Below are 70,542 nucleotides of genomic sequence, written 5' to 3' on the forward strand. Positions count from 1 at the left end.
ACGCCGTCCAGGCGCCCGGCCCGCTCAAACCAAACCTGCCCCCAGTCCCACACGCGGCAGACATCGCCGCCTCCCCCCTCCCCCTCAGCCCAGCCCGCCCTTCCTCGCAACCCACCAATAAGGCGGGAGCGAGGCCCCCGCGCGCCCCAACGGCCGCCCGGCGGGGCGGGGCCCCGCGCGCCCCAACGGCCGCCCGGCTGAGGGGAGCGGCGCGGGGCTTTATAAGCGGCGGGGCGGCGGTCGCCCGGTGGCTTAACGTGGCGGCGGTCGGCTGCGGGAGGTCTCGGTGGTAAGTGGGGAGATGGCAGCTGGTGGTTCCTCAGGTCGCGGAGGGTGGGAGGTCATCTCCCGCCCGGCGAGGCGGCGGAGGGGGCCGGCGAGGCCCGCCAGGGCCTCGCCGGCCCCCTCCGCCGCCTCGCCGGGCCCGGATATTTCTCTGTAAGCTTCGCCGAGTGCTACCTCTGAAAGGAGACCAGGAGTTTGCTGAGCTTGGCTCGGCACCCTCCAGAACCTTCCGCTCCCCAGCAGGGACGTGCCGCTTCCTCTTTCTTCGTTGTTTTCCTCCTCCTGATGCCCTTCATCACAAGGCGAAGCTGGACGGAGGTGTGCTTCGTTTTGTCGCTGAAAGGGAGTTAGTCGGTGCAGTCGCTGTTGCTTCCCTTTGCCCCCTTACCAGGTGTTGCTGTGTCTTTCTCGCTCCAGCTGTTTAAATAGACTGGCAGTGCTGCTCAGGGAGGGACTGCTGCGGGCAATCCCTTTAGTTTTGGGGCTAGGGGGTGCTTTCACTGGCTGCCGACCTTGTAAAACAGCTGGTATTTTTGCAAGAACTTGCCATGATGGTTGTTAGCTTTAGCCCTGATTTTTTTTTTTATTTCTTTCTGATGATGCTTCACTGCTTGAATACAAAGTCCGAGCTGCGTGTCTGCAGTGTGATCCATGCAGTTAGAAAGCATTGCTTGGATAACTATCTTATACGTGCATGCTTATATTACAGGTAATAACTTTTTAGGACTAATAGCTTATTTAGTATAAGCCTTCTCTAATATGCAAAGGTCAAATCCATTTTAAATATCTACAACTACTCTAAGCTGGAGTATACTCTGTGCCTAGTATACTAGCAATATTGTTAACCAATAAAGAATTTGATATGTAAAGTTTAAAGTCTGTTCTCTAACAGGGGAGTATCTGAATACTTGTTTTAAGTGATGCTTTCTTTTATGGAACCTGGGCTTTTGATTTTTTTTCAGTCATGCTGCCAATTAAAAGCCATCAAACTTGCTTCTGACTCTTGCAAAGCGAGTGTGGATGAATTGCTGTTAGTAATCAAACCTAGTGTCCTTTAGGGGTAGTATCACTGCTGTCATCTTACTGATGTTCAGGGAAGAACAATTTATACTTGATCAGGATGATTGCTTTCTAGTAAAGTTGGAGACCTCAGTTTATTCTATAATGAGGCCTGGACTCTTTTTAAGTAGTTTGTCAGTGGAATTCTTCTAAGGAGATGCTTACTATTTTTATCAGTGTAGGGAAGAGTTTCTGAGTAGAAAGCAAAACAATTCAGAAAACGAGATAGCTGAGGTGAAAGGGCAAAGTTGTTTGCTGGTGTGGTTTTTTTATTTTTTTCTTTTGAGATAAGTTCTGCCACTCTGCTTTTTTTCCCCTTCTGGCTTTCCATACTTACAGGAGGAAAGGTAGAAATAAGTGGAAAGATTCAGATGGTTGGTTTGGCCTAATTAGCAGGGAAGGAGACTAGTAAGCCTTTTAGATGTACAAACCTTGATAGTGCTGTGTAAGGCCTTCACCTTGGGATATGTCAAAGGAACAGTGTGCTACAGAATTTCTGCATTAGGGTATCCTATACAGATATCACAACCTCAGCTAATATTAGTAAATCCGTGTACAAATTGAAAATTTTATTTGACTGTGCTTGTGTGCTTCTACATTGTGTCAGTGACCCAAAATTACGTAGAAAACTGGGTGGCCTTCATTGCCTTGGCAGAGTGAAATACAAACCAAACAAAAGTAAAAGTATATTTTAGTTTTGTCAGCGTTAAGCTATTTGTGATGGATGAAAATTTGTTTTAATGCATTGAGTGGGAAAAAAAGTTAAGTGTGCCTTCAATTTTGACAAGTTTCTCAAAAGCGAAGATCATGTGGGTGGCTGATAATGGAGAAACTGAGCTTGAATTTTTCTCCATTAATTAAATGATCTGCCATTAATCATGACAGGAAAGGAATATGAGGAACTTGGAGCTGGAAGTGGCCTCCCTCTGGTACAGTGTCATACTCATGTGGCTCTGCTACTTTCATATTGAAAAGCTGGCATAGTCTATACTGTCTATACACATGGTCTGTGCCTCTTGATCTCTGCATGGCACTGTTTTTGACGATATAGTGGGTGCCATTACTTGCCTCTTCTTTTTTTTTTTTTTTTTACATCAGTAGTGTTCTTTGCAGCAGCCTAAGGAGTAAGATAGATTTCTGTGCACTTGATGGTTGAGTGTTTGGAATTGTGTGCTTTAAGCTCCTATGTTTTTTATTGTATTGAGTGTCAGAAGTCTGAAGACTCAGATAACTCTTCATATAGTAGAAATGATAAAAGGAAAATTAGAGCTGCAGTAACTATTCAGGCATGCTCAGTGTCTGCAGCTTCTGTTAACTTCATTTGACACTGGGTTATTAAATGACCAAAGAAGGTTCATCTTTACAAAAGGTCATGCTAAGTATTCTGTGTATCTGTGATATTTTCCAGCTGGCCAGTATGGGTGAATAAATAAAGTAACAGGGAATGAAAGTGCCAAGGGAAATAGTTTCAAATACAATTATTTTGCAGAATTAGTTGGCAAAACATAACTGTAGAATCCAGTATTTAAAAGGGCATTATAGAAAACGGGAAATGGAAAGTATTCATATTATGAGGAAGGGGAAAAGTAAGTTGTAGAGAGACCTACTTGTTTTTGAGAAGGGCAATCTCGTATCGGCTGGACTAGCCTGGTTTTGCAGGTCTTATATCTTTTCTAAGGTAATTGGATTACTTCAGTAAGTATATGTCAATTATGATTTGTAGTCACTTTGTCAAATTCACTCAACTGAATTCAAAGTTTTACTGTAAAAGGCCTTGTGCACCCGATTACACTATTTTCATATAACGTTCACAGGAATGAATCTTGTGAGCACTGGGAGCAGAAATAGGCCTTAATGGAAGCAAAATATTGTATGCAACCCTATTTTCTGTTGAGGTGTATCAGCTCATGTTAATGTTAATACCAGGAAAAACAGGACAGAAGTTTAGTAATGGCTATCTTAAAGTTCCATTTAGTTGCAGGATGTAGTCAAACTAATTCAGCTTGGTAAGAATCATTAGAAGTTATTCACTGTATCAGTCCTTAAGATCATATCTGGGAGACAAACTACTGTAACCTCTCATGGTGAGGATAGTGGTGGCCCAAATGCATGTCAGAGACATTGATTTGAATGCAGATGCCTTTGTGCAGTATTACTGACTTTTCGTCTCATTGTCAAAGGTATTAAATGTTTTTACCCTTAGCCTGTTTGGAAAGTCCATCTTAAGTGGACAAGGCATAGTTTTATTGAATGTTAGCATATATATTTATATAACAGATGTACTTACAGAAGCATTAAATCATTGTCTTATTTCACAGAAAGAAGAATCAACAATGTCAGCACTAAACTGGAAGCCCTTTATCTATGGAGGTTTAGCATCAATCACTGCAGAATGTGGTAAGCTTTTCCTTTAACACTTTACATGATTTCCTTTACTGAGACAGTCTCTTTTAAAACAAGCTTAGTTCCTTGCTATCAGTGACACAGTAGTATATTGTGGTCTACAGCATAGGAATATGTTTCTTTAGTGCTGATTGAAGAATTACTCAGAAATTTGTTATAATGTCAGAACGCTTCTGTCTGTAAACTCACGTCTCCTGTGAGTCTTGTTTTTACACAAACGTTGCCTTTTCATTCTATTATTTGGTGTCTGTTGATCTGTTCCTAGACAGTGGTCATAAGTATACACAGCTTTTGTTTTGCTAGAGTAGACAAGTTAAGATCTTGTAAAATTTTTTTCTTAGCTTTTCTGAGTAGCTCTGTTGCAGTTTAAATTCTCTTTTCTCAAATGTGGGTGGCTGAGAAGATTTGAACACTTAACTTCAACTAGTATGCAACATAGAATAATTGCTGTAGTAAGACAGTGCATCTGATGTTTTAGTGCCTACTCTAAAGACAAACCTAAAATACTAACATCCTTTTATCTGAAATGCATGTACATAAAAATAAAGAAATCTGGGTTTTCATAGTAGCAGAACATAGTCTGACATGTGGTGGGCTTGCAGATGAAATCTGTCTGATAAAGTAGATTAGTATAAAATTGCTATTAGTATAAAACTACTATTTTGTTTTCCTTTTCTACCTTCTCATATGAATCTTGTTCAAACTTGAGTTTGGAACCTCTCTTATTTGACTTGCCTGAAGGTGGCAAACAATGCCAAAAGCTTCATGAGGAAGACAAGCAATTCATAAAAGCCTTGCTTGTCTGGTAAACCTCATTAGAACAGATGCAGTTAATCCTGACTCCTGTTAGTGTTTAGGTGAGTAGTGAATGTAGAGGTGATACCTTTCCTGAAGATAAGGTCTGGAGGAATATGCTTTCTAAACCCTTTCAGAAAGGGAGTGTGGAGAGTGTGAAGTTGGCATAGCAGTAGGCTATAGGAAAGTAATAACAGAACTGGGTACTGCTGCAATTGCTTTCTTAGATTCTAGACTAGAATCTGTATAGCTTGTACTATGGAATTTATTTCTCTGCCTTCAAGGAAATGCTCTTCAAAGGTGGTGGTAGAATACACATGCAAACTCTGTACTTCATTGTGATTGCAGAGTCCTATTCAGTGTGTCTCTTTACAACCAGGCTATATACTATGTTGCCTGAACACATAGTGACTGCAAAATGTAAATGTAGGAGGTAGGTAGTGTCTCTGACAAGCTTTTTAGAAGAAACAAGGTGACATAAAATGAACCACTTCTTTAAAAAAAAATCTTGGTAAGAGAGACTCTTTTCCTGTGGAATTATTTCTGTATATTTTAGTATATAATAAAGGCTACTTTTTCGTATGTCATGTTCTTTGTTGTCTTTGGTTAGGTGAATACTTGATTAATCTTCTCCCTGATTTTTCTTTAAGGTACTTTCCCCATTGATCTGACCAAAACACGTCTGCAGGTTCAAGGTCAAGTTAATGATGCTAAATATAAGGAGATCCGCTACCGTGGAATGGTGCATGCGCTCGTCAGAATATGTAGAGAAGAAGGACTGAAAGCCTTATACTCTGGGTAAAATTAACTGATTTGCAGTGATGGTTTATGAACAGTATATTGCTAAGCATAAACCCATTGTGTGTATAAATGGGTGTGCTTTTCTTCAGAACATGCAAGATGGTGGGGGAAAGATGTAATCTGCAGATCATGTTTCAGACAAGCTTGCCAGTTATTTTGTAGATCACAAGTTGAGGCATGTTTTAATAGTAATCTTTCCACAGTTCATTCATGTTTTTGCAGGCTTTTTTTAAAAAAAAAACAACCCAAAACAACAAAACCTTGTTTTGTCTATAGTGAGTCTAAATTGTTGATTTAAATGAAAAAACCTTTCTTTCTTTCAGTCTCTCCTGCTCTAAAAAGTATTTGCTAATCAGTCTTTTACAATTTTGAGCATAAATATTATCACTGCATATTTTTACAGGATTGCACCTGCAATGCTACGCCAAGCTTCGTATGGAACTATAAAAATAGGCACTTACCAGAGCTTAAAAAGAATGTTTGTTGAGCGTCCAGAAGGTGAGTGGGTTTTTTCCAATTTAATTGAAGACTGTTTTGCTTGAAGCTTGTTGTTTCCATTTGGTATCTTACTGTAGTGGTTTGAACAAGTCTACTGAGAAGAAATTCCTTGTACCAATTACAACAGTGAGTCAGCAAGGAAAACTTGTCAGAGCTGTTTTTAAGGCCTCTGTAATTGGCACTCTTTCTGGTTAGAGGAGGGGTGGCATCATTTTGCCCTGATGCATCTTAAGCTTTGTAAATCTGCAGCTAAACTCTTTTTCTTTGTGTATGGAATAGATGAAACCCTGATGATCAATGTTCTATGTGGCATTCTTTCGGGAGTAATTTCATCATCTATTGCCAACCCCACAGATGTCTTAAAGGTAATTATGTGTTATGTGGAGTTTGTCCTTATTTTTTGTCCTCTCCTTGAGGAAATGCAGAATTTCCTGATGAATATAGGATTTGTTGTTTTGCAACCCTATTCCTTCTCATCTCTTAACTTAAAAAAATAAAATCAGTAACATCCTGAATTCTTGGAACCTCCTTGTGGTCCATGCTAATTATTTGGAAGCATGCACTGGGAAACTGATGACTGGGGAGGTGATTGGATGCATATAACCTTTTTTCTGGGAGTGGGAAGAGAGCAATTTAAGATTGACTCCTCTTGTAACTTTCTTGCTGTAGTGTTTGTGTGGAAGCCATACTGTGTATTTCGTCTATACTTCTTGGTAACACCGTAGTACTAAGATGTTTCTAGAGCCCAAAATAGGTGAAGATAGTTGAGAGGCAAGAGTTCAGTGAGCGCTACTTGTACTGTATGATTCTTTAATCCTGTAGAGAGGCTTTGCAATTCAGTGTCCCATGGAAATAGTGTTCCAGCATCAGTCACTTAAAGTGCATTGGTGAAACCGTCACCTCTGTAACAATCTGTTGGCTTAATGATAGTCAATGACCTTTTTTCAGTTACTTAAAAGGGTTGATGGTATTTAACCTACAAAACTGTAGCATGAGGTTTACATGACTGCCTCTAATGAAAAATTTAAGAAAACTTTCTGTTCTTCTAAAACTACAAAAATTAATCCTTCGTAGGGCTAGTGTGGTTATGTAGAGCATTTCAAACAAGCTTCTATTTCGAGCATGGCTTTGATTATTTATTTCCCAAAATTATGTCCACGTACCAACTTGGTTGTCACCAAACTTGTATTTGGTAGTTACCATGACAGGTTCCCAAGGACATGCTTAGAAATCCACAGGGTTGAAGACTGCGGTTCTCACTAGCTGAAACACTAATCATCTTAACCTTTCATTTTAACATGTTCCTGTGAGAACACTGTAAAGGACATCCTGCAGAACCCATCTGTCAGTCTAATCTAAATGAAGTAGTGTAAGAGTACAGAAATAGAAGTGACTTAATGTAGTTAAGAACTACACCACATACTTGTTCAAAATTAGCAGCTGCATTTGGGTAGTTAAGGCACTTCAAAAGATTGCATCATGGTTATGATAATGTCAGCTATTAATTTGTATTCAGAGAGAAATTGACTTTACTACTTAAAAGATTGTAACTTAAAATGTTAATAAAACTGTATTAAACTATTATTGGTTGTATGTTTGAGAAGTTTTTATTTTCTAATTTTCTCTTCAAATGAATCTTAGATCAGAATGCAAGCCCAAGGTAATGTGATTCAAGGAGGCATGATGGGCAACTTCATACAGATCTACCAAAAGGAGGGCACTAAAGGATTATGGAAGGTAATTTTTTTTTAACTATATCTGACACTCAAAGTATGCCTTCTTGCTCAACTGAATATCATGTACTTCTTACAGTATTCTCAGTCAAAATATGGAGAAATCAGTACCTAATATTTATGTAGCTTGTCACGACTGCTTCACTGCTGATGTTTTGGTGCATTTTGACAAAGAGTTACTGCCAGTTGTGTGTTCAAGGGTTATCCACTTCTTAAAAAAGGGGATTAATTCTCCACTTCTTAAATGAGGGTCTCTGGCTCTAGAACTAGTTTAACAACCCTTTGCAAGACAACTCTTGGTCTGTATGCTCTATTCCCTTTAAAACATATGCTAAAGAACGCTTGAAACTAAAGCTACTAATGAACATCCTGTCTAGCTCAGGAATTCTGGTATTCACTCTTGTATGTTGTCTTTTATGCCAGTTACAGTTAGTGACTGTGTAACAACTGAAGACCAAGAGCGGACAGTTGCTCTGAAACAGCTGGAAAATAGAAATGTTTTTCTATTAGTGTGCTTTTCTTTGCAAAGCTTCTTGATCTCAATTTTTCTGTTCATCTTCCATACTTTGTCAGTTTTTCAGTTAGCAGCAAGGGGAGCCAGTATCACCTGGTTGTTGAGGTCTTAGCTGACTGTTGATCTGAATTCATATGCTGAGCGGAGATGGAGTAGCGTAAAGGAACTGAAATTGCTGTTCAGTGTGGAAAAGTGATTTATCTGTGAACTTGAATCTGCATTTTTGGAGCACATATATCTAAGACTTGTACTAATTAGCCTTATTTGAATTCACGATGTTCTTAACACATTCATGGTGTATTGCTTTGTATTACAAAAGCTGGGCTTTTCTGATGGTGCACAAAGGTTAATTTTAAACTTCAGCTATATCCTTTCTTTTGCCAGGGGGTATCATTGACAGCACAGAGAGCTGCTATTGTTGTTGGAGTGGAACTGCCAGTGTATGACCTTACCAAGAAGCACATAATTATGTCTGGATTTATGGGAGATACAGTATATACTCACTTCCTGTAAGTTTATATAACTAACTGCTTGCATAACTTATCTTTGGGTAGTTCTTGTTATGGGGATAAATCTTCTGATTTTTCTGATATCAGTCTAGATGTAAATATATCTCTGAGTTTATACTTCTTATTGCAATAGTATCTCAAATGGTAGCAGGTAGCATTTTATTTAGGATTTGGATTAAACTTTCTTTTGAATATGGAAGTTTGATTTGTTGATTTGTTTGGATGGTCTGACTCATTCAGCTTTGCAAACTGACATTAGAGGAAAGTTCCAATCGAATATTTGCCAAACACCAACCAGTTCAGGTATACAGAAACTGTATACAAGGGCTGTATATCAAATCTTGAAAGTGATTCTTTATCGTAAATGAAAAATAATTTTTCACAGCTATTAACTGATGTAATTTTTAACTAAAAGCATTAAGCACTCATTATATTTTCTGGAGAGGGGGAATTCTTGTGCATCTTGAAATGTGGTAAGTCGAATTTAATTAAACCTTTCTTTTATTAGCTCAAGTTTTACTTGTGGGTTAGTTGGAGCCCTTGCATCTAACCCAATTGATGTTGTGAGAACACGCATGATGAATCAGAGAAGCCAGCAACTTGGGGGAAACTCAAACTACAAGGGTACTTTGGATTGCTTGTTACAAGTAAGTAGTTCACATACCAACACAAGTGCCATCAAGCACTGACTTTGGTGTAGAACTCAAAATTGTTCTAAGTTTTGCTAGAAATTAATCCAAATAACTTAGAAAAGCTTTTTGCCCTAATGCTCAAAAGGGCTATACTGCCAATAATGCATTTGGTGTAAAAAGTATCTACTGCCTTGACAGAAAGGCAGTAAGAAAGTGAGTATGTACTGCAGGCACTTCCTTTTTGTGCTTGGGTGAGGAGACCAAGTCTCTCAGCAGCACTGTCTCTTACTTAACTTTATATGATGTTAGGGTATTGATAGGAAATTACAACTTTGTAGGTCAGTTCTTGAAGAACAGCATCTTCTGGGGCAGATGGTTTTCTCTGTTGTTTACTGCATAATGGAAAGCCTAGTACAGGCAAAGGCAATGTCAGTCTCTGATATTGATTATTTTGGCTTGGTTTCTTAAGTCCCTAAATTGGGTATGAGATAGGAGCATGATGGCCTTTTACATGGAGAAGAGTGGATAGGAAGCTGTTGATGTCCACACTGTTGACTTAACAGCCTGGTGTGTATAACAGTCCAAGTCACACTGTCCAGTACAATTTTGTCAAGTCCATAAAGCAAACTGAAAAATTTTGAGGGGGTGCCTGACCTGAGCGGCACTCTGCAAGGCTTTTTTTTTTTGGGGGGGGGGGCGGGGTGAGTCTAGGAATGCAGTTTAGATGAATCTGGGTTGGGTACTGAGTGACAGACTGCATCTTTACCTGACAGGTAATGCTGCAGACATTCCTAATCTTGGCTTTTAGTAAAATGTTTCCTTGTCTCATGATACAGTATGTTTAAATCAAGGTTACAGCACTAAGCCATCCCTTTGTCTGTTATAGAATCTCGTTAGCTGAGATACTGTTTAGATTTTTTCACTAAAAGAATTACCTAAGTGTGTTCTTGCTGTGTTTTTTTTTTTTTCCAGACTTGGAAGAATGAAGGCTTTTTTGCTCTATATAAAGGGTTTTGGCCAAACTGGTTAAGACTTGGTCCTTGGAATATCATTGTATCCTTTTCAAAGATGTGCAAATGATTAAGCTAGCCATACAACAGCAAGTATTGACAGACAGTTTCACAGAATGCTCTGTATGGAAAGTGTCCTGTCAGCACAAATATTCCCTTTTTATGAATGGAAAATGGTGTAGTTGACCATTTTCTTAGTCAACTGCTGCTGGTCAGACTGAATTTGTGATTCACACAGAGTGGATATTAGAAAGTGATCTTGCAAAACATTTTTGTTCCTCCAGTTTCATACCTGTCCCTTTCTGTAGTTTGGAGCCTAGTTTTAAATAAAATTGACCAGATGAGTTAGGAATGGGGACTGTTACCAGAACTGGGGAAACTGTTGTCAGTTAGCCCTGAAATCTTTTGGTTTGTCTTGGTATCACACAGTCTTGTTTTTATTTCAAGAGCCAGCTGATCAGACCCCTGGGGAGTGGGCTGGCAATAATGTTTTTACCATGAACAAACCTACTTTAGCCCATCAGAGCTGCGTGAGTAAAGACTCCAGGGGCTTTCGCAGTATTCTCCTGCCTCCTCAGTCCTATGTTTAAGATCCTGAAGAACAGTGATGGGAAAGTAGTTGGCATCACCAGCCTTAAAGCACGTTTCATTGTTCTGCCTAGTACTGCGTAACAAAAATAGCCAACCAGCAGCATTGCACGGGAGGGAACAGAGAGCGGAACGGAGTTTCACACAGGTGCACTTGTCCTTCAGTAGTGAAGCGACCATTTTGCACTGTGCGAACAGGAAAGTTTTCCTTAATCCGCTGTTCCAGTTCTTTCTGACATACGAACAGCTGAAGAAATTGGACTTCTGACATGCTGACCTGTCTACTGAATTCTGTTGATGTACTTTTTGAGTTTAGAGCAACTTGTAAGTTGTCTTGAGTGTTTTGCTCTTTGTTGTCTGAGAAGCTGGCCAAAGGAAGAGGTCAAAGGTCATGACAAGACTGTTGTGAATGAGAACAACCTGGAAGTGATTGCAAGGCAAACTGGCTCCTGTAGCAATGGCTTGGACATGTGATGCAGTGGATGATGTGCACTATTTTCTAGACGGAACCAAACATGGTGGAATACCTTCTATCAACTGTTGAAGAGTTCTTGAATGTGAAGATGTGTAACACAGCTCTATGCTGTTGAGACTCAGATGCACAGTGTTTTATAAGAGGCAAAGAACAATCTTTCTGTAAAGGAAGATAGGTAGTACCAAGGACATGGACTTTCCCTGTTTTCAGAAGTGTATACAATTTGGCTGTAGTAGTTTATAGTTTCTAATTAACTGAAAGTGTCACAAGGCATCTTTGCAGGCTTTCAGTTCAGCAAAATACCTGCTGCAACACAAAAATCTGCTTCTGGTTTTAGAGCTTTCCTGTATTAGGAGTCCTCTGATGTCTGCATAATTTGCTGGGAATGATCCAGCTTCATTTGGAAGTGTGGTTGCTACAGTTGTCAATTTTGCATAGCTTGAAGAAAGCTTTTTTTCCCCAATATATCATTCTCGATTTTTCAGCGTGATTCTTCAACATATTCATGTAAATTGCAAGTAGGAATGAAGTTCAAACAAGTCCATGCTCATCTGCCTGTCTTGCGGAGAATCTTTCCGTGCTTCTTCCATTGTTGGGAAGAATGACTTGTAATGGTTACTGGCTGTTATGTATCATCTAAAAGATGCGAGTTTTACACTGAGAGGTTCTGGCTGTGTCATGTAGGTGCCTATGTGGGAAAAAACCCAAATGCCTCCAAAGGTAAGTCTGCTGTAACGACTGCTTTCCTTCCTTAAAAAGACACCCAAACCCTGAACTACTGAGCGCTTTCACATAGCTCCAACCTGCTGTGACCTGCAAGTAAACACTTTCTGTGGAAATTTACCAAATTTATTTATGTGGAAATCAACCACAGCTTCCTTAGAGTCTTACCTTTTGGCTTAAATGTCTATCAGAGCTTCAGGGCCATTAACTATAAACGGTTATGTCAAAGTTCTTACAAAGGTTGCTGTTGAATTCCAAGCAAGGAAAGATACCAGATGTCCGTCATGCAGTGGTCCTTCTGGGCTCACAGAGGGTCACAGAGCAGGATGTGTACCTTTGGATTCTTGTGGCATCGTGTTAATCTCTTAAATGTGTTTTGGTTAATCATACATTCCATTTAAAGAAATTTCATTGCGATTTCAAAATTACTATAATCACTTAAAATTACTAATTTTGAATTCACAAATGGATTTTTAAATGCACAAGGCACTTTCCTTCCTAAGGCACAATGTTTTTCTATGGGTATGGATATGCTTATATACAGTGTTTTTCCTTAAAGCCGTTTTTATGCTTTAATAGAAATACTTGTAAATATTTTTGTATGCTAGGTAAACTAAGTGTGTTACATTTTTAAGCTCATTAAAAGTTTTTAAAATTGTTATGTGGTGACTCTTAACTGCTTTCGGTTTCTACATTTCATGTGTAGGGAGGAATGGGTGGGTTTTCACATACTTCAAGGTGATGGACAAAGGAAGGCTGTCACTGGCGTTGAACCATGTGCTGTTACTGGTTGTTTAGCCAAGACATGCTGAAGTTGCTGCAGTTAAAAGCACCAAAGGCATCTAAACAGTGGAATGGGAATTCAGGATCTTGGCTGAAGGTGACTGCTCCAGTGAAATACCTCAAGCTTGTGAGCTCCTTTAATTCAGACATGCCTTAGTTAGGATTTTGATTAGTGTGGAATGACAAAAGGTTTAAGTTTACAAAAACTAACAGCAAACCAAAGACAGTGAAGGGTGTTTCCAAAGGGAAGAATGAGTTCTGCAGTGAGTTCTGAGGCACGATGGAAAAAACAGCTCCATCCAATGGTTGATGCTGCAGAAAAATGAAAACTGGTTCAGTAATGAGGAAGTTGGGTGGTGATGTAAGGATGTGCATGCTGTCAAAAGGGAGGGCTGTCTCTCTTCACCTGCCTCTCCATACTGTGTCAGTGAGCTCCAGTGGCTCCAACATGTCAGGAAAGGAATGACAGCTCCCTGCCCGGGCCTGCTTCAGGGTCGGGCAAGTGCCAGAGCTCACGAAAGGGAAGGGGGAGACCATGGTCCCCTTGCGGTGGCAGGCAGGGGTTGGACACCAGAGCCAAGCCAGATCTGATGGTGTCAGGCGCTCCTGTGCTTCCCTTGAGTTGTAAGTTGTCATGTTAGACTAAAGTAGATCAGAAGTGCTGCGTGGTCATTAACGCAAGTGCTTGGATACGGTTGGATTTGGGACAGAGAGCTGCTGCCCAGGAGAAGCGCGGCTGGCTGGGGGGGGGGGGGGGGCTGGGGCGAGGTGCCATCACCGCGGCTGTCCGCCACACTCCCTGCCTCTGCCGCCTGGGGCGAGAGGGCTCCAGGGAGCGGAGGGAGCGAGACAGCTTCCAGCCCCGGCCTTTCTCCAGCCCGCCCGTCGCTTTCCCCATGAGAGCCGCAGACATGCACGCGCCCGCAAAGCACCGGGGGGACGCGGGGCGCCCGCCGACGCCGCGCGGCGGCCAGGCCCGGTGATGCCGCCTGCACTCCTCCGCTCCGGCAGGGGGCGCCATCCGGAACAGCCGCAGCTCGCTCGCTCCCTTCCGGCCCTCGCTGACGCACTTCTCCTCCCCACCGATGACGTTGCTGCCACGCGACGCGGCGCAGAGCGCGCGCTGTGTCTCCCCCGGAAGCGCCGCCGCTCTCCGAAGCGTTCCGCTCCGTTCCGCCCCCCTCCCCTCCCTCCCTTCCCCTCCCCGGCCCGGCCGCCGCTGACTCGCCGCTGCCGCCAGCATGGCGGAGCCGCCGCCCGCGGAGCCGGCGGGCAGGGAGCTGCGGGACCGCCTGAGCCTGTGGGACCGCCGCCCGCAGCCCGCCGCGCCGCTCAGCGACCGCCAGACGGACTCGGTGCTGGAGCTGAAGGCGGCGGCCGAGAACCTGCCGGTGCCGCCCGAGGTGAGGCGGCAGCGCTGCCCGCGCCGGAGAGAGGGAGGAAGCGGAGGGAGGCGCCGCGGTGCCACGTCGCCGGGCGGCGGGCGGGGGTGACGGCCCGGCCGGGGCCTGCGGGGCCGCCGCTCTTCCTCGGCTTTTACTGGGCTCGACGGCGCTGTGCGTTCGAGCGGGGCTTCAGGCCGGCGGGGCCGTGAGCCGTTCCGCTGCGTCCACAGCCGCCTCCCTGGCCTGTCGCCCCGTTTCGCCGCGCTCGGGAGGCTCGCACTTCCCTCAGCCTTCCCGCGGTGCCCGCCCGCCCTGGCTCGCGGGGGCTTGGTGGGCAGCAAAGGCAGCTTTCCTCTGAAAATCCTCGGGGCTTTCGCTGCCTGTCCTTACTGCTTCGCTCAGGTTATCAGAACTTGTCCTCTTGAAATTGAGAGCTGTCGTCGTGGAGTTACATGGTTTTGGTCCCCTTAATTTGATTCTGATCAGCGCATAGCTGCTGGCACCCATGTTGTGTCCTGGTGCATCTTACAGGGGACTCGGTGAGCTGTACGAAGCCAGGAATAGTGGTGAAAGCTTAGTAATTTGTCATTACCGTGGAAAACGTGGTGTTCCACTCAGTTATGAAATATCAAACTCACGACAAGGTCATTATTGATGAATGATCCCTTGTCTACAAAGGGAAGTGGAACAAAATATTTGCATTCCTTAACTGCAGTTTTCATGGGAGATTTCGTATTTGAACAGGATCGTAGCACAAGATACAGTGCCATAAAATCAGCAAAGTTGGCTCTCGGCAAGTGTCTGAAAGGTCAAAATAACAAGGGGGAGGGGATAAAGCAGTTCCTTTCTGAAATGCACCTGTTCAGTTTCATGCTTCCTGGTTTCTTTTTTGCGTAAGCTGTATGCAACAGTACTAAAGTAAATATTGGCAGGCATCCAAAATGATTGTAGAAGGATGTGGTGCTATCCAGGGGTATTCTTAAGGATCTAAACCAGCTTTGCAACAAGGCAGGTACCATATTTGCCAGTCAGGACAATGGGGAAGCCAAGACATTGAGAACTTCAGCTGGTTTTGGCACCTGCTGAAGTGGTTTGGGACAGTGGCATCTCAGCTGTTCTGAAAAAGCAGGCTCTGATGGACTCGTCTTTCCCTCAGTAGTAGTCACAAGAGAAACTCTGGCTCCCCAGCTGGGGTCCTGCCTGTTTTGGAGGATGAGGGGCAGAGATATGTGGAAGTTGAACAGGATAGGTTAATCTGTCTTTTCTCAAATAGTTGAAATCCTGATTGTTCTTTCTTTGCTGGACTGATATTACTAGGCAATGAATATTTTTCTAAGTGAATAATTTTCTAGAGAGATAGCAATTTGTATTTAAGTAGTATTTACTGGTTTTATGTTACTGATGTTCTCAGTGATACAAAACATACTTTACTCATCAAGTGAATTAAAAAGAGTATTATTTTAGTTAAGGACATATAATGATATTTGCTTTCTTGAATTAATTTCTTGCATATGAGCTAATTAATAGTCTCCAATCATACTTGCATACAACTTCTTTCAAGTTACTTATTTCTATATTTTTCCTGCTTGAAAAATCATTATGGCAAATAATTTTCATTCAGCAGAGCTATTCCTTGTCTACTGAAAAGCCTTTCTTTTTAGCTTGACTTCTTCATTAGAAAAAGCATTTGAAAGAATATGAAACACTATTTCCTGAGTAAATTCTGGCAGTGTTAAGTTTTGGATTTTCTCTGAATATCTGGCAAAAAAAAAAAAAATGACAATTCCTGTGTGATGGTGTTGCCATGTAGCGTAGACAATAGTGACATTTATTTTTACTTCTTCATGTGTTCTGAATTTTTTATGTTCTCAGGTACTTTTCTAGTGCCCTTCTCTCAATATAGAACCAGTTAAATTGGAAGTTAAAAGTGTAGCTCGTTGGTATGTCAGGTACATGTACTTTCAGTTTTTGTTTGTACACAAACATATGCTTACGCAAAATGCTGTATAATGTTTTCTGACTTAAAAAAAAAAAATTGCGAGGTGTGTCTGAATACGGTAGTTGTTGGTGTATTATCATATTGATAGATAAAATGTCCATTGCGTTAGTCTCTTCAGTCGTAGATGCATGTAATTTTCTCAAGTCAGTGCTTTGGATTGTGGTGTTGTAATTGAGCTGAATGTACTAGTTCTTAGTAAGTTCTCTAACTAATGCTTGTGGGTTTTTGTGAGCAGCTTCCAATTGAAGATCTGTGCAGCCTGACATCCCAGTCGCTAACTGTTACTCTGACGGCTACAGTGCCAGAATCCACAGAGGATGTCCTCTTAAAAGGATTTTCCATACTGGGGATGGAGGATGAAAGAATTGAAACAGCGCAGCAGGTAAGTGGTGCTAAATATCCTCTAAGTTGCAGTAATCTTCTTCAGAGAATTCTGTGTCTCTTGCCTAGCTTTTGGTGGGTTCGTTAAATTTTTTTTTGCCGTTTTCAAGATGCGTGAAGCAACTCGGGGGAAAAATCGTTCAAGTCTTAGCTTTTAAGTGACAGATATTTTCCCATTTTGATTGGAGTCTCATGTAAGAGTAAGGGACCCCTCTTCAGTAAGGTGATGTTGCTCATAATAGAGAAGAATATCATGCCCCCTCACCTCCTTTCTAATGAGACAGCCGCCTTCTTATGCAAATAAGGACAGATGAAATTCAGTCTTTCCCATTTTAATTTAGTGGAGGAATAGAATAGAGTATTTCCATTGGAAGGGACCTACAACGAGGAGTTATAGTTTACTTCCTTGATCAATAATTAAGTTCTGAAACAGCTCTGTTTTTAACAAAACCTCATCTTCATTTCATAAATCTGATTTTTTTTTTTTTGAATTGATTGCACATGATATCTGTATTGTTCACACCATAAAATCTCTTCTAGTTCTTCTCCTGGTTTGCTCAGGTACAAACACAGATGGATCAAGATGAAGGTGCCAAGTATAGGTACGTGTTCTTCCTCAGTTTCTTTCACTGTAAGCAATTTAAACCTTGAAGGACTTCATCTCGTCCGTGTATTATGTTAGCACACATTCGGATTCAGCTGGTGGGGAATGTGTTGGAGCAGCTGAAGCTTTCTAAGGCAGTATGCCCCACTCCCATCCTGAAGGCTATTGCCCGTGTGGCAGAGCAGTTAAAAGGGATGCAGATGTCCTCCTGAACTGCCCAGTATATTAAGACAGATTGAAATTAGTTTTGGCTTATAGACAGGGCTGTAGACAAAGGCAGTCTAAGAGCTTTCATATGCCTTTTCAACTACTGCTGCTACTGAAATGGCATCCTCTGAGGGTGACACCATAAGCAAGTGTGGCTGGTAGTCATTTCTGTTCTCGCTGTTCGGTTCACCAGTGACTGTGATTCTGTATCTGCATTCCCTGCGTTCCTTGACGCTTTGCTCGACTCTGGTTTTGAGACTTGGCATTCTCATCTATTTTTGTCTAACCGACTTTTCCGTCAGGCTCAGAAGAACCCCTCCCACTGGCTTTCACAGTTACTTCTCAAGAGTCTGAAGTACAACTGAATGGCTTAGCCAAATCTGCTGATGGCTTTTATGGAAACTGGCTTGTGTTTTGAAACTTCACAGGCTTGTCCTTGGCCACAAAGAGATGCTGCCATATTCCTCTCTTCTCTTTTTCTCTGCTTTTCTTTGGTCTGTCTCTTCCTCTCTTGCTCTGACATTTGAGGATGTGACATTTCTTAAAAGCAGAGGTTTAGGCATATGCTAAGCACATGATCAGATCATTAACAACCTAAAAAGTGTAACACCCTTGCACTTTTTCAGTTAACGTGTTCATAATAGCGCACACAGATACTTAAGTGTGCCATGAACGCAGAATGGTTTGTAGGATGGCCGATACGTCATTTTTTGCAGGAGGCCAGAGGAAAATAAATAATTTCTTTGTACACTGAAGGGTTGCACATGACTACAGAGAACTGTGATTTTACTTGATGCTTTGTATGTGGTAAAGTAGAGCTGAGGAGTTTTAGCTAACATCCAAAAGTAAGTAATTTTAAATGATGTTTTAGTCAAACTGAATGCTTGACATGTATTTGGTGATCATTTAGAGTTTATGTCTGCAATGAGCCTTAGACAAACTTGGTGACATTAGATACTGGATCTATTTCATTTAAGCTTCTTTCGGTCCTCACAGTAAGTTCTGAATCCTCTGGATAATTTCAGCTACTTTAGGAGAGTAAAAGTAATTTCTAAATAGAAACTGAAAATTGTGTAGAAGAAGAGACCCAGTTGAACACCCCCATTGGAAGCAAGGCAGGTAGAATTTGGCTACTAGCAGTAGCCTGCAGTAGTCACTGTGTTTGTGCTGTCCGTTTAGACAGTATTCCTGTGGTCTAGGCTAGCTGTGATGCACGCTGCTGCTTCTGGGTAGGCTTGCTATAAGGAATGTTGGGGAAATGGAGTTACTGCAGTGGCTATTTGAAACCCTATAGCTCTGTTATTTCTGTGGGTCATGAAACATCTGTTTATTATGCACTCTTGCTTGATGCAAGTGGTCTTTTATTCCTAGAGAGGGAAAGGTGGTGGCAGTGTCCCTGCAGACAGCTGGATTTGCAAATACAGAAAGTGAAATTTTACTCCTGTTATCTGTTGATTCTCTTTTTCTAGACAGATGAGGGATTACTTGTCTGGCTTTCAGGAGCAGTGTGATGCTATCTTGAACGATGTGAATAGTGCCCTTCAGCACCTGGAGTCACTGCAAAAACAGTATCTTTTTGTGTCCACAAAGACAGGAACGCTGCATGAGGCCTGTGAACAGCTTTTGAAAGAGCAGGTAATCTTTGATAGGAGGATTACTGGAAACTTCTAAGGTACCATAAAGGAAAGTTTCTTTTTCTTAGGCTGGGAGAACTTGTGAGCGGTGATGACAGTCCCCCCCCATTTCCTTTGGACCTCATTTTTGGTGTGTTTCACTTGCAGTTAGGGTGTCAGGCTCTGTGCAGTAAAGTGTTCCTTTTGTGTTGACATGAACTTTAATCGAAAAAGATAGCTAGCTGAGGGGAGCTTGTGTAACTGATGCCTGACAAGTGCAAACTTTATTGAGATTAATAATGAGTGTCACTAATTAATGAAAGTGCCTTTTTAGTGTGACTGGGTAATGAGAATTTTTAAAGGCTCCAGTCTTGAAATACAGGATTTCTACAGTTCTCTGTAATACCAATGACAGCACTGCTATTTTTATGCAATAGTATCTGTGGAATACTGACAAACTTGTAGAATATATGTTTTTAAATAGGCTGTTGAGAGTAACGTGTTTCTCTGGTAAGAGAGTACTGCTGTATTCTGCATCTTTTGTTGTACTTAGTTGCAAGTTCTCTAGAGCTAGTTAACAGTGGTGTGTGCTGAGAGCTGAAAGAGAGGCTGAATATTTTTTTTAATATATATTTAAACTACTTGCTAGGTTGCTGATTTTTGTTTATTTATATTGCTTTTTAATAGTCAGAACTTGTTGACCTGGCTGAAAACATCCAGCAGAAACTTTCTTATTTTAATGAGCTGGAAAACATCAACACAGTAAGTATTATTTCACTGTTAATAGTCTTAGAAAATGAGAGTGTATCGATCTTTTGAACTTTGTCACCAACACTAAGTTACTTGGGTTCCTTACAATGATGCTTTGTCTTGTTTTCCAAAGAAACTGAATTCCCCTACACTCTCCGTGAACAGTGAAGGATTCATTCCCATGCTGGCTAAGCTTGATGATTGTGTTGCATATATTTCATCTCATGTAAGTAATTCTGTATTGTTTTTAGTTAAATCTTAATAGTTTCAAAACTCTATATTCATACTATTTTAGGGGTGGGATTTTTTCCTGTAAAATGTTCTCTCTGCCAAATACAGTGAGAAAGCAAAGATGACCATTTGTAAACCTAAGAAATTTTTACTGAATATGCTTGATATACTGCTTAATATAAAATACTGCTTTTAGCTTGTACAAACTAGCATTTGTACCTAGTAAAAGAGTGTTTAAATTTTGATAAATTTTCTAGTCACTTATCGTTTGTATTTGAAATGAATTTTTTTATTTCTTTCAGCCAAATTTTAAAGACTATCCTGTATATTTGATTAAGTTTAAACAATGCCTTTCTAAAGCTATGCACCTTATCAAGACCTACACTGTGAATACACTACAGAACCTCACAACTCAGTTAATGAAAAGGGTAAGGTGAATCAATAAGTGGTAACTTGAGCTGTACTGAAATGTCTGTTGTAGCTCTATGCAGTTTGTGTTTCTTTCTTTAATTTTTTTGAAGGTGAGAGGTGTCAGCAGTTTTGTGTGAAAATAGGTCAATCCTATTCCACAGTGTTTGTGTAGATTGGCCAAGTTTCAGCGAAATCTGACAGAGACCTGGAGATGCCAAAGACTTAAAAATAATAATAATTAAAAAATGCTGGAAATTGAAGAAGGTGAAGTAGATGAACAGTAACCTCAGCGAAGGCCAGGGATGGATAAACAGCTGAGTGGGAGAAGCAACAACCAGCTGGCCAGGCAGCATGCTTTCCTGAACCACTTTGCACACTGTAGCTCTGAATCTGCTGTCTGCATTGCCAAATGGAGAGGGTGCACAAGAGCAATACGGACACTGTGGGGGTCTGTTTTGGAGATGGATCGTCAGAACAGAGAAGGAGGTTGCAGGGAACACTTGAAGAATGAATACAGGAGCTGGGTGTCATAGGATGAAAACTGTTAAAGTACAACAACTCTGAGTTTGTGACATGGCTCTTTCAGTATTATATTCCAGCAAGTATTTCTGGGTGCTCTTGGGCATCTAAATGTTTCTTTTTGATAAGTCTACAGTGTTTTGTGTAGCTGCAGAGAGTAACTGTGACAGATTCCTACTGGTGTTGGCAGTGTCTTTTGGTTAGTTTTAAGATGTTGACAGTGATGTTAAGAGAGTCACAGAGAAGAGTTAGGTGCTTTACTCCCACTCACTCCAGTGGGATTTAAGCATAAAGATGAGTAGGGAAGTTTTTTTGATCTCATTAAAATGTTAATAATCTTGTGCTGCAATGTTTTGGCAGAGGAGAAAGGAGAGGGGAGTGTCTCTTTCTACTCTCTTTCTTTCTCCAATGAATTGTTGTATACCTTGTGCTCAGGCCTATTACAGGCAAACTTGTGAGAAATAACCAGTGAAATTGAAAGATGCTAGAATTGAGAACTGACAGACCTAAAAGAGGGGGACTTGAGACAATATTCATGGAAACTTGCTAAAGAATACTCCTGGAGTGAAGATCTTGGTTAAGTGGCACTGAACGTTTTTCGTGTTTGGTACAAACCTAGTTTATAGTTTTAAAAAAGTATCGTAGTTTGATTTGATGCCGATGGATTGACACAATCGAGCTGAATTCAAGCAGAATTGAACATTTGTCATAATAAGCATGTCTACAGAAAGAAGTGAAACCGCATTTCTGGATTTCAATCACTGCTTAGCAGTTTTAAGTCAGGAAGGGGACCTCTTTTAGGAGTCAGATGACCTCCTCCTTTCCATCTACTTGAGGGTTTTGTGGATGTTTTGTGTATTTCTCTGAAACATCTAATGTCTGCTTCTGGTGGAAGTGCAGTACTGGACCAGTGGTTTTTATTTGTGATCAAGCATTGAGATTTGCTATTGCAACACAATAGGAGGTCTTGTCAGGACTGGAAAGGGACTGACGGGTTCTATATGTTCTTTGTTGCTCCTCACATGTGAGTGGTAATTTTGATCTGTGTCTATAGATGGATGATCAGGTTGCTCACAGGGATGAAAGTAGGAGGTGGGGAAGGTGCGAGGGTTTTCCTGTCTGCATTGTGTTTCAAAGGAGGGCTCTCTGCTGCTCTCTCTATCATCAGTAGGGATAAGAGGAAGAAGGCCTGGTGGCTAAATTGGGTCTTTGCTCTGCTTCATTAGTGCTGGAATCTGGCCAAGTTCAAGCTGTCTGTCCAGCTAAGCTGGGGAGCTGCAGGGGGAACTGCCTCAAAACTTGACATTCCAGTTGAAGCTGGAGTGCAAGCTGAAACTTAGCTTCTCCACCCTGGGACTGGCAGGTGAAAGGGAAATTTTATTCCATTTTAGTGCTACAGACTAAGGAGCAGCCATCAGTACTACTGTGGCAGGTGCAGAAAAAATTGTTGTCTCTAACAGAGAGCGCCGTAATTACTGAAAATACTGCTTTTGCTGTAGAGGCTATTGGTTGAAACTTTTGGTTTGGATTTTGTTCTTCCATCTGGCTTTATCCGAGTTCTGAAACAAGCATGCTTTTCTAGGTGGAAAGTGACGAAGAGCTGTTCCACTGGCAGTATAAGCATAAAGAGCCAATACCCTGTTTTAGAGCCTGATTATCTCAGCCATTAAATACTAGAAGCCAAATATAGTATTTTCCTTTTTAACCAATTACTCATCTCTTCTTTCAGGATCCTTCAGCTGTGCCAAATTCTGACAATGCCTTCACACTGTTTTATGTAAAATTCAGAGCAGCTGCTCCCAAAGTCAGAGTAAGTAGGCTAGTAACTAACTGTTAAAAAGGAAGCTATGAAAATGGGGTTTGAATTTATTAGTAGTGTGAATGCAAGGATTGCATATTGTGCAAGTGTGAATGTCCAAAGATTGCATATTGTGTCCATGGAAAAATACTGCAAACTATTTTCCAATTATTAGGAAAAAATCATTTACTGATAATCCTTTTTTCTTTTTATTGAGTAGACTCTTATTGAACAAGTAGAGCAAAGATCAGAAAAAATGCCAGAGTGAGTATGTCTGTGTAATTTATTTTCAACAATTCTAAGTTTAGGAAATCTTTACTTTTGTTTAATTGCTGTTTAACACATTATTTGTTTAAAAGAAAGATTTAAAAATTGAAATTACGTAGACCTAAAAGAGGGTTGTTGGAATGAATTTTATGTTTACCAGAAAACGAGCTTCAGGATAAAGTTACCGTTTTAATTTCTTGAGTAGGTATCAGCAAGTTCTCAATGAAATCCATCAATGTTACCTTGACCAGAGGGAGCTTTTGCTTGGTCCGAGTATCACTAGCACTGTTACAGAATTAACGAGCCAGAATAACAGAGATCATTGTGCTCTGGTAGGTAAAGCAGTCGTGTGTTTTGGAGTTTTTGTTAGATTTGAATCCCTCCTCCCCCAAGTAAAACGTACTTATTTAATTCCATCATTTACATGTAGAATTGTCACTTTTGTTTGTGATTTTAAATCGTTAAAATGTTACAAATATTTTCAAGTAATGCATGTTTTGTGGAAGATTATTCTGCGAAAGCTCTGCTTTGCTACAAACCCCACAAAGGTGTGTTTGCAAAAGCATTGAATGCGGTTACTTAAATTTTGTCAGAAACAAAAAGGCACAGAAGTTGCACAATGAGCTCTTATTTGGCTAGTAACATCCTTTCAGTCCATAGTTTTATAGTTGATCTCAATAATTTTGAATTTCGCAAAGCTTCAATTTAATCATAGCTGTAGTAATAATACTACTACAAAATATATTATAATGATAGAATGTCTAAGAATAATATCTGTAATACCTCCTGTGGTACCGATGCAAGGAAAATAATTTAATAATCATTTATTCATATTTCTGTGAATACAGGTACGAAGTGGTTGTGCCTTTATGGTCCATGTATGCCAGGATGAACACCAGCTTTACAACGAGTTCTTCACAAAACCAACACCAAAACTGGAGTAGGTGGTACATGCTGGTTTTGTTTTACTGCATGTTGTATTTACTATGCTGTGATATGGCAGACAATGCTGTATGGCAAATAGGGTTGTACGGAAGTGGTTTGGTAAGAACCAGCAAGAAAATATCCTTAATTGCTTTGTGTGTCAGAATTTTATGTTCTTTTGTTTTCTTTTCCAAGCAAAGCTGATAGTTTACATTCTCCAGAAATAATCTGAGTAATGTAAGTGCTCTGTAGATTGTCTGAAAGACAAAGACACAGTTGCTTTGGAAATAGCTATAGAAGTTTACAGTGCTACAGCTCTCAGCTGTCTTTGTACTGCCTCTATGCCAACGATCTGCACAGTCAGTTGCAGAAGTACTTTTCATTTACTTCAGTGTGAAATTAAGCCGATGAACTCCAGTCATTTTTCATCAAGGATTTAAAGTTAGTGAACTGTCCTTACTGTCAAGGAATATTTGCATGTGCCTGGATGTGGGCTGAAGAGACAGCAGGGCAGTGGACACCTGACAAGGACAGTTTCTGTATCTGCTCTGCCTAGATTTAAAAGAGGGAAAGGTTATTGTCTTCACATGATAACTGCATTATAAAAGTATTCTAAGTTTTTTACAACAGATCTGTAGTATTAGAGCAATTGAGTAGATTATTCCCCGTCTCCAATTTGCTGGTATGTTTTAATAGTGATACTTAATTTTGAAACGTGGGCAGGTTATGTTTACTTGCTATGAAATTCATAAATAAAGTGTATTCCTATTAATATAACCGAAACGCTGATTTTTTGTTGCATTAGCTTAAATTTTAAGTTGCATTAGCTTAAAATCAAGTGCAGCTTGTTTGAATAAGTGTAACCTGTAAAAAGTACTGCCCACTACCCTCCTTGTCTTCTAAAGCTAAAGGAGTACCATAAATGCATAAAGCCTCACTAGAAATAAGCCATGGTGCCAACTAAATTGGCTTAAGAACCAATTTAGCTATCTCAGTCTGAATCCTGAAGTAAACATCCCAAATTGAAATCAGTGTAAATTGTTGTTCAGACAGAGATTTCTACTGTCACTATTGTTCTTCGCACCAAGAATGAGAATAGACTGCTGATTATTTTTTAGTCTTGATGGAGTAGTTACCTCCTTTCGTAAGAACTTGCTTCCCTTTTTTGCCTATATCTAAATAAAATATTTTGAGAATGTTTCAAATAGTAACTACTTTATTAGACTTTTCTAAGCTGCATAATAAAAAGCCTAATTTTCTTCTGAAGTGCTGAGATGCTCTGAAAACATAATAGCTAGATGTCTATGTGCGGATAAGAGTTTACCAAAAATCTAGCCAAGGGTAGTGATCTGAGGTTGAGTGTTATATTTAATGATAAAGCTATTGAAACATTCTCCTTTGTTTCTGCTTTTAAGATGGAGAGTTACTGTTTTATCAAGTTGCTTGTAAAGCTATAGAATACAACAGAAGAAAGACATTCAACATGTTTCTTCTGTGACCATTCCTGTATGCGCATTTTTTGTCTACGCTCTGAAAGGAATTGAAGTGTCCTTGTCCTATTGTCAGACATTCTTTGTGCATTTGAAAAAAAAAATAGTGCAATAAACTCAACAACTGTACAATGTTGTAAATACTTAAGTATTGGCAACAACATTATTAGCTGATCTGTGGTTAGTGAAGGGAGCATTGAGAATGGCAAAAATGCCTAGAACGAATGCTACTGGTGTCTGAACCAAGATGTGCATCACTTTGAACACAAGAGAAAAACCAAACTGAAGTGGGATTTCTGATGTTTCATATTGCATTGATACCGTAACTTCGGTTAGATTGAAAAGTGTGCCCTGCAATGTTGGAAGTTGTTACCAAACTTCTCCTGTGTCGCTCTTCATGTGCTCCTAAACTATTGAGTACTTGGAATCATATGAGCCTTTTCTCGAGGCGAAATTGAGGGTATGATTTCGAGCTTAGCAGGAACATTTCTTTACACAGAAGCCAGGTAAACCAGTTTGCCATATCTTCCCTTTGTGACAGGTTGAGCTGTTGGTTGGTTTGTTGTTTTTTTTTTATTATTTTATTTTAAAATGATTTCAAAACTGTAGCACCATAACAAGCAGGTTCATGTCTTGCATCTCTTAAAAGACTTTGTAGAAAATCAGGGCTTCATGTTTTAAAAGTCCTTTCTTAAGTCTTCTGTGATACTGTGTTGCATTGTTTGCTCACTCTCCTTTTAAAAATCTTTGCCATGAAATAATCTGTTTGTGATAAAATTTTGGTATTGCAAGATCCTGAAAATGTTTTGCTTTGTTTTATTTTTTTCTTCATAGTGAGCTCTTGGAGAAGTTGTGTCTTTCATTGTATGATGTTCTGAGGCCAATGATCATCCATGTCATTCACTTAGAGACACTTTCTGAACTCTGCGGAATTCTCAAAAATGAGATGCTTGAAGATCATGTACAGAACAATGGTAACTCGTAGATGGAACCTGATTGTTTTCAACTGTCTTCTTAACTGATAGAATTGTTAAATTGCATAGGCAAAAAAAATGCCTAGTTTTTTTTCTTTCTAATAGGCCTTAAACATGTCAAAGGTGAGGTAAGGTTATTTTAAATAAATTACGATTTTTCATTTATAATAGAAATGTCTGTTTATGGGTCTGTGAATATCTTCATTTAAATTAATGTGCTGATGTTATAGAGTCCTATTTTCTTTAGATTGTACAAATGCAAGCAAGCATCCACCCAGTGCATATACGTGCACCAGGATTGATTTAAATGAACTTTTTAAATGAAAATTGGTTTGCTTGGCCCTGCTAATGCGTCATCCATGTAGAGCTTTCTGCATACATGATGATGAAAGAAAGGAAAGTAAACCTGATTTGTTTTCATCCTCCTTGGCGTAGTGTTTCCCAGACTAGAAGTTGTAACTTCAGCAGAGGAGTTACATGTCTAGTAGAAATTTTGGAGTTTTGAAAGTATTCAGAGCTCCTAGTCTCAAAAAGTGAGCTGATCATCAGAAAAAAATCTGGTATCTCATTTCCTTAGTATGACTGATACCTAATGGGATCATTTCGTAGTCTTAGCCTTGCACCAAGTGATAAACAGAAATCATACTTGGTAGCTGGTATATAACAGGGTAGAGCTCTTTATCTCTGTGCCAGTATCATGAGGAATTGCTCATTTTCTTGGAAATAGAATTGTAACACTGTTGGGAATGAGGAAAAGAATGGTGGCACAATCTTTTAGCTAATCTTAAGCAGTGACTTTCTACTCCTTAAACTCGGGCTGATACAATAGTTCTAAAGTTGTATGTGAGCTGTTTTGGATCATCGGTCCTGGTAGGTAGGTAGTTAAGTTAGCTTGTCAGCTCCTGACAGTCACGCTGCAGGCATTGGCTATGGTAGAACCAAAGCACGTAGGTAACTCAATGTACCCAGGTCTCAAATAATTAGATTGTGAAAATGCAATCTCACACTGATAACATCAGATGTCATGTTACAATTAAGCGGTCTAATGAAAATCAGGGGAGCTGAAGCTACTGCAATATGGAGTTCAGTAATTCCTTGTTTGTCACAAATTTGTCTGCACGCTGCTGTTCCAAAAATAGTCTGACTTCATCTGCAGCAAGCCAATTTTGTGACGGTTCTATATGTGATACTTCAAACTTTTGTGTCTATAAGCTTGTTTGGTAGTTAAATTAACAATTTTTTACCTTTTTCCTTTGTCAGCTGAACAACTGGGTGCGTTTGCAGCTGGTGTCAAGCAGATGTTAGAAGATGTACAAGAGCGTCTTGTCTATAGGACGCATATTTACATCCAGACTGATATCACAGGCTACAAGCCTGCTCCTGGTGATCTTGCATATCCTGACAAGCTGGAAATGATGGAGGTATGGCATGAGCTTTTTTATTGTCCTTGCTTGGTTTTCTTTTAATATGTTGTGTATACAGTTGTGCAGTATAGTGCTTGGCAGATGGGGTTTTCCATTTCTTAGGTGTATTTAGTATTACTGACACTATCAAATTGGCACCTGCTGATTAAATTGTGACCCTGAACTAGATGTTAGAGAACACTTTATGTCAAAGTCAGTATAACTGGTGATAGTTCTCACAGTTAAGTTTTATCTAAACTCGAAGCTTCTAAATTTTCTCTCATAACAGTAATTTTTCATTTACTTTCATAGGTAGTAGGTATTACCCAGTGTATTTTGTAGTTCAGCTGGAGTTGAAGAGAAGCTTTAGATAGGCACAGTTAGTTTCAAGTTTGTTTTCACAGTTACTGGACAGCTAGTGTTTGGTACACATGTGTACACTATGCTAAGACAGCGTGAGGGAAGACTTGCTTGTACCTTTAGATAATTTAACATGTCAGCAGTGGTTTCTAGTAGCCTTTTTCAAGTTCTTATCAGTATTAGCCATCTTTTTAGTCATTCCAAGCCCTTTGAGTTAATGCTCCTGTTGAAAGGAATCAAACTAATTCTACTTAATTTAAAAGGTTGGTACTACATTGATGAAATATTTCAGAATGAACCTACTCACAGAATTAAAGTGGCCAATGAAAGACTTTAAATTAGTTTTTGGCCAGAGCAAACTGCAGTTGATACGCAGCTGAAAGGTAACGTTGCATGGAAGGGATTAAGTTCCCTCCACAAAAACTGTTGCCATTCATTTTATAACGAAATCAAAGGCTTGAGTTGACTAAGAATGGCAGTTTTGGCATGGACTGGCAAAGTCCAGATTTTATTGCTCTGTTCTGCTTTCTGTCTATCTACCAGAATAGCTGGTGGTGCTTAGAAAATTGTAGGACTTGCAGCTGACCAGTTCATAGAGAAGCTGTTGTTTGACTTCAGAATCAGAGCATTACTTAGCTATAAAGCTTCTGTGTTTATATATATGTATTTTTATATATGTATTGCTCTGGGCTGGAAGAAATTAATGTTGTATAACTGTACCTTATTGTGTTCAATTCTTGCCTGTAAACACACAAACACTCTGAGAAACTTCAGTACTGAACTCACACTGTTACAATCTTATCTGTATACATGTCTAAAGCCTTTGTTATGTTACAGTTTATGCTTTGGTGATTGTAAGGTGCATGCATAGGTTTTTTAAGAAAGCATTTATAAATCCTGAAGCTAGTAAGTTTTTAGAATAATTGCCCTTTATACAGAAAGTTGAAGGGCTAGTAAGTTTTTGAAGAAAATGCAAAAATAGTAATTGAGAAGCCCACCACATAAAATATAGCTAAATGGGATCCCTGCATTCAGAACAACTAGCAATCAGAAGTTTTTTTAGAATAACTGTTAGGAGTGCAGGTTTGTTTGGTTTGGGTTTTTCTGCTAAAATTGTGTGATTAGAATTGGGTGGAAAAAAAAAACGATTGTGAGAACTTTTTAACATTAGCTATAACTTATATAGGCAAGCAGTGCAGACACTTGGTGTACACGAGGCCTTATTTTCTAACTAGGATCCTATGGCTGTTCAGTTAGGAAGAAGAAAGTGAGTTTTACAGTTCATTCTAGATCGAGAAATTACGCTGCTCTTCAAGTGTCCTCGTAAGACTCCAGTCTTTGCCTGGTTTGAGATTCATTTTGTTACTTGATTGCTTTTAAAACTCAAAACCTTACCATTTAGAGAGACCTTCTGTCTGAGTAAATGAATTATTAAAATGTTAAAAGCACAGGGCAGAAATATTTCTTCTGCTTTTCTGCTCAAATATTAATGCAGTTCTCTGCCTGTTCTTGCTGCCTCGTGTAGCTTTGAAGTGGAACAAGTAGTGGAAAAGGTTGAAGTCTTGAGTAATGTTAGGGGAAAGCTTTTCGTTGAACTCCTGCAGGGAATAAACTAGAGAGCACTTCGGGGCCATCTGCACGTATCATTTATAGGAATAAAGCCATCACAGGTATTATCTGTATGAAACCCAAGCAAGTGTTGAATTGGGTTCCCCTATTTTAAGCTTCTGTTTCTAGGGGGCTTCACTGGCTATTGTTTAGAGATCAGTAGAAACAGGCGAAATACAGCAGTGCTTTACACAGACCTGTGTAATACTTGTGAATCTTAAATTGGTATTGAAATGTTTCGTCTACTGTTTTGGAAACAACTATCTTTCTTTGTTTTAATTTCTTTGAAACACTGGGGACCTGAGTGTAGCTGACTGCTTTTGCAATTTAGTACGCTTTTCTCTATTGTAATCAAAGCAGCTTAATGCTACTTAAGTTACAGAGGAAAAAAAAAAAAATTTTGTGGTATATCTTCCTTTGCAGCAAATTGCACAGAGTTTAAAAGAGGAACAGAAGAAGCTGCCATCTGAAGCCTCATTTTCAGATGTCCGGCTAGAAGATCCAGAGTCCTGCAGCTTAGTTAAATCTGGTATGAAATGTATCTCATGTTGTCAAATTAATGCATAAAGCTTATAGAGAGTGAGCATTAACTTGAACCATCAGTGAGAAACTTGCATGTATCTTCAAGGCTTATTTTCCAGAATTTCGTAAGAGACTGAGAGGTGAACTTTGTTTCAGGGTTCTTAACTTCTTTTATTTTGGCAGGGTGAATGAGGAACAACTTAAATCTTGTTCTTTTGGTGGCATTTCTGTATACTTCCAGTGCAATCTGCTCTGTGAAGCAACTACTTTTGTAGCTGACAGCATCTGTTGTACTTTGTATAAAACAGGGCTTTGGTATTCTGTACCGCAAAGTAGCTCTACCATCAAGATGCGTACTTAAGGATGCTTCTATTTGTTAGCTGTGCTAAGATGAGAAGGGTGGTTCAGTGTGTCAGACATGTCTTTTGGATGAATGCTTTGAGTGTCTGGGAGTGTCTTTGTGTGTGCCTTTACCTAGGAAGGCAACTTCTTCTTTTGAATGTGTTTCTTCTTGCTGAAACCAGTTAGTAATTTTAGCTGTTACAATAATTCACAATACGATTCTTGACTCTAAAGTTGTGACCCATGTGACTGTAAATTACAGTGAACTGGAAGCAAATTCCATTAAATTTGGTTCTTTTGATGCCAGTCGTTTGAGTGCACAACCCTTTAAATTTTTATGTCGGATCCATGAAGATTTTCTCCCTTTATTTTATCGTCGTTCAGAATGGTATAGTGTTATTTTTCCCAGCAGCACTTTTCTCAGCTCTTTGTCAGTTCTTTCTCATATTCCTTTTGATTACCTGGTAGTTTCTTGCTTTTGTTTTGCAAGGCCTTTCTGGCTGTTTATAGCTGGACTTCACAAATCCCATTGAGAGTGAAGGTCATATTGCTTCAAGCTAGGTGTGTGGCATTCACAAGTCTTGTAAACCCCACCTGCATTCAGGAGGTGGAAGGAATATGTATGATGTAATTCATCCCATTCTAAGATAAATGTCTGAGATAATTGGAATTATTTGCCCTTCAAAGGTGCACCTTTTCTCCCATTTCAGCACCCGCAGGAGTAACTGAAGTGACTAATAAGTAGCCCAGGAGTCTCAGACTGACAGCTAAGGTCTTACAGGCCTTCTGACTACTGTGACAATAAATTTATTGTTGTGAAAGGTAGAAAGGTACTGCCGAATTACTTTAGACAATTCCTGCATTGATCACTTAAACACTTCACGAGTGCTTGTTCCATCATTAGGTAAAACTTTAAAAACACTACTTTTTTGAATGGTTGCTAATTGGAATTAGTGTTATGATGCTATTGACTTAGCTGTTTCCCAGGATTTAAGAAGAAAATGAAAATAATACAAGACCTCTTTCTGTCAGGTGTGAAAATCCGTTCTGAGCATACAGCATTATTACAGAGGTTCCCGGGAGGAGGAGTTTTTAATATTTACAACCCCTCCCATGACAAAATCGGTTTTACCTTTGTTTTTGCAGTTATTAACATGATATTTAAACCCCACACTTTCTGCAACTGTTTAATCCATGTAGGATTATCCCCAGCAGAAAGGAAAGCATAAAGAAGTAAAAGGGATAGAATTTTTTTTCTTTTTTTCTGAGTCTCTCCCATAATTTTGTAATCACTAACCATTTTTTTTCTTTTTCTCTACTGTGTGGTTTGTTTGTGGTTTTGTTTTTTTTTCCCCCGGTAATTGTTTGATCATTTCAGCTGTTGAGCTGAAATGGGGTGGGGGTTTCATTGGAGACATGCCTGTAAAACTGACTCATTAAAAAAGGTCATCCTTTCAGGCCATCCCTGAAAGCGAATTCTTGTCTTTCACAGTCATGTACTCTATACACATCAGAAATCTAGTACTGATCTGCTCAGAAAGGAAAAAAAAACAAACCAACAACAAAAACGTAACCTTTTTGGGTGCAACAGATGGGCAAGGTTTTCATGTGTGTGTTTTACTTTCTAACAGGTTCATCAGAATCTCTTAATCCCAGGCACCAGACCACAATTTCACCAGCGGATCTGCATGGCATGTGGTATCCTACTGTCAGAAGGACTCTAGTCTGTCTCTCCAAACTGTACAGATGTATAGACGTATGCAAAAATTTCTTTCTTTTTTTTTAAGTGAAGTTATGAAATGCACAGCACCATTTATAAATATCGTACTCAAAATTAATAATGGACAATTACTATCCTCTGTTATCTCTTACTAGTCTGTTTGCTGATATCACTTGTAAAACAAGTGAACTGACAAATTTAGGTCATATTTCCAAGACAATTTTGTATTTGTAGAATTAGAAAAAAGGCACTGATTTCTAAACCTGTTGCTTTTGCTATTACAAAATACTTCAGTATCTGATGCTCAAGATACTTATTACACCAAAGCTGAGCAGTGAATAGCACAAGAAAGAGCAGAAAGTTCTGGGTCAATTAGAGAGAATGATTTTATTGCTGAAATTACTTGGCGAATGTGTTTCTTGCTATGTGCTTTGTGGGACATCAGACAAGGTGATGTCTTTTTGATCTTAAAAATGGTGACTTTACTTCTTTGTTTTGGAAATGTTCTCAGAACTTTTTTGTGGCACATGTTTTCACTTTGGAAAATGTAGGAGATGTTTTCAAAGTTTAAGACAGTAGGAATCTTCATGTCTAACAGAAACAAAAGCAGTGTTTACTTCATAAGTATTTTTAGACTTGCCCTTTAGAATCTGATTTTTGTCTGTCTTTAACAGCATAAAAGGTTAGTAAGTCTCTGAGACACATAATGCGAGTGTTTTTGCTTTTCTATGTTGCATCTTTCTTAGATATGTTTAATGCAGTTCCAAATATCTTTGATAGTATTATGTGAAACTGCTACCAAGATGCTATTTGCTTAAAAAGAAACTGGAAAATATTAATACTTTATTGCTTTAATACTTTAATATATCAGTCTCATTAAAGATAAATGAGTATGAAAGGGGGCCTACAGGAAAGCTGGAGAGGGACTTTTTACAAGGGCCTGTAGTGATAGGACAAGGGGCAATGGATTCAAACTGAAAGAGGGGAGATTTCTATTAGGTATAAGGAAGACATTTTTCACTCAGAGGATGGTGAGGCACTGGAACAGGTTGCCCAGAGAAGCTGTAGATGCCCCATCCGTGGAAGTGTTCAAGGCCAGGTTGGATGAGGCTTTGGGCAACCTGGTGTAGTGGAGGGTTTCCCTGCCCATGGCAGGGGGATGGGAACTAGATGATCTTTGAGGTCTCTTCCACCTCTAACCATTCTATGGTTCTATGATTTGCCCTTGTTTTCAGCTAAACCTTTGGAGAAAAGGTCATTTTTGCATTGTTTGCGAGGCTCGTTTATAGTGTGATCTGCACAGTGATTTATTTATTTTTTCACTGAGCTATTCTAGCAGAACGGATATGCCTTGCCTGTACCCTGTAGATGGAAGAAATGAATGAAGTGGTACTGGCAAGTCTTGGGGCAGTCGGGGCTGTCATGTACTGTGCTGGAGTGCTGGTGGAGATGAGCTGTGTTCCTGCAGCTTAATGAGTTACTCCGTGTTGCCCGGGCCCTGGCAGCTGTCATGTTTGTTTACTCACCTGGTGCAAACGTGAGGTAATTTGGGTTTGCTTGAGGTTAAGCTCACTCGGATGATCTCACGTCCGTTGCAAGTATAGTTTGTACAATTTATACACACAGGTAGTTACCCTGACACATGAAGTGTGTAGTCAGGTTTCCCAGTGAGCATCGTTCTTGCCGTTAGCCGTGAACGCATGAGGTGTCACTGACCCTGTCGCTACCTGGCTGCAGATTCCGAGCTGGAGGGTGGACAGGGCATGCCTGAGGGTACACCTGTGTCCAGTCTAAGCAAGTGCTGTAGCAACCTTTTATATACAAATGCTCCATCCTGTCTCGTTGCACTTATACAACATGTTTGTAGATAGCAAATCTAGAGTTTTATGTGCTGGTAAGCGCATCCTTTGCAACTCCTAAATCCTACTTAAGCTTTGCTAACACCTTTTTTTTTGGTCTGATTTCCTCATCCCTGCAGAGGGCAGTGTTTCAGGGATTATCGCAGGAGGCCTTATCTGCTTGCATCCACTCGCTGCTGGGAGCTGCTGATTCTATCAGCAAAAACAAGGTCAGAATCCGTGCTTTGGGTATGATTTCTCTTGCCCCCCCCCCCCGTGTATCTGAAGCTATGAAGCAGTTGTTCAGAATTCTATTGAAATCTTAGTGAAAGCATGTTGCTCTGCCCTGAGAGACCTGATGGATTTTCTAGCTTTTAGTTACAGCTAATGTATTGTAAAGCAAAGATAATGATTCATGTGCTAGGCTGTCTGAACAGGTGGAATACAAATGGCAGCAATCGTGTTTACAGGCTGCTCTAACTCACATGAATTCAGTCAAGTGATAACTAAAGATGAATTCTGCTAGAAGTCTCTATTCCCTGTATTTGTTGTCATTGTTTGTTCGTTTTGTGTTTGTTTTTTTTTTCCCTCTGCCCCCATTTTTTGTGTTTAAGAAAATTGTATTAAATTCACTGGGAAGATTTGTTAAGTATTCTTCACTCAGAGCTGTCTATGGTCAAAAGGTTTGATCCGATGTGTTGCTCAGAATTCAATGCAGTTTCATCAAGTCATTTTTACTTTAAGTGTTACTTAAAGCAGTTGGAGTAAACTTCCTATTTTCCTGTCACAGTTGCTTTAATACCGATACTGTAGTAACTTGCTAATTCCTAACAGCCAGGAATTGAATTTAAAAAAAAATAAAGTCTTAGTAGGCTAAAATTGTTTGATTTGTATAAGCAGTAAATATTTAGTAATGAAAAAGTTATAGTTGCTATTAGAAATTAAGAACTGTTTTGAAGTATTTCTTTTGAGTGTCTTTTGAAAAATATCTGTTAAGTGTAGTATATTTAAAAAGAAATTAAAACCATGTTTCCTTCTAACTTGAGCAGACAACTGTTTCATATGGGATTGATTCAGAGTTCTGCAGGCAATTATCCATTCCAGTGCTGTAAATCGAGTCAGCATTGACTTAAAGTATTGCAGAGAATGAAGCTGATCCTGCAATGAGCCCTAGATAGGTTGACCCAGGACTAGGATCTGTTCCACTTTGTTCTTGATGCATGTTAATTTAATATTATCGGGTGAAATCATGCATTAAAAAAACCCAACCAAACCCTCAAGAAGAAACCCTCCCACCGCTTATTTTTAGTAAACATTTCTATTTGTTAAAACTGCAGGTATAAACCTAATTTCTTCTTTACCGTTTTATTTAACATTATGTCAAGAAAAGTTGTCTTCCAGCTTGCAAAATCAAATTTGAATTCTTCAGTCCTCCTCTATTTACCTCAATGAGCCATGAACTTCAAAGTTTAAAAGCTGCATGCAGTAAAAAGCACATAGCTAAAATAACAAGGATTGCAAAATTTGTCGTCTTGGTGCTGTGAACTTGGCCTTGTTTTATTCTTTGTATCTTTGTTGTACTGTTTAGAAATTAACTAAGCTTTGTGTTTAATGACATGAGAAAAATGCCTCGTGAGACCTTTGCATAATAGCACAGTTAATGTTTCTGTAATAACCTTGATTATCTGTCTGTTTGGCTTTTTTCAATCATTGTCATGACTAAAAAATGTTAGAACCTCTTCGTTTTCAACTATAAATTATATGAATTACATTAAATAATTCCTGGCTTTTATGAAGAATAATTTTGACTCTTTCAAATAACGAATACCTGTACCTAATGTGGAAATTTAGTAATATAGCTGTGTAATCTAATTCTCCTAAGAAATGTGAATAAAGTCTGCTTCTGTAGAGTAATGTGTTAGGAACAGTATAGAAGTGGGATTTGTTGATCCCAGGGTGTAGTTAATGACACTACAGACTAATGGCAAAGCTTATTAGAGAGATCATTAGTATTAATTGTGTTATAGGAAGTTACTAATAAAAGTGAAGGTGTTGAAACTTTGCTGTTCATTTAATTGTGGTGGGTTTTTTCACATGTAACGCATGCTCTTTCTCTTGTTGTGCTGTAGACCCAGGTTGATGGACAGCTTTTCTTAATAAAACACCTTTTGATTCTTCGTGAACAAATTGCTCCTTTCCACACTGATTTCACCATTAAGGAAATTTCCCTGGACCTTAAGAAAACTAGAGGTACTAAACAGTTGCTGGCTACAGAACGGGATGGGATTATCCTCCCTTAATGTGCCAGCAAAAGTTCTGGGTTTATTTTATGTTCACTTGCAATGACCTGTATGCATGTTCTAATCTCTTGCTTTGTTCTTATCTTCTCTAAAAAAAAATCAAAACCATTTTCTTATTAAGGGCGGTCCAAGACGTATCTAATATTCTTTATTTTTTATATGATCTGCATCTGACTGCTTTTTCTACTCACCTAACTTATTTATCCAGTCCTTTTTAAGAATAGCAAAGTGATCAACATTTCTGTTGCACAGAGATGTCTTTCCCCTTTTCTGACCCTTTAAAGGAATATCTTTTGTTACTGCTGTTTAGCAGGTGAATTTAAAAATACATAGTTGACTTGCCTAGGACAAATTAAGATTTCCTTGACCTTTCTGTGAGGTTTTGTTTAGGAAAGGATTTATTATGTTGCAATTCAATAAGCAGTATTTTTTAATAGTTTTATGTAACAGCCATGTGTGTTGTAGGAAGGGAGATAAAGAGTAGTGGCCACGGTCATGATTTTTAAAGTTGTACTATGATTCCTTTGTAAAATGCAGAAAAAAACCCTCAATATAAAAGTGAATAGCCATGCACTTATCAAGTTTATAAAGATAATGGAAAAAATGATTGGAAGCATGTCACATTTCTTCCATTCCAGAAGAGAAAGCTGAAGAAATAACTTTTCTTTCCTGCCGTCTACTATGCTGCAGTTCTTAACTCTGAAGCAAGCAATTCTTGCACTAACCGTTTCACCTGTTGCATTTGAACATCAATGAAACCTCCTACCTGTTGAGTAGTTTCTAGTTGACTGGAGGTTAAAGGGCAAATACATCCTTTTGGTGTCTTGTCCTGGCTGACACACAAGTTTGTTCTCCATTTAACTGAATAAATTTTTGTGCCAGCCAGTGCTTTGCAGATGGTAGTGGTAAGTAATGAAAAACACTTCCTTTATATTGGGGGTTGGTGGTGGTGTTGAAAAGATACACATTGTGCTTAATTTTTATGTAGCGTAGCATAGACCAGTAGGGCTTTTATGTTTGGGATGAGTTGTAAAAGTAAAGTAACATGGCTAATAGGAGCCTTGCTGTCTTCTAGCCAAGTTTTCAGCTCATAGATTTAAGATTTAATTTGGGATTTATAGATAAAGTCATGCTTCCACCTTTTTTTGTTTTTTAGTATAACACTAAGGTTCATGTAACTGAAGTATACAGTGGGGAGAAGTGATTTCACACTGACTAGCTCATAGGCTTCTAATCAAGAACTTATGCTCTTTTTGGAATCAGTGAAGTTTCTGGGAAGTAATTCAGAGGACATAATGAATCTTTCTCTCTGGTGTCCTCTAACTGCATAGGAGTGCAGATTCTTAGTTCAGTGCAAAACCTACATGCTTACATACCTAGTATTCCCTCTTTGTTTAATGCCTTTGACAGCACTTTTTAAACTCTTGTGTCTTGTTTCCCTCCCATTGTTTTGTACAGCAAGGAGGGTGCAGAATTACTTTTGAACTGAAAAAAAAAAAAAGCTGATGGATGTGTGGGATGATACATGAATGATATTAGGGCAATAAACCATACTGAAACTGTATCGATTTTTTTTTTTTTTCCCAGTTTGACTAGATTTCAGGTTGACAACATCCTGTTAACACTATAGAAATAATTTCAGTATCTTGTGTTAATTATGAACATTGTTGCTTTTCCTTCTTGTGGCTTCTGTATAGACCATAAACATGAGTGTATCAGCCTTGATGTTTTGTAGTTTAGTCCTAACTAAAATAATTAAGCACAGAGTAAAAGAGTGCCAGTTCTAAGTTATTTCCTGCAACTGTACTTATTTTTTCTGGGCAACATAGGCTAAATTCTGCATATTGTTCTTTAACTGCATAACTACATAGCTTATGTAAAAGTCTTTCACGTGTAGATAGAGTTAAAAATGAAATAGAGCTCACAGAATTTGCATGCTGATAGTGCTACAGCTAGTATCAGCCATTTATTGGGTTCATGTGATGTATTTATCTGTTTAGACTGTTTAGATTCAGGTTTACCATAGGTGCAATTGAAAAATGGTGGGTCAAGCTTTGTGTGCTTCTATGCGTGTGCACTTGTGCATCCGCTCCTAGCGGTAGTGGAATCATAAATGTTATAGTCCTAATCGTGCTAGACCATTTTTTATGCATAAATGAGTGGTTGAAGTGTTTGATTCCTGGAGCTGAATCCCATTGACTTACAGCGGGAGTGACTTTCTGATTCACAGATGCAGCATTTAAAATCCTGAACCCTAAGACAGTTTCAAGATTTTTTAGACTAAACAGCAACAACGCCTTGATACAGTTCTTACTGGAGGTAATACGGAGTCTTATTGCATTAAGAAAAATTGGGTCATTTAAGCGGGTGGTGATCTCTGGCAAATAAAAAGGAGAGAATTGTTGTCTTCTTTTCAAGGGTACTCCAGAAATCAGAGAACATTATATCGACTCCAAGAAAGATGTAGATCGTCATCTGAAATCGGCTTGTGAGCAGTTTATTCAGCAGCAAACCAAGCAGTTCATAGAACAGCTGGAGGAGTTCATGACAAAGGTACAAACATGTTGTATGTTTGTTAACCTAACTGAAATACCAGTAGGACAAGGGAATTAATATTTAAATTTGGTAGAGAAGCAGCTGATAGTTCTGTCTGATTAGCTGAAGATAATGGCATTTCCCATTATAAGGTCATGCTTCCCTTTAAGTTTCAACAACAGTTTTCCAGGCATTTTTGAGTCTAATGGGTTAAAGGAACGTGACAGTTTGTTTTTTAAAAGCAACCCTTACGCTCTTCGATCAAGAAGCTTTAATGTTTCCTTGAGTTTAAACAGGTCTGTGGAAGTTGGCAGGAGCTTTTCTGTTTGCAGGAGAACTCCTACCTTGACTGAATTTGTAAGCCTTTGAAAACAATCTTGGGTCATGTGCATTCTTGAGGGAGGTCTTAGAATATGGCTGTGAAGTGTGTTAAAAGCTTCTGTTCTCAGGTTATTTTACACCAGTGAGGTCCTGGCTGAGCAGGACTTTCCTCCCAAGTCCTGTGACAGAAATGCCTGATAAAAGTTGGTCAGAAAGACCTGTCCTAGGGGACAAGAACAAAACAGATGTCTTACTACAGTATCTTTTTTCCTAGAACCTCCTCTAGAGCTCAGGATTTCTAGGCATCTTGAGAAAACCATACAGCAGGTTCTATTACTTGTGGAAAATGAAAAGTGTGATGTGGATCCTTGTGAATTGAAAATAAGTGGGTTTACAGCATGACATATCAGTAATTGGGACTACAACATTGCATGGACATCACAAATACCCCAGCTGCTGTTTTTTTTTAAGAATTTGGAAGATTATAGTACTAAATTTAATTTACTGATGCCTGTCATGCTGGGCTGAGGGACCAGTGGTATGCCTGAAGTATATATGGGTAACCAGTAAGATTGATAGATTGTCCAAGTGATCCCAATGGTTCATTGGGAATCTGGGGAGTTTGACTAACCTGCTTAAGTATAAATCTCTTTTTGAGGTGTCTTTGTATCCTTAAACGTCTGTATCCTGTGCCTAAACATCTTTGTAAACTTAATCCCATTTTGAATTTTACTTTGCAGAAGTGATGATTGTAATTTTGAATTGCATTTCTGTCCAGCTGCTTCCCGTGTGTCATTAAGTTAATGCAGGGGAGATTCTGTACGCTGCAGTAGCTGAGACTTGTGCAATTGTTACTTGGTCACTTTATGGTGAATTCAGCTGAAAGAAACACTGTTTTGTTGATTGTACTTGTTTTAGGTGGCTGCTTTAAGTACAATGGCCACTCAAGGAGGTCCCAAATACAGCCTTTCACAGCAACCTTGGGCGCAACCAGGTATTTGCTTTATTTTATATTCATGTTACTTCTGAGATGCTTGTAGACTAATTAAGGCATGATCATTTGCTGTTTTGAGACTTCTTCTGAAAACTTCTCATCAAATGGAGAAAAAGACCCTTTCCATTCACCTTTTTTAGTAAAGCAATATAAGCTGCATTATATGGGGCTCAAGTGTTTCAAAATGTCATTTCTCTGTGTGCCCAACTTCTGAAACATAGCAATCGGAAAAGCTGACCCGATTAATTTGAACCGTGAGACTGTGATGAATTTGGAAAAACTCAAAGTACCTAAGAACTGTCTACCTTTTTCTTGAAAATCCTGGCTTCCATTTTCACCTGTATGCTAATTTAGATGTCTTAAGATACTTCCAAATCAAAACCTGACAAACTTCAGAATATGCATTTAATTGGTGCAGTAGATGAATGACTTGAGTATTTCTCAAGCTGTGACTGTTCTTGCATGAAAACAGCATTTCTGCAACTGCATACGGAATGCGCTTAAGTAATTGTTTGATTACGTTAAGATAAAGCTTTTGCTTTTGTAGGAAAAAGTGAATCTGCATTGAAGCATTTATTGTCTATACGTTTGGTGCTTACTTCCTTTTCAGTTTTCCTGTCGCTATGCGAAAACGAAATCCAGCTTTGTTTCCCTTTTCTTAAGAATTCAAATGTGGATGCTTCATAGGAGCATTTGGAGTAGTTTCGATGTTCCTGGGTTGTTTTGCGCTTCACATTACAAAGTTGTGCTTCTGGGTGACACTGAGAAATCTGGTTATTCCAGTTCATACATTGGAACCTTCTGTTGCATCATGTTCTTAAAATGCAAAGCCAGTCACATTCATTTATAATTCAGAGCTGCTCCATGGGTCAGACACTCTCAAGGGCTAGCTCAAGCTTGTACTTAAAATCTCCTGCTTCTTCAGGAGTATTTTTAATGTTTGTTTAGAGATAATTACGTGTGTAAAGACAGATCTAAGCAGAGTCTCTGCTGTTTCTTGGAGTCATTTGTTTGGAAAGCAGGAGTAAGCAGAAAATTTAGATATGGTAGAAATTGAGGAAAAAAAATAACATAGTATTTTAACTTTTGTAATTTAAAGCTATGAATGGATTTTCCCCTGCCCTTTAAGCAAAGATCTTGTAAAACCATTAAAATACCTAGCAGTAAAGAAAAAAGGTCTTGTCTGAGAGAGGGTTCCTGTCTGGTTGATTCAAAATCCAGATGACTGTGGAGCCTTTCTTCTTACAGACATGGACTGTGCTCAGTAAGGAGAATTTTTGTTGTGCTCTTCCCTTTACTAGCGCTTTTTATTCCCCATCAGTTTCTTTTTCAGGCAAGTTTTGTAGGGGGAAACATACGTAGAACTTTGTTGCTGCTGGAAGGCTGCAACTTCAGGAACCTCAGGGGGATGTGATCGCTGGTGGAAATGAGTTGGATGCATTTTCTGCAGGGAAAGAGGGGCTGATGTCTTGAGTAGGTCCCGAAAGAAAAGCCTTGTCTGGCATGTAGCATTTGTATGACGAGTTGCTGCTGCACAGCCCAGTCACCTCCTCTTTCTCCTTCACTCAACCCTGTGGTTATGATCAGCCCCAGTAAAGTGGAGGTGCTCTTCTGGAGTGTAGATTTCAACTAGCAGAGCACCATTTTAGCCTATTAAGCGTATTTTCTTTTGCTTTCAGCGAAGATCAACGATCTGGTCTCTTCCACTTATAAGACAATAAAAACAAAGCTGCCGTCAACGTTACGAAGCATGTCGTTATACTTGTCCAATAAAGACACAGAATTAATTTTGTTTAAGCCAGTAAGAGTGAGTATTGCTGCATGTACTTCAGCATGTCTTCCTGTAGGTGTTGGACCTTCATTTAGTTAAAAGATTTCAAACACAGTTTGTGGGATTGTTCACCTTGTATTTCTGTGTATGTATGGTTATATGTATAATGTGTCTATATAAATGTATGTGTGCATGTATTTACGAGTCTGTATATACAGACACACATACATACACATTCCTGTGTATCTGTGGAGTTATTCTAGGCTACCAGTCCAGTCAGTAAACCGGTGACAAATACCATGCATGTGTAACAGTGAACAGACTATTACAGTCTGATGTTCCTGATCTGAGAAGGCTGTTGAAAAGACACATGAAAAAAAAAAAAATCTAATAATGTGTTTTATAATGATGTATTTCACATTAAAAAAAAAAATATGTAGGTCCATTGTACTCAGCCTACAAAGCATACACACAGTACAGAGAAGCAACCGGTTCTGTTTGTTCTGCGCATCTTCCACTCTGCACCATATGAGCTCCTGTAAAGAAAATTAACTCTGTCCCAGCCAAAACTAAATGGGCAGAAGCACTGGAGGTAGAGGACGATACAGATTTAATAGGACACCCACTGTAAACCCACCAGAAAGAACCAAGCCTGAGTTTTAAGCTTCCAGGTTAAGTCTGTAGGACTCAGTGTTTCAGCTTAGCACATCTTAGCTGAAGTTTTTAATCTCACAGCCAGCATGGATTCCTTGTGGCTGTTCTGGGGCTTGTTTTAAAAGAAAAGCTCTTAAAGCTTGACTGGTTCTTCCTATGTGGTCACTTCAGTAGCTATTCCATGTACATTGTTCTTGTTCTGGTTCAGGTTTGAGATGAGTGTTGTGTTTTTAATATTGAGTTTTTTCTTCTTTCCTTTAAAAGAATAATATTCAGCAAATGTTCCAGAAACTCCATGCTTTATTAAAGGAAGAATTTAGTGATGAAGATCTCCAGATCATAGCTTGTCCTTCAATGGAACAGGTATATATTGAGGCTCCCTGTTTTATCAGTGCTCTTTCATGCGACTGGCTTTTTTTTAAACATTAATTTTTCATTTTTGATATTTTCAGTGTTCATAATTCTTATTTATTTATTTGCTTGTTTATTTATTGTTTATTTATTTATTATCCCTCTTAGTCCTGGATGGCTAAACTCAGGGCTTCGTCTGAATTCTAGGCTCTCAGCTAAAGGGGAGTGGGGGTTTTTTGGGTTGTTTTGTGTTTTTTTTTTAATGAATATCCAGTAGAGTTGTTAAACTAAAAGTGGTGATTGATGTTGCTGGGGACTGAGTTGAACAACGTCATGGCAGAGTCTTGCCGTTTCTGAGCATTGTCTTTCTGGAGATATATCAAAGCTAGTGAATAGGCTTTAAAAGAGCCTATGCATGTGAAGGCAGTCTTGCTTTTGACAAATACAAAAATAAGCAACTTCTGCATTTAGGAGGCATTAGAAAGAATTACAAGGGTTCATTTGAAGTAAATTGCATTGGGAAGATGTGCAGATGTTTATGGAAATATAACCCCACATAATAAGGTCTTTAGTCTCAGAGATTATTTGGGTTAAAGAATTCTCTGTATTAGGATGCTCTGACAGAAACAAAGTAGCTTTTTAAAAATGTCTCTTTGACCTTATTGGTCCAGGGAATGTACATAGAATCATGATTATCCCAGAATGCCAATATTTAAACAGATAGTCTAGTTTATGGATTAGAGGACATAGCCTGCAGTGAATGGGGCCACAGGGATGTGTGGTAGCTATCATGGAGCACCGAGTGGGAATAATGCACTGGAAGGAGGTGAGGTTATCCTAGAGGAGCTGACTTCCTTGATCTGTTAATCCTTAGGATCACTTCTCCTACAAACGGAAGTGCACAGGCAACCATATCGTAATCTGTGGGAAACAAGTATTGCAAAGGATCCTGAATGTGTTTCACATGTCTAAGACTAGTGTTAACATTTTTTACCAGTGAGCAGGTTTTTTTTCAGTTCCTTGACAATGCATAAAGTAATTTTAAAAGAATTTTGACACAGTAGGTTGTGACCCCTGAGATGACTAGTCAGCATGGTTAACTATCGCATTTTAAAAATCCTGTGAGTAGGCATTTGACTGGAAATTTTGGCCTGTTGTTTCGTAGGTGTCTTCTCCTGATTCATCTAAGGCTCTATGTGCTTTCTGCAAATCCTGTTTAAAGGTTAAAATATAAGACATGAGTTCCGAAACTTAACTGCTCTGTGTAATGCAGGCCTTCCTTTTGTCTTTCAGGTGAACTTACTTTTATCAATGTCCAAGTAGCCCAACAGTGAGGCTGCTTGAAATAAACTTCAGCTGAATGCCAGGCAGTGAAGGGAATGTGAAGATATTTGCTTGAAATAAACAAAGAATCCCACTGTGCAGTCCAGTCTGCATCAAAACTCTCCAGGCTGCTTAACCCTGTTTTAGGAAAAAAAAAAAAAAATCTCAACGGTTTTATTGATTTATTAAAGGTCTTCCTATTCACCGGTTTGAAAAATGGGGGGAAAGAAAACAACACAAAATACCCTTTGCTGATCACTCCTATGGAAGCTCAGTTATTGCCTTCTCCAGATGTTTTCAAAGTTGAAATCCTGTTTTTTTTTAATGTAAAAACCTTTCTTGCTTTCCTTTAGTAAGCTGATGCATGCAGTGAAAAGCCACACTCTCAAAGACATGCTGGAAATAAAGTCCAGGGAGTCAAATGGGAGGGGTAGTAGGTATTTGCAAGGCTTGGAGATAAGCACATTGGTATGACAATTTGACTTAAACAGGCACGCTTGGATTTTTAACTCCTTTGAAAATCCTGGTAATCCACCACGTGCTTGAACATAATTCAGAAGTTCTTAGTTGGGAAAACTTTTTATTTCCAGTGTGTGAAGCGTTTCTCAAAACACTGGATGTGCTTTTTCTTATACTGTTGTGACTGGGAGCTGTGAGGTCTGACCAGAAGTTTCATGCTCTAACCTTACTCCACAAAAAGAATCTCAGTTCTTTGGGATTTGCAATGGACAGCTGTGCAATATAATTTCTGTGCTTTCTGAGGGAACTGTATGTTTTCAGATGCTTTACTGCAAAGCCTAGCATTGAGATTCTCAGGTACTTAGTTTTAGGTTAGAGTTGCTTTTTGGCCTTACCCAAGATCAGATGGTGGTGTGCATTGTCTACAGCAGGGGACCGGGACTGGGACTTGTACAGCCCTTCTGCGCTGGAGTCAGTGCTAATAAGGGTGTGTGGGGATGCCAGAAATGGAATGTACAAGCCTGTCAAATCAGCATTGTGAACAGGGGATAAGTACTGGGTAACTGGTGTGAACAACGCACGGTATTCACATGCAATAATTGGTCATTATTTCGGAAAGCTGAACGCTAAACACTTGGCCATTAATGGAATGAAACACTACAAGCAGCTTTAGGGGTCTCAGTGTGTAAGTTTGTTGTGTAGCACTGCAAAAGAAAAATGGGATGACTTACACGGCAGATTTTTAACTTATTTATAAAACCTGTTCTGTAGTTTTAAATATGTAGAAATTTCCATGCACATCAGTGGTGTTCTGATTTAATAATTTTCCTGTTATAAATCACATGGCTGGAGACTAAGATGGTAGGATTTAAAGCTACCACAAGAAGTGTTGCAGCAGTGGTGCTGAGGTATATATATGATACTCGTAGTACCTTACCTGACTCCTTACAAATTAACTAAAGGAACTAACAAGGAAGAAAACTTGCCCTGTCTTTTTACTTATGTAGAAATGCAGGCTGTAAAATAATGTCCAGTGCAGTGTAATATATGTATATCTGTTTTTTATAAAGTTTTACAGAAGGACTGCGTGGTTGCTGTACAGAGTTACGACTGACTTAATACAGACGTTGTACAGAAAAGGCGTGAAGGGTAAACCCTTGCAGTAGTCACTCTTGTGCTTGGGATCTTTTCTCTCTTAGAGTACCCAGACAGCTCTAGGACAGCTGGTTGAAAGATCAGAAGAGCAATCAGTTTATACAGCCTGTTTGCTAAACGAACATTTGTTTAAACATGTACAGTTTCAGATATTTACGTTTACAAATAGTGTAAATACTTTCAAAAGATTAATTTAAGATGCTTTATATTATCTGACTAGAAACTTGCTGTTTTTAATTTTTTTAAATAAAAATGTTGCCTCCTATTTTGGTCCAAGAGTAAAGCTTTATTCTGTAATCTGAGGCTTGTCTGTCAAGATAACTGTAATACAGAGACAATAAACATCCCGTAAGCACAGGCAGTGCGTTGCTGAGAAGTGTTCTTTTTTAGCAGTAAGAGAATTGACTTTATTTGGCACACATGTGCACCTGAGTGCTGAAAGTACAGCTAATTGTTAAAGTAATGCCTCTTTATGGTTATAATAAAAGTAAATTTGTATTTTCTTTACTGACAAATGATTTTTTGTGACTAATTGGTCTCTTTGCTTGCAATTTTGTGAGGGGGAAGAAACCACAACTGTAATACAAGAACGTATTTTAACTAGTTGGCTTTTATGAAGAGAAAACTTGGGAGTTGATGACAAAAATCACAAATGCTGCTGTTCTTGTTGCTTGGTTAGTCACAGACTCATGTCTCCATAGTTTCTCTTTACCACATACTATTCTTCTGGCCCTTGGTATTGTAGAAACACATCAGCCAGAAGCTTGTGGCTTGTCCCCTGTAACATCAGCATGAAGCTTCACTTCACCCTCTGGCTTTGACAATGTTGTGTGAATGAACTAACTGAAGGAAAAACGCTGCTTCTTTTGGAATTCAGCTGCTGGTATGGGGCAGTAATGTGTGACCATTGCTTCCTGGGTGCTTGGAGCCTCCTAAAGAGGTTTGGCCCTTTGAATTGTATCTCATGAATGAGGAGAATGCCAAAGCGGCTGACCAGGCATTTGCGCTTCTTTTTGTATAGCAGTGGTGCCTGCAGCATAGCTTATACTGTGCCAGGTGTTTTCCAAGCAAAACTGATAGTCCCTTCCTTAAACTATTCATGTTTGGTGTGGACAAAGTGATGTGGGTAGGAAAAGGGGAAGAGGCCTGTGCTGCTGAAGCAACTCCTGGTGACTGCATGTAAATCCAGCCCTGTGTCCACAAATGCTGCTTTCTCTTACCCACATGGGTTTTTGTCCTCATTGAACATTAAAACCGAGGCAACACTGTGGATCAATTTGATATAAAAGCCTCTGAATAGAACAAAAAAAAAAAAGGAAAAAAGAATCTGTTGACCCCTTTCAGTGGTGGTCAACCATGCCACTAAGCCATGGGGCCATCTACCACGAGCTGGAGCCCCGACACCCAAGAGGCTCCTCATCTTCCCTCTCTTGGGTTACCCCTTGTCCTTTTACCCAAGCTACTGTTTGTGATCCCCTCTCCACAGACATGGGCGTCTCTGGCTGAGAGCCAGAGGGCTTGCTGGTCACACTCAGTACAAGAAGTTCCCAAAGTCCAGTTCATCAGCTGTAGGAAGGAAATCATCTCCTTCAAAGTACTGCACGTCTGGCGCATAACCCCGCCCGTCGTACCATGATACATCAAGTGTTTTCAAATGAGACGACCTTGGTGTTACAAGGACTTGATGTACAGGAAGACAGGCATAGTGAGCTTGAAAAAAGGAGCTTTATTTTCATCGCAAAGTGGCTGTTATCACCTTGATGAAGGAAAAGTTGATCTGAAATACTGATGTAACTGCTTGCTGTGAGTCTTAATATCTTCATTTCAGTATTTCATGCAGATAGAAGATGATGAAACGCAAGGAATGATATCACTGAGAGAGGGGTTGCCAAAAGTATTGCAACATTTTCTGTGTTTTGGACAGCAGGCTCCTGAGCTGAATCCTTGTAGACTGAAGGGAGAGCTCTTCTTCACTTTCTGGCCACTTGAGCAGGTGACTTGTCTCTAGATCTTTCAGCTGCACAGCGAGCCTGTGCAAAGCGAAGAGCATTAATGCTGAACCCCTTGAAGGGAGGCTGAGTGGGAGAACATCCTTTGTAACCCAACCTTTCACACTTACCCATGTAGTGTGTCGAGGATGCCCTTTCCCTCCATGGAGCACGCTGACTCTACAACTGGCCTTTGGAGGTGATCCTCTTCCAGTGTACGTGCAAGGTGAAAGAGGAGCTAAACTCACAGCTCTGGCCTCCTTTGGTGGGAGTGGGCTGCCCAGAAGTAGTAGGGCAAGGAACATGACTTCTTTACCTAATGTAGCAACAAGTCCTGAGAAGAAGTCTGAATTTTGCATGGAAGAGCAGGTGCCAGTGCTTTATGGTTCCACATAATGACCTTGGGTTATTGCCACCTTTCTGTATAGCTACCCCAGATGTCTATTTCCATTAGCGATACATCTGTGGCCATGTATAGACTATTGCTATGAGGGCCGTCAACATTTGGTTTGTGCCTGCACCAGGGAAGATGACTTGAATCCTTAACCCTGAGGACACAGCCCCCAGCCAGGCATGAGCTTCTGGGGATGTGTGACCTGCTTTTCAGAGCTGACCAGTTACATTTGCGTCCAGTGGAGGACACAGATGCACACCAGTAGGCTGGGACAGTCACCCTGACACTGAGCTGGGCTGAGAGCCCTGGCCAAAACAGCATTCCCACCTCCAAGGAAGGGTCAGAGGTGGGAAACCTGAGTGACAAGAAATATCAAAAGATTTTGGCATTCTTTTCCCCAGATGCTTGTTTCACGTCAAGTGAAATGCTGTTTAGATAAAATCAAGAGCTTTGTGTTTGTATTGACATTTAATATAAATGTTTTGAAAAGAAATAGTGTTTCAAAATGAATTTGTGAGATGTGCTGTTCTTACCCTTCAGCGACAGCATTTCAATCTTATCTAAATGCTTTCCTGAAAGGGAATTTCATTAAGATTCACACAGGCAGGAAATTTGCTTTTGAATGAAACAGTGTTTTTTCCACCTGAAAATCTGTGACCAGTTCCACGCAGCAACCCCAAGCTTATCTCCGCTGGGCAGTTTCCCTGCTGCTACTGCTCCAGCTGCTCTCCAAGCCATTGGTAGCAGGGCTACCACAGCAAGAGCTCACCTTGAGCTGGGACCCCATATTGAAACAGATGTGGTCACTGCAGCTGGTGAACAATAAATAAATTTGATCCTGAGCCAGGATTTTAACAGTGATGTGGCTGTTCAGTTTCATGGTGATGGTCTGGTAAGAAGGGCTGTGAGTGTGGTGGCTGAAGTCATGCCACTTCCAGTGCTTCTGGCTGGATCCTGCCTGGTCCAAGCAGGTCCTGGTACAGGGGTCCAGGGTGGCCCTGGGAACAAACGTGAAGCTGGATGAATCCAGAGCCAACAATTTCCTGGTCCCAAATGGCATCTTTTTTCTGCAGCTGGACAAAACTTATTTTTGCCAACCAAGAGTCACTGCTGGGACCTGATGCGTCAGGTCAGGGTCTTTATTTTGGTAATAGCTTTTGTCCTACAGTAAAAGCACACTACAGGAATGGGCTGGGCCCTGTGGGAGCAACGAGTCATAGAATCATTAAGGTTGGAAAGGACCTCTAAGATCATCAAGTCCAGCCACCGGTACCACCATGCCCACTAAGATATAGATTTTCATAGATTTCATAGATTTCTAGGTTGGAAAAGACCTTAGAGATCATCCAGTCCAACCATCCCTAATCCCCATTAAACCATATCCCTAAATAGATCATCCACCCTATTCTTAAACACATCCAGGGATGGGGACTCAACCACCTATTCCAGTGGCTGACAACCCTTGCAGAGAAGAAATACTTTCTAACATCCAACCTGAATCTCCCCTGACTAAGCTTATACCCATTTCCTCTTGTTCTATCACCCATCACTAAGGTAAAGAGCCCTTCCCCCACCTCCCCACCATCCCTTCTCAAGTATTTGTAGGCTGTAATCAGGTCTCCCCTCAGCCTCCTCTTCTCCAGGCTAAACAGCCCTAACTCCCTTAGCTGCTCCTCATAAGTTTTATTTTCCAGCCCCTTGACCAGTTTAGTCGCCAAAAAGTCCTGAAGTGCTACATCTACATGTTTTCTGAGCACTTTCAGGCATCATGACTCCACCACTTCCCTGGGCAACCTGTTCCAATGTTTGACCACTTTTTCTGAAATGAAGTTTTTCCTCATGTCTAATCTAAACCTCCCCTGGCACGACTTGAGGCCATTTCCTCTCGTTGTGTTGCTAGCTACCTGGGAGACCAGCACCGACCTCACTATAATGTCCCCAAACGGCAGAGAAAATCCTTGGGCAGAGTATGGGCTATGTGTGTGTTCATCTCCCTCTTCCTATTGCACGTCTACATCTTCTGAACATCCCTGGACATGGTAATTTCTTTTGCTCTGGCAACCTTTGTGCTAAAAACAGGTCCTCCTTGCGTGCGTGTGTGGCTGGGAGCAGGAAATGGCCTTGCCAAACTACAAAGGAGAACGTAAGGGAAAACAGCGTGTATTTACAGCATACAGATACGAATCGATACTCCCCATCCCGTGGCAGCCTGGCTAGGCAGCTCCGGGTGTTGGAGCATCTCCCCAGCTGCAGCACGTGGGGAGTTTTTATCATTCATGTTGTGTGTTGAGTTTTTCCTGCTTCAATATGAAGAAGTAGATTCTCACTGGGCTGCGAGAGCAGCTCAGCCTCCCCTAGCATTACTTCGTGCTGCAACTCAGAAAAAGCAGAAAAAAAAAAACAAAAAAAAAGGAAAAAAAGCCTACCTAACTTTGCAGCTGTGATGTGCTACAGCACCAGCCGCAGGCAAGCTTGAACTGGTCGGTATGTGGGATAGATGACCTGCCCGCAGGCTGTGGGTTTTCTGGTTTCCTCTCATCAAAGATATCATATTCTTTTTATAAATATCAGAGTGGTCACTTGGCATTGCCCTTAATTCACGGCTGCTAGGAGAGGCTGGAAGGGTCATAGCAGCCTGGCCCAGCTCAGCAGGAAGCCGGCGTGTGGCTAATGCCGATGGGGAGCATGTGGTCCAGCGGGGCCAGGAGAGACCCATGGTGAGGTCAGTGATGGTTTAGTGCTGCTAGGGATTGCCTCCGTGCCGGGCTGTAAAAACCTGCTGCTGCGTGATGGATGAAAGGCCGGTGTGTCTGCAGGGAAAGCGTAGGGCTATGGGAGTCTGATGGAAGCGTTATTGCAAAAGCTATTTAAAATGATTTGTAATAGCCGGTTAGACATTTAAGATGCCCGTTAATTAGCCTCAACACAGGGAGGACTTGTAAAATCGAGATGGGATTTACTGATTCCCCCAGTTACTAGCTTTCTGAAGGGAAACTTTGGAGACTGGGGGTAGGGTATCAAAAATTAGTATTTGACGGCTCAAATGCCAGCAGCTTTTACTAAAGCAATCAGTCACCTCATATTACAACTTAGACCGCAAGAAACTGGTCACCTAAGTCAGTCTTTAGTGAGGAACACTCACTGGATATGAAAAACAAACCAAAAGCAATGTTAACCTCAAGCTAACCGATGCCAGCTATTGAGGTTTGCTCTTGTGTGCAGATAATATGCCCATGTTTTTCCAGCGTGGCCACTTGGGGGTCTGTGGGAAGTGGGTAAAGCAGATGCACCCTCATTCTGGTGCTGTAGAGGGGCCTAAGTGACCTCCATGGCCATGTGGCCAATCTTGGCTGAGATCAATCCTCATGCCAGCGTCTCTGGACAGATGTCACTGGCAACTGAGATGAGGCAATCCCCGAGTGCCCTTGCACTGTCCATGCTGTCTGCATCTGGCACCTTGGTGCACAATGTCAAAAGCCATCATTCTGGTGGGCTGCAGCACTTTCACACAGAAAAAGAAACTGGAACAAAAAATGAATCATAGAATCATAGAATGGTTTGGGTTGAAAGGGACCTTAAAGATCATCTAGTTCTAATCCTCCTGCCATGGGCAGACTTATTTTCCACTAGACCAAGTTGCTCCAAGCCCCATCCAACCTGGCCTTGAACACTTCCAGGTCAGTATGCCTTAAAGCCCTGGGGTGCCACCAGGGCAGGTTAGGGCCAAACTGGGACCTGACATCACTTCTGGGCTTGCACTTACCAGAGGTGGCCATCAGGGTGGAAGCAGACCTTGTGGCTGTAACTCCCGAAGGTAGCCCTGATCCCCAGGTACCTACTGTCCTCAGGATGCAATAGGTGAACAAAGCTTCCTTGACGAATATGATGAGAATGGCCATGTTACCCAATGGGTAGCTGAGAAACAGTTTAGGAAAAATGAGCCCATAGAAAGCCCAGAGAAAGCATGCTTTGGAAGAAAACCACCATGGGACAGTGTCTGAGGGAACTGACCCAAGCCTTCCCCACCCTTCAGACAGCTAACCTCAAGACAAACAGCTCTGTAGACCTCATTTCCTTGCAAAAGTGACACGAGTTGCATATCTGGCCCAAGAGGCTGAGGCTGGTTACTCTGAGGGACAAGGGTCATGGTGGCCCACCTCGAGGCAGCGCATCCCCGTGGCTGCCCCCCATTCAAGTACCATTGCTGCTGGATGCTAAATGTGACTACTTCCATCTGGGAACAGGAGAAAAAACATCTGTCCATCAGGATAACGCCATCTTACAGGCTCAGCAGAACAGCAATGCTGCAGGAACAAAACTGAGGTGAGAGGCAGGCGGTGGGCTGGGGGGAGCGTCGCAGGGGTGCCTGCCTGGACATGGAGGACAGGGATGTTCTGCCCCAGGCCTTTCTCTCTCTGCACCAGCACCAACCCCCAGCTTTCCACCTAGCCTCTTGGAGGTTTTTTTTTTGTTTGTTTACTTTTAAATTAAAGCCTTTTAAATAACCAAGAAAAACTTATCCTTCACTTCTGTGTTTTCACATTTCATACACAAAGCTCAGCCCCTCTTATTTTATGTTATTAGCTGCTCTCTGATGACGTAATTTGCCAAGAGCCCTCTTTCCATCAGACGCACAAGTAACCTCTCCTGCAACGTACCGACAAGCGAAATACAAACATTTTTTTTTGCCGAGGGTTTAGCTCCCAGCATTACTAAGCTAAACTGAGCTGAGTTTAATGCTTTCTAATAGGAATAAGCAGCATTACTGCCTGCCTCTCTGGGAAGAACGGAGAGCAGCTCGGAGAGCAGGAAAGCGGGGAGACCTCGCCGTTCCCTTTTAACACCATCCTTAAAAGCAGCAGCTGAATCTCTTGCGCAGAAAGGGGCCGTGCTTGAGTTTTGTCTGCTGCCAGGACCGGAGGGACTCGTCCGCAGCCGCTCCCAGGCGGATGCGTTTCATCCGCGTGCGCCGGCTGACTCCAGCCGTAACCGCGGCGCTAATTTATAACCTGAAGATGCACGTTTTGGCTCTGCAGAACAGCTAAGAATTACTTCCTGGTTATAAGGGACGGAAGGGAACAACAAAAAAAAAGCAACAAACTAATGATTTCTTTCCTGCTTTCATTTTTCAGGCTTTTTATGAGGCTGAAAAGACAGGCAGTCCCAGGCAGGAGGATTTGCTACCCCTATATTTCAGGAGGGGAGAGCAGTATAATGTGCTTCTATGTCAAAAATAAAAAAGCCAACAAAACCTCTGATAGTGTGATAAATCACAGGTAGTTTTCTTGCATGCCTGCAGAAACCGCGATGCTTTCTGGTTTGGGAAGGGAGAGGAGAGGCAGAGGAGGGAAAAGAAGAGCCACTGCAGGGTGCTGAGCTGGCAGGGGGTTCCATCCAGCCCCCGGCTGATGGTGGATATGATGAGAATGACCATGTTGTCATGGGATTCACTGGAGCTGGGATGATGGGCTCCGAGGAGCTGCTTCTCACAACAGCTGGGGTGGAGGGGACATCCCGGGGACCTTTTCTGGTGGGGGCCACAGTGACGACTCACTCCCAGCTGAGGTGCCACGACCCTTGGGCAGCTCCCATCCCACTGTCAAGGCACTGCTAAGGCACTGCTGAGCCACTGCCAGGCTTTGTGCAGCCCACCATGCCCTGGTTTTTGTCGAGCCTCTGTGATTTATTATTACTTGTGTTCAGCCAAGTGAGGTTGTGCTGGAACACCTGAGGGATCCCTTTCCTTAGGTAGGGGCAGAGGCTGTGCAATGGACTTTTGCCATTGTCACAAAAATCAGCTCCCTGACTCATAATTGTCATTCTTTTGGTTGCATCCAGCCTGGTTTCCTAGGGAGAGCTGCCATGTGAACCCCCACCCCATCCCTTGCTGGACAGAGCCGTGACATCCCTACTAATGAATTCAAGGCTGCCTGAATCCTGCAAAGCCTTTGCCTGTGCTGTTAAATTGTTGGGCTGAGGCTTGACCTGGGACCAGGAACACTTCCTCAGCTGATTCAGAGCTGAGGAACCTGGATCCATCCCCGCTAGGCATAGGGTAGCCAGGTTTGGAGGTTAAAGGAGTTGAATGGTACGGAAGTAGGGCAGGGTCTGAGGCTTCACTATGGGTGGGGATCACTAACTGGTGGTGCTCAACCTTCAAGCTGCATCGAAGGCTCCATAGATAAAACCCTTTACACACAGTTACCATCCCAGTAAAACCTCGGGGACACCAGACTTGGCTTTCCGCTTCAGCCGTGGACATCTGATTAAGTCTGTCTTCGAATAGCCACAAGTTGGTATGTCCCATCAACTTAGCACACCCAGTGATGGTCATTTTAACGTTTCGCTGAATCAGAATCTTCTCTGTATCTCATAGGAGACACCTAAACGTGTTTGACTGGACTCTCATGGGATATGAACAGACCTAACACTCTACGGCTCTCTACAATCCCTGCCTGAAAAGCAAGCAGAAAAGATCCAACAGGCTATACCCATCTTTAAGTGCTGGGCAACAAAATCCCTGTCCAGCTCCAGGAGGTCTTCTAAAGGTGCTGATGTTGGTCGATGCCTTTTGAGAAAGGGCAGTCTTTGGTCTGATGATGTATTCGTTTTGCTTTGAGAGGCTGAAAGAGAATCTGGTCCCTGAAAAAATTTGAGGAGAAGGTGATGTAGCTTTGTTTCTCCAAGCCTTGTGTCATGGCTTATTTGAAAAGGAGGGGAGAATGAAAGGAGGGACTGAGGAATTTTTGTGTATTTTGCTTTGTTTGAGGAGAAATAAGTGGAAAGGGAAAATCTAACCTAACCAGGATGGAGTAGACACTGTGATGCTGCAGGATGGCTTTCCTAAGAGATGTAAGGGATCTCCTTGCTTAAAATGATGAAATGTCCAGCCCGTGAGCAGCTGAGAATTACTTATAGCAAAGGATGGACTAGACATGAACTAGCAAGTCTCTTCTGTACCATTTCCTACTCCTCTCAGCCAGAAGATATATGGCCTGGAGATGACAAGCTTTGTAGGCAGAGAATTAATGCAGACCTGTGTTTTGAGAAACTGGGAAAGTCCCTGGCCACTCATAATTAGGATTATGGCACCTCTTACTACACAAAGGGCTGCAGTCCCTGCTTCTTCTCTGAGTGCACCGAAGCTACCGCATGCTTCTGGCTCCAGGTCAAGCCCAGCAATTGCAGCAATTCACTAGCAAAGGTACTTACAGGCAACAAATCTCAGATACTGCTGAAATATTTCGCTGTAGCTCTCAAAGCTTGCGTGGCTGCTGGGAGCAAGCGCTGCACACCATGTGTGCTGCTGACTGCTGCAGAGCCAGAAGGCAGACCCTACCCAAAGGCTCAAACCATGTCCTACCTGGAGACCTGAGTGGCACTTGAAACTCAGACTGCCTCTCTGCGCCCGAGGGGAGTTTGGTGTGGGCTGTTGCTCCCCTACCCACAACCCTCAACCCTTCCTCTCTGCCACTGCAATGAGGTGGTCGCTCTTCCTTTTGCCAGGAAGAAACTTACGTTAAAGGCATGCTCACACGGTGTGAGCAGATTCACGTTGTCCTGGGGTTGTTTCTTCAGATCTACCACTGTTGGGACTGGCTTTTCAGGAGCGCTGCAAAAGGGGCACTTTGCAGACTCTTCGGTCCAGGTCGTCTCCTCAGAGGACAAAGGAAATTCAACATCAGCTTCATTAATTTTTAAAAAAATAAATTAAGCTTCAGTTTAGGCTGTTCCCATAAAAGCAACCAAACTCACCACATTTAGTGTGACACCAGAACTCCTTTTCAGTACAAATGTATATAATGTCAGGAAACACAGGTTATATTTAATTATCCGTGCTCTCAAATAAATGCAGGTGGCACGTTTATGCTTCCTTCCTAAGAGCTCAATGGAAACTTATAGTTGTTTTTCATGTGAAAATGTGAACAACTTGTCAGTTTGGCCTTCTTTTAACATCCTGTAAGGCACTGTGAAAGTGAAAAAAAAAAGAGAAAAAAAAAGGTTTTAAGTGTTTTTAAAAGGCTTAAAACTTTAAAACAAGTATTAAAAAGCAGCTCCTGTCTCTTCTTTAAAAAAAAAAAATCTGAGAAATGACATTAAAAAAAGAAGATGCACTCAGTTTTTAAGCCAATCTTGGTATGGAGAAACTTGAAGGAAAATGGGAATGTTTGCATTTTGGAAAGGGAAAAAAAACCCTATGTTTGCAAAGCATTTGTGATGGAGACTTTCATGATCAGTTATCCATCTTTCTGATAATTGCTCAAAAGTGGCTTAAGTCTGGTTTAGCTTTAAAGGTGGTTTTTGTCTCTATAGTGTTTATAGTAGTTGTCCTGATGCCTTCTACTGTGAGCAGTCATGCCACCTAAAGCCACCCCATCTTGCCCCAGGTCGCCTTCTATGTGGATTTTCCTCCTTCATTGGCCAGCTGTGATCCAGGGCTGGGTAGGCCGGCTGACAGCACAAACCCTGGTGCCACCAGGGCTGATAAATGGCATCCGTACATTTTTGCAGCATACTCTGGTCTTATTTGCACTCATTGCAGGTTTGTGCTGGTCCGGTCACTGCCACTTATACAAAAGTTGTGCTCTGTCTATGATCCACTGTCGTGGTTTTAGGCTGATCCAGCAACTAAAACTCACACAGTCTCTCCTTCTCCAGTAAAGTAGAGAGGAGAGAAAAAAAAAATACCAAAGGGACTGAGGGTGGAGACAAGAACAGAGGGAGCACCCATCAACCATGGTCCTGGGCAAAACAGGCAGAGCTTTTCTCAAAGCAAAACAGTTTATTAATGATTACTTAGAAGGACAAAGGGAAACAAAAACCGATTACTTGAGAGGACAGAAAGAAACAGAACCTGATCTAGTTGGAGATATCCCTGTTCCTTGCAGGGGGGTTGGACTAGATGACCTTTGAAGGTCCCTTCCAGCCCTAACCATTCTATGATTCTATGATCTTAAAACCGACACCTTCCCCCCCCCTCCTTCCTTTTCTTCCCGGCTCTACCTCCTCCCCCCAGCAGCACAGGGGGCAGGGACTGGGGGAGTGCAGGTCAGTTCATTCCGTGCTGTTACTGCTGCTTCTTTCTTAAAGGAGAAGGAGTCCTTACACCCTTTTCCCCTGCTCCAATGGATCCCCTACCCACGAGGAAAAAATCCACAAACTTCTCCATCGTGAGTCCAGCCCACTGGAAACAATCCTTCCCCACAGATTGCTCCGGTGTGGGCTTTACCACAGTCTCGGGTACTTAGGGAGCTGTAGCCACTCGCTCCAGCGTGGGTCGTCACTCAGACTCCAGATGCCTTTCTGCCTTGTTGTGCGTCCCAACACGACCATCCTCAGGCTCAGGCATCTTCTCCCCACAGGCTGCGAGTGGGTCTCTGCTCCACCGAGGCCGTCCTGGTTGCAGGGGGGCCGCCTGCCATCTCACCATCAGCCGCAGGGGAAACTCGGCTCCGGCACACCTCCTCCCGCTCCATCCTCACTGACCTGCTGTCGATGCGGCTGTTTCTCTCAGATCTCAGTCCTCTCCAGGTGAACTCAGCCCAGTGGGCACCCCGGGAGTGGGGTGCCCCCGAGTTCCCCAGCTGGCTCCGCCGCTGCCATTCTCCATGGGCGGCGCCGGCCCGACGCAGGCAGCTGCCCGGCCGGGAGCCAGGGAGCGGGGGCAGTGCCCTCCTCCCTTCTCTGCTCGATCCTGGGCAAAGCACCTTTTCCGGTTCCCTTGTCCTGACTTAAATAGGGCAATTCGCAGAGGCGCCCTATTGGCTCAATCCCGAGGGGGATGGCAGTCTGATCTGGTGGCCAGAACTAAGCCTAACTCGGTTCCAAAACCGGGGAGGTCGCAGGGAGCAAAACCCCTCTCCTGCCACCAGAACCACCCCCCCCTCCACATCAAACCATGACATCCACGTCTGTCTTTCTGGTGGTGAGAAGGGTTATTATTTGTTACTCGTTCTTTCCAAAAATTGAAGGAGGAAGGCAAAGTCTCTCCAGCTCTGACCAAAATGAAATGGGAAATTTGTAGCAGCAACCAAAGGGATAGATTTCATACCCCTTATCACTGCCCCAGGGCTGCACAAACACACACACCAAGCTGGTGTGGTTCTCCAGCAGTGGGCGGGCACTGGGCACACCACACAGCCATGCCAGAGGAGACCTTGGCACTTGCCAGCCCCCATCTTCGGTCCCTGGAGTGGGCAGCGGCACGACCATCAGCCACAAGGCTGGGGTGGAAATGGAGACTTCTGCCTTTGTGTTTAAGGTGGCCGAGCCCCTTCCCCACTCAGATGAGGAGGGGGCTGATGGCTGCAGTATCAGCAGGTCTGCCACTGGTTTCCTCTTGAATTTCTGTTTTGCTTTGTGGATCTGTGAAAACAGTGGGGTTTTTTCACATGCATGCTGTTATTTTCCCAGGACACACAGGTCTTCCCACAGCTCGGGAGACAATTTGTGCCCGAGTCAATGACACCTGCTCTTTTTGCATCAAACTGGTCCCGGTTTTCTGATGGCCAAGCTTAAGTCTCTTAAAGGGGAGAGCCTCTGCCCTTTGGAGCAATCTTTGCTCCACCATCAGATAAGAGACACTGTGTTCCTTTCCCCTTTCACAGCTGCAGGAGCATCAAATCACCTTCACAGAGCATTTTTCTGGAAGCCGCATGCCTTTCTGGAAGGCATCTCATTACAGAGCTGGCAGATCCCGCAGTGCCTGGCTCTAAAGGCTGCACCAAGACTTTACCAGGGTCAAGGAGAAGAGGGAAACATGCTTGGTGCGACCCCATGGCTCCAAGGTGCATCACTGGACAGAGATGAGGAACCCTCCACCGAAGCTGTTCTCTTTCTCCTCTGAATTAATGTCATCCTTTCCTCCAGTGCTGGAGTGATGCTCCACCCAACTTATTTTGCCAAAAATAGCAGTGGCAAATTTCCAGCCTCTTCCCCAGACAAGGATGCCCCCAGCAGAAAGAAGTGCCTCTCATTGTTTTCCCCTGCCAAGCACCGACTCCTGCACCTGGTGATTCTACAAGGGGCTGCTCCCCAGGAAAAAAACAGCACTGAAAAAGCGCTCATCATGTAAATTCCTAGTCCTTCTCGCTAGCTGGCTGACTGGATCTCACCTTGCCCAGGTGGAAGACAGTTGCAATCCCGTCATCCTTACCATGGATGGTAAGGGTTACAATCCCCTCCCATGGACAGCAGCTCCTCATCTGATTTCAGCTTTGGATTCCCTTGGGCAAGCTCAACAGGCTCACACGCAGCTTTTTACAAGGAAGAGTTGCCAGTTAGCTCCTAGTCATTCAAAGTGACATCTCACAACTTTATATGTAGAGGTTTTCTCAGAGAAAGGCTTTGCCATCCATTGTTTCCCCTTCTGCCTCCTCTCCTGGGGCCCCAGGACTTTTGCATCCCTCTTTGTGCCAGGGCCCAGCTTCATCAGGAGAAAGGGCCACCATAACCCTATCTGTCTCCCACTGGTCCTGTACAGTCTGGTGGAGGGGCAGACACATATATCCCAGAAAGCAGCATTGCCCCCACATCTATTTGTGCAAGAGGAGAGGTGCTGGTTAGGTACAACGCCATCCATTCCCAGAAACACCAGCTGATCTCCAGTGGCATCCCAACAGCTTGGGAAACTGCATTTCTTCCCTCTCCTTGGGACATGGCACTTCAAATTCAAGAGAGAAATCTGCTAAATTAGCCTAAATGTTGTCTCATGCTTTTGAAATATTCATAAATAATCTCAAAATAGCAGTGAGCAGGGAGAGGAGAAGTTGGCTGATGATATTCAGGGCAGTTGAGGCAAAGGGCTGACTGTGAAGAGTTGCAGAAAGACCCTCGTGGCACTGAATAAAAGGGTAATAAAATCACAGATGAAATCTGATGTAGATAAATGTAAAGTGATGCGCATGGGGAAAGACAATCCTAGCTTTACATACAAAATAATGGGCTCCGAGCTGGCTATTTCCACTCGGGAGCGAAATCTTCAGGTTATAATAGATAGCTCTATGCAAATTTCAGCTCAACACTCAGTAGCAATCAAAATAGCAAACAGAAAGCTAGGAATTATTAGGGAAGGAGGAGAGAGCAAAACAGAGGAAATCATTATGTTGCAGTATAAATCCATGGGCTCCCATCTCTTGAATGCTATTGTGCAGTCCCAATTCACCAATCTCAAATATGATACAGAAGAAATAGAAAGTTACAGAGGAAGGCAATTGAAGATGATCAAAGGCATAAAAGGGCCTCCATTCAGGGAATGAATGAATAGATTAAGACTTTCTATCTCGGAAGAAAAAATGGCTGAAGAAGAAATATGACTGAGTTTTGCGATGGGAAGAGTGGCGTGACTGGGGAACAGCTGTTCACATCATGCAGTGCTCTTCAAAGGAAGAGGGTGATCATCAAAGAAAACTATCAAGTGACAAGTTCAAAATAAACGAGAGATTTTTAGCTGTGGCACTCCTTGCTGTAGAGTACAGTGGCTCTTTAAAGTTTGCATTGGTTCAATAGGGTGTAAACTAATCGATGGAAGAAGAATCCATCAAGGGCTATTAAATGCAGGGACAGTGTCTACAGTTCAGGAGGTTCCTGAGTCACAGATCACCAGGGGAGTGGAGAGTATTCTGGGAAGCACGAACAAATGTTTGCTCTATTTTTGTATCGCTTCCTGCGCATCTCCTGGCTCTCATCCAGGGCAGGATGCTGCGCCAGGCACCCTTTGGGGCTGACCTTTTGCAGTTGTCCTTACATCCTACATTTTACACCAGGCCGTGTCTCCCACTAAGGCACAGAAGCTTAAGTGTCACCTGAGGTGTCTGGTGCTGCTGCCTGTCACTGTTTCTGTGGCAGCCCCCTGTGTCACAGACATAGACCTGCTTGGTGGCTTTCCAGCCGGAACACACTAGGTGCCATTTTCAGCTTAAAAACTCTTCCACCAGGACCTGCAGGCAGGTCCATCCCTTTTTCCTTTAGCTCTCAAAGCAAAACCCTTTGAAGGCCAACCACTTTAGAGCATGGATCCCTGCTCATGGGATGCCTCGACTGTGGAAGACCAAGCCATGACCTCTGTGGCTGTCAGTGGGAGCCCTGAAGCAGATCTTAGTGAGCGATGGTAAGCACCAAGCCACCTCAATGCTGACTATCCCCCATGGGCACATTGACGTATAGCAAAAGGGACACACTGCAGAAACTAGGCTCACACCATCTCCTCCCATTGCCATGTCTGAGACCTGAGGAAGCCTGACCAGTCCACCTTTTCCTGCATGGATGAGTCTTCTCTGCAGGTCCTCAGCTGGACATCAAGTCATTGTGAAACGCAGCTGATAACTAAGGGATGCACTTCATGCTACATGCGGACCCCTAATATGCATCTCATTGTGCGGTGGAAATGTGACCTGGTGGTGGCTGTGCCTCAGAACAAGGATGTTTTACAGCAGTCAGATCACCTTCCCCCAGCCTGACCTGGATCATCTTGATTTTTATCATTCCAAGGCGTCACTGAAACAGAGCAGCTCCTGTTCTGCTTACAATGCACGCTTATGAACCACGGGAGAACAAAAAAAAAAAAAAAGAAAAAGAAAATGTACAGCAGTAACTTGAGTGGTCAGCCCAAGTTTGAGTGATTCACTCAGTTTTCCCTCATGTAAATTAAAAACGAACACTTGGATGCTCTGATGACACAATATGTAAGTGCCTCTTCTGGTTGAAAACTCACCACCTTAATGACAGGGACATTAGTGTCCCTGTGCACTTTTCCAAGACTGCCTTAAGAGCCATGCCTTGGCTGTTTACCAGCTGATGGATACAAACCAGAAGCCTCGCTTTGCTCCTCCTTTCCAGCTAGAAATGAGAATGAGGGATAGTGGCTATTACAAGGTAATCACACCCCAGGGGGAAATTCCTGAGCTCAAGTATCTCTGTTCCCCGGATCAGAGTAATCTCCTTGCGCTCCGCTAGCTGTTGGCAAAGCTTGTCAAGCCAGGCTGGCTTGTCACTCTCAGCCTTTAGGAGCCCGCCCTATTTCTGGAGGCTGCTGCATCGCCCAAGCAGCCTCGTGTTGACATTGCACACTCAGTAATATGGAGGTGAGGCTTATTTTCTGAAAACCTACCATTTTCACCTGTAAAGCCTAATTTAAAGTAAGTGTAAGGCCGAATTCTGTTCTTATTGACACCTGAGCTATTTTGCAGCAGCTCTGAAGAAGTAATGGGGATATACGCTGAAATAGGAGGACAATCAGACATCTGGTCAGTCGATTGATCTGCAGGAGAGGGAGCACAAAAAGCTCCATTACGCATACTGGAGCAAATAATCTGATAGTGACTGTTGTGGGAAAAAAACAAAACCACCCACATTTCTTGCCCCTAGATTTGCATTAGGAGGGAGTCCCTGCTGTGTTTGGCTCTGTAGGACAGGAAGGAAGATGAGAGTCTTGAAAGTAGAGTGTGAACTGCAAGTGGGCAAGGGTGGGAAACTCCAGCTATTAGGGAAACCAAGTGGCTTTCTTGCTCTCCCTCTTCCTCTTCCTGTTCCTCTTCCTCTTTCTCTCCTGTTGTGGTTACCCCTCTCACCCACTCCTCCTCCTTCTTGGAGCTCCCTACCTGTCACCAGATGGAGGTCCTGCCACCCCTAGGGTGACCCTCCGGCACCGTAGCCAAGCCGATGAACCAGGGCAACCCCCAGCCAATTGTCCCAGCACGTGAGCTGGTCCCCCTCCTGCCGGGCTGGTTTTTAGGTGTGCAAAGGCAGAGCCTGGGTACCCCACGGGCATACACCTCGTGCATGGGCTGCCAGTGTGGCATCGCTGATTCAGGCTCCTCTTTGTGGTGGGCTGACTTTGGCTGGATGCCAGGCACCCACCAAGCCGCTCTGTCAGTTTCCTCCTCAACAGGACAAAGGACAGGAAGAAAGTAAGATGGAAAAAACCTCATGGGTCAAAATAAAGGCAGTTTAATAAAAGCAAAAGCAAAGGCCACGCGCGGAAGCAAAGGAAAACAAAAGATTTATTTTTTGCTTCCCATCATCAGGCAATGTCCAGTCACTTCCTGGGAAGTAGGGCTTCAGTACAGCGGTTGCTCCGGAAGACAAATGTCATAATAATGAATGTCATAGAATCATAGAATCATAGAATGGTTAGGGCTGGAAGGGACCTTCAAAGGTCATCTAGTCCAACCCCCCTGCATGGAACAGGGATGTCTCCAACTAGATCAGGTTGCTCAGGGCCTCGTCCAACCTGGCCTTGAACGTCTCCAGGCATGGAGCATCCACCACCTCTCTGGGCAACCTGTTCCAGTGTTCTACAACCCTCATGGTAAAAAATTTTTTCCTAATATCCAATCTGAATCTCCTAATATCCAATCTGAATGTCCCCCTCCCTCCTCCTCCTTTCTCTTCATTTTTATAGCTGAGCAGATGTCATATGGTATGGAATATCCCTTTGGTCAGCTTGGGTCAACTGTCCTGGGTACATCCCCTCCCAAGATCTTGCCCACCCCCAGCCTATTGGTGAGGGGGCAATGTTGGAGAGACAAATTTGATGCTGTGCGAGCCCTGCTCTGTGGTAGCCAAAACACTGGTGTGTTACCAATGCCCTTCTAGCTACCACTGCAAAGCACAGCACTATGGGGGCTGCTATGGGGAAAATGAACTCCATCTCAGCCAGACCCAATACAGCCTTATTTTAGTGTATTTGCACTGAAGAATACATATTTCTTGTGAAGAAAGGCAGGTACTTTTGTGCAGCAGGAACTTGGCAGCTCTGAATACTGAGCAGCCACTTCCTCAAAGCAGTAGGATTCAACTTGGTAATCAACCCTATTAGCATTTAAAGGAACTGTCTAAATGTCAAGCCAGGTTCAATAAATAAGCACTAACACATTTAGAAATGGCTTAGAAAGGGGAATTAAAACTTTTGCTGCTAATGATGTTCCTTATTTTAGATTTTCTGTCAATTCTAGCTCTTCCATTCAAATGAGATGATCATGTGCTGCCAAGATGAAGGAAATGAGATGACCTGAAATTTGAGGGTGAACAAAGCTGTTCATCCATAATAGAGAGCTAAAGGGACCTCAGTCTCTCTTGTAAGCCCTGGAAGCGCCCTAAGGATGGGGTCAGCAGACCCTTCAGTCAGAGATGCTCCAGCCTCCTGTTCCGGCTCCTCTGACACCTCTTGATCCCACCAGCGTTGGGAAACACCAGGAGATGCTGCAGCTTTTTGTAGGCCATGGCTTCCTCTCTGGCTGTGAAGTATCAAGAGTGGTGATGGGGAGCCCCGAGAGCCCGTGTGTAAATCGGGCTTCTGAAAGAATCACGTCGTAGGATGATGTTTTCTGGGCAGCAGCCAAGATATTGTACTGCAGGGCTTGGCCCTTGGCTCAGACCAGGGAAACCACTGCCAGAGGAATGACATTTGGGTCGGATCCCTGCAGTAGCAGTGGAGAGGGCTGGATTTAGCTGCAAGAGGACAAGAGAGGGGAGGACGGGCTGCTGTGGTGAGCAGAAGGCATGCAGTGTGCTGCTCAGGAGGTGGGCAAGCAGAAGCTGGGAGAACAGCTTGCGGGAAGTGCATTTTAGAAGCAGGTTCAGGAATCAGTGCTGGTTTTAAAAACCAGCCTTACTCTTCCTGACCCAGCCACCTCCAGCGCTGCCTGAATGGAAGCGGCTCGCCTATGTCTGGTGCTTTGATGCGGTAATGACATATAACGGATACTGATGGCAAAGGCTAATCCACTCTGCCCTGTAATGTCCCCAGTCAATCATGCAATATTCTCTTATTGGAAAAACTCATTTTTGCCCCTCCGATGGTAATCAGTGTATGCCCTGAAGCACAAGGCTTGATAGCCTGTGTAATTTGCAACCTAGCTAAGTGTAACTGCAGATGTTAATCCTATTTATACAAATGCCTGACAAGCAAAAGTAGGGATGGAGGGATGAGCTGCGCGGCGGGGGAAGGCGCAGAGCAGGGTTTCCAGGAATTCTCCTCCTGCAGATTTCAAGCCACTGCGCCCCAGTGATGTGAGGCCTAGATATTTGGGGTGGGCAAAGGGAGGTAGCACAGACAGCAATTCTGCAGCTATTCCCCTCTGTTTGCCTGCTATCTGTTCTGGGAAATGCTGGAGCAGACCTCACCTTGGAGCATATCGCCTGCTCCGGGCAGTCACTCTCTACCTAATAAATGTGTGTCAAAGCTTGTTGTGAAAATAAAAAAAAAATAAAAAAAAAAAAAAGAAAAAAGAAGGAAGAAAAGAAAAGCATGAATCTCTTCTTTCTGCCCTTTCCCCTTTTCTCCTCAGAATAAGCGCTTTTTATCCCAAACAGAAAGGAAGTGATTTGCAGTCCCAGGTCTTTCTTTCACAGACTGATTCCTCCAAGGACTGCAGATACCCAGACAGAAGAAGAAAAGAGGAGTTACCTTCTCTGCACTGCTTTGTCACCAAACTTTCAATGAGCAACCAGGAGTGTTGTCTGTTGAGCCTCTCTCCTCTGCTCTCTGGAATCAGCTGCTCTCCACTTTGCTGTTTTCATTTTGCAGTTTTGCTAAATTTCTTCTCCTCTAAGTTTTACTTCCAATTTATACCCACCTTCCCTTTCAATGTCCCTCTCTTTGTTTTTCCACCTTACCCCATGCTCTGCTTCTCTCTTAATCCTTATTCTTGTTTTCTTCTCTTTCCTTGTCTATTCTTAGTTTTCCATTCATGTCTTCACAGCTATTGATATTTTTCCTTTTCTGACTTCATATTTCTTGCCCTCTTTCTCAGATTCTCAGTTTTCCTTCTTTCATCCCCTTTCCCAACTGCTTTTTCTCCAAACCACAGGTTTCTCTTGCCGCCTGCAGTCTCTGACAACCCATGCCCACCCAGCTGAGATGTGGCAGAACCAAAACCCACTGAAATTGAGGAGAAAGATCATGGGATGAAGAGGGTTGTGACTCTTTGGTTTAAGGCTGGTGCTCCCAGGCATCCACTTGGCCCTTTCTTAGAGGCTAACTCTAATATTCTGACAAAAATGCTCCTGTTCACATTTCCCTCCTCATTTTTATTATGACCCTGGATGACTAGACAGGATCACTTGTCCTCCATGGCCACCTAACAGTGCTAATCTCTGACCCATGGCAAAAGGAAGACTTTAAATATTTCGGTCATTCTTATGAACAAAATGATCTTTAGTTTAGCCTGGGATTTTCAAAGGATGGCAGATGGGCACATGGAAACTTTGGATTTATCTCACTATGTCTGTGATTATTCCAAATATCACATTGTACCTTGCTCACACAGTCCTGCTTCGTTATTCTCCTCTCTGTTCTCGGCTGTTGCCTCTTCCTTGGTCTCGACTGTCCCCTTGCTGTATCCTGCCTTGGAGTACACCTCGGTGTCCCTGGAGAGCACCTCCATGGCTGGAGAGAAGAATTTCCCGCAGTGAGGACATGGTGCTGAAACTGCTTCTGCACCATCACAGCCTCCGGTGGGTGCCAGGAGGGTTGGGGACCACGCACCCACCCTGCGGCCAGCCAGGGTGGAGGAGGGTGGTGGCCCAGCTGAGCATGCCCTGCCTCTGCAAATACCCTACCTGGGCCTTTTGAGAAGGGGTCAGGAGACCTGTGCAAGCTGTAATGAGGCCCAAGGTTGTTCCTGAAGTGAAGAGCCTGAATTAGGAGCCTGATATTGTCAACAGCAAGAAGCAGGCACCTCCAGCAAGAGATTTGGAGGAGCAAGCACCTAGCTCAGGAGGGATAAGATGAGGACACAGCTCTCCAGCTACCCATTCCTAAAAGGGCAGGAAAAGGCATTTCCTCACCTCGTCAGGGTGCAATGAGACCTAAACACGTTAAATAACATATTCAGGGTGAACTGCATCCTGAAGCGATGCTCAGTTTCTCTACTGGGCTGCTCAGTACTGAAAATACCCTCCTAATTGCCTGGCGCAGGACTGAACTGTGGGAGGAAGGGTTATGTATTCAAGGAGGCACCGAATCTGCTCCCATCCCAGGTGGGTACTCAAAACACACTTGCACTGTGATAGGTGCCTATGCCTGCGATTGCTCACTCTGCCTATTTCCCGAGGAGGAGGAGGAGGAAGGGAGGTCATCGCTTTGTAACTGCAGGAAAGTCCCCATTTCTAGGAATTCATGTCTTCAGGTGAAATCCAGCCAAACAAGTCTCTCAGGCGTCGCAGAAGAGAAAGATTTAATGCTAGCAAGCCTGGGCTTTGCAGGAGCTGTGACTCGTTGATGACAACGGTCCCATCAGGACAGGAGGGACCCAGCGTCACAGGGACCCAGCCGCCCAGCAGTGTTTCCAGCTATGGATTTCCCCAGCTTTGCTCCCCTCCCAACAGCCCCGCAACACCCAGCACCTGTACCCCCACATGTTAGTGCTGGCACCATCCCCTGTCCTGCAGGATCAGTGAAATAACAACATTTCACTGGTCTTTTTCAAGGTTTAGCTAATCGAAACCGAACACCAAAAAAAAACCCCTCCAAACACAAACCAAGGAAAATCGAGCTTCATGACTATTTAATTAAGAATGATACCTCTGGAAAACGTAGTTATAGACTACACTGAGTTTGTCGTGCTTTGTTTTCCTTCTGTTCATCTCTAGGCATATCTTCTCCTTGGGCAAGAAACATCAGATGTGCAAAGAGCAAACACTCATGGGTGCACATCAGCACTTTACCCCACCAGCACGTCCTCGCTGCCTGGTTACACTGGGTCTCGTTTGCTTTTTAGAGCAAGGCTGTGACAACTTGGCCCCGCTGCACCTTTCCATAGCTGCAGAAGTCCTGACCATGGCCAAGAGCCCTCACTCGCTGTGGTTCCAGCTTCAGGGTCTAAGGACAGCAGCGAGGATGGGCTGACAGGGAATGGTAATATCTTTAATTGTATCCATTAATATAGATGGAAAACAACAGATGAGCATTTGGGCACATTTGCTGCTTTCTTTCAGACCTGAGAAAGAGTTGGTACAGCCAAGAACACATTTTCTGACCCGACTATATACTACAATTGGTCTAATAAAAATGTATTTCATTTGCCTACAAAAATCACTCTTCTGGGCACTTGGCAGCCGTAAAGCATGCTGTTTTCTATTCCTGGCTTCCTTTAAAAGGCTGGATCTCGCTGCTTGTATTAGTGAATACACCAGACACATGTTACAGCCAAGTGAGCACTGCTGTAGAAGTCTTCACATTATAGTTTTCTAGGCTTGATGCTCCGTGCACTTAAATTGATTTTACACTCATGGTACTCCTGGGACATTCAGGTTTTTGCCAGTTTAAGATTAGGATCAGGCCCAGGAGCTTGTGTGCCCTAAAACCGCCTACGTGTTGCAGGTGATTTTACCTCGTTGAGCTAGTATTTGTGTTTCCAGAGGACAAAGAATAGGACAGGGATCTGCAACTGGAATGTGTGCAAAACCGATGGGGAACTATGGGAACAGGCAAGCAAACCCAGATGAAAACAGACAAAACTGGTTTAGGATCTGGTTGTGATGCACACACCAGCAAGTAGAATTTGGTCCTTTTGGCATCCTTGAGACCATGTGCAGAGGATGGTTTGGTCAAAAAAGGTATATTAAAACCAGAATCTTAACGCTGCTCTCCTTGGTCTTCTGTGGGCTTAAGGCTGCTCCTGCCACCCACAGCCTCTGAGCTCTTATCTCCTCTCCTATTACTGAAACAGCCTAAACATCATGTTTTAGTTATAAAGTGAGTTTAGTAGATGGAATGGTGGGAGGGGAAGGGGGATTAAATTTACTGCTTCAGTGACTACAGATCTGAAATAAATCTCCAATTCAATGATAGATCAATAACACCAAGATTGGGTTTAAATTATTAATAAACTATGAGAAACGAGGATAATTATTCTATGAGTCACAGCTCTCTAATGCACTGCACATTTTTTCCCCAAGACATCTGCATTGAAGCACGACCTGCCTATCTTTTGGCAGAAAGCTATAGCCAAGAAGTTAATGCTTTTTGTTTTGCTAGCTAAGCATTTCATAAACCCTCGTGGGCTGAGACAGCCTAGTGACAATGTTGTGCTGCTCTCACAGAGAAACCTTTAGGCCAGGATCTCCTAAAACATTTAGGTGTCTAATGTGCCCCTAGAAATCGATGTGATTGATTTGAATCACGTTTGTGAATGGTTCAGAAGGCCCTCAGATGTCCTTCTGAACCTGGATGGCTGGAGATGGAGGAACTGTGTTAGCCTAAAAGGAGATGCTGGCCTTGAAAAGTGACCTTGGATGGTTGCAGACGTTCTTGCTGGTGTGAACAAGGAGAGACAACCTCAGGACTGCAGGAAGCAGGGAGGAGAAGAATGGCTTTTGCACATTGCTGGTAGACTGCAATGAGAGCACCATCGAAGCGCTCGTGAACTTCAAGTGAAGTTCACTTCACTCCTCCTTTTTGGATGAAAAGGGAAGGATTCATCACCATGAGGAGGCCTATTAAAATCAAGCTGAAAACTCGAATATCCTCCATTCTGGGTTGTGACCATCTCTGTTGCTTGAGACAACCCACTCCAACACAGTGTGGGCCGGAGATGCTGAGCACCTCCGGGTGTCCTCACAGCTCAGCAGGTGTCATGCCTCATCTCCAGCGTCATGGCTTAGGGTGGTGATGGAGAGCAAGTCCAACATCAAGGGGCAGCTCACTGCAAAATCAGCTCATCCCTATACCTCGACAGAGTGGGCTGGGGTCATACGGGCTCAGAGCACTCTTGCTGATGCTCATGAGCCACTGGGACACCAGACGAAGGCTGAGCGTGGCCCTGGCTTACCCCTGGCCTCTCACGGGTGTCTGACTGGCTCTGTGTAGGGATCTGAGAGTTTGCCTTTTGCCAGTTTCTACATGAAACGCCTAATAATGTGGAAAATGAAACAAAACTATGTCTAAGGAAAAATACCATAAGGCATTTTGTACCATAATAACAGCAGGAGAACAGAACTTAGGATATTGGTTGTGAGAGGTGTTTATCCTTGCCAAAGTACTTTAACCTAAGCAACATTTCTGCTGAAGAAAACCTACTTTGTGCATATTTTTTTTCTAGTAAACTGATGCTGAAAGCTGCTTTTTAAAAAAATTCTACAGTTCTGAGTACTTGAGATGTCAGACAGGGATGCTTTAAATGAACTCACCGTCCTCCCTGG

The 70,542-nt window shown here is 42.2% G+C and overlaps 2 protein-coding genes across 7 annotated transcripts; both read left to right on the top strand.

The window, feature by feature from the left end:
- The first annotated feature begins 204 nt into the window (after positions 1-204).
- On the top strand, positions 205-12,684 carry SLC25A30 (solute carrier family 25 member 30). Of its 2 annotated transcripts, none has more exons than XM_086611974.1 (10): positions 205-289; positions 3,663-3,741; positions 5,193-5,340; positions 5,747-5,841; positions 6,121-6,206; positions 7,483-7,578; positions 8,473-8,597; positions 9,106-9,244; positions 10,202-10,282; positions 11,054-12,684. In XM_086611974.1, exons 2-10 carry the CDS (start codon positions 3,678-3,680, stop codon positions 11,093-11,095), a joined length of 876 nt encoding a protein of 291 aa, XP_086468100.1. In that variant the 5' UTR covers positions 205-289; positions 3,663-3,677; the 3' UTR covers positions 11,096-12,684. The 2 variants fall into 2 exon arrangements, with proteins under 2 accessions (XP_086468100.1, XP_086468094.1); XM_086611968.1 differs by lacking the exon at positions 205-289 and adding an exon at positions 439-603.
- Positions 12,685-14,034: 1,350 nt separating this feature from the next.
- COG3 (component of oligomeric golgi complex 3) lies at positions 14,035-46,474 on the top strand. Of its 5 annotated transcripts, XM_086620452.1 has the most exons (23): positions 14,035-14,211; positions 16,428-16,574; positions 17,114-17,175; positions 18,854-19,019; positions 19,685-19,759; positions 19,881-19,973; positions 20,281-20,406; positions 22,638-22,718; positions 22,927-22,970; positions 23,179-23,305; positions 23,822-23,913; positions 26,222-26,361; positions 27,622-27,782; positions 30,156-30,261; positions 32,228-32,352; positions 34,295-34,384; positions 36,284-36,404; positions 38,685-38,773; positions 38,873-39,007; positions 40,229-40,304; positions 41,984-42,111; positions 42,994-43,092; positions 44,374-45,971. In XM_086620452.1, exons 1-23 carry the CDS (start codon positions 14,050-14,052, stop codon positions 44,401-44,403), a joined length of 2,475 nt encoding a protein of 824 aa, XP_086476578.1. In that variant the 5' UTR covers positions 14,035-14,049; the 3' UTR covers positions 44,404-45,971. The 5 variants fall into 5 exon arrangements, with proteins under 5 accessions (XP_086476578.1, XP_086476549.1, XP_086476570.1 ...); XM_086620423.1 differs by lacking the exon at positions 14,035-14,211 and having other exon boundaries at positions 16,492-16,574; positions 23,176-23,305; positions 45,933-46,474; XM_086620444.1 differs by lacking the exons at positions 14,035-14,211; positions 20,281-20,406 and having other exon boundaries at positions 16,492-16,574; positions 23,176-23,305; positions 45,933-46,474.
- Positions 46,475-70,542: the final 24,068 nt, after the last annotated feature.

Source organism: Tauraco erythrolophus, chromosome 1 (genome assembly GCF_009769465.1).
Source record: "Tauraco erythrolophus isolate bTauEry1 chromosome 1, bTauEry1.pri, whole genome shotgun sequence".
Lineage (NCBI taxonomy): Eukaryota > Metazoa > Chordata > Aves > Musophagiformes > Musophagidae > Tauraco > Tauraco erythrolophus.

What these genes read in the sequence shown, in the direction of transcription:
- SLC25A30 (XM_086611968.1), top strand. Translation starts at nt 571, where the DNA reads ATGCCCTTCATCACAAGGCGAAGCTGGACGGAG. An exon ending in ATCAATCACTGCAGAATGTG is followed by an intron (nt 3,742 to 5,192) that starts GTAAGCTTTTCC and finishes TTTTTCTTTAAG; the next exon opens with GTACTTTCCCCATTGATCTG. An exon ending in CTGAAAGCCTTATACTCTGG is followed by an intron (nt 5,341 to 5,746) that starts GTAAAATTAACT and finishes ATATTTTTACAG; the next exon opens with GATTGCACCTGCAATGCTAC.
- COG3 (XM_086620452.1), top strand. Translation starts at nt 14,050, where the DNA reads ATGGCGGAGCCGCCGCCCGCGGAGCCGGCGGGCAGGGAGCTGCGGGAC. An exon ending in TTGCATATATTTCATCTCAT is followed by an intron (nt 19,974 to 20,280) that starts GTAAGTAATTCT and finishes TATTTCTTTCAG; the next exon opens with CCAAATTTTAAAGACTATCC. An exon ending in ACAGAGATCATTGTGCTCTG is followed by an intron (nt 23,306 to 23,821) that starts GTAGGTAAAGCA and finishes CTGTGAATACAG; the next exon opens with GTACGAAGTGGTTGTGCCTT.